This window comes from Apodemus sylvaticus, chromosome 2, assembly GCF_947179515.1.
Source record: "Apodemus sylvaticus chromosome 2, mApoSyl1.1, whole genome shotgun sequence".
NCBI lineage: Eukaryota > Metazoa > Chordata > Mammalia > Rodentia > Muridae > Apodemus > Apodemus sylvaticus.
This window is the reverse complement of record NC_067473.1, coordinates 156,227,737-156,299,825: the sequence shown is the minus strand read 5'-3', so window position 1 is coordinate 156,299,825 and position 72,089 is coordinate 156,227,737. Positions and strand designations below refer to the sequence as shown.

The window sequence follows — 72,089 nt, the reverse complement described above, 5'->3', positions numbered from 1 at the left end:
TTACCCAATATCTATCCACAAACCCAGCCCTACAAAGGATAATAGGAGGAAAACACCAATACAACGAGGGAAACTTCACCATGGAAAAAGCAAGATAGTAACCTTCTTTCATCAAACCCAAAAGATGTTAACCAATCAAATTTTAAAAATAACATAAAAAATGACAGGAAGTAATAATCACTATTCCTTAATATCTCTTAACATCAATGGACTCAATGCCCCCATAAAAAGACATAGACTAACCGACTGGATACATAAACAGGACCCTACATTTTGCTGCATACAGGAAACACACATCAGGGTCAAAGACAAACACTACCTTAGAGTAAAAGTCTGGAAGACAATTTTACAAGCAAATGGTCTCAGGAAACAAGCTGGGGTAGCCATTCTAATATCAGATAAAATTGACTTTCAACCCGAAGTCATCAAAAGAGATTCTGAGGGACACTTCTTGCTGGTCAAAGGAAAAATACAACAAGAAGAACTCTCAATCCTGAACATCTATGCTCCAAATGCAAGGGCACCCTCATTCATAAAAGAAACTTTATTAAAGCTCAAAGCACACATTACACCTAACACTATAATTGTGGGTGACTTAAACATTGCACTTTTCTCAATGGACTGATCAGGAAAACAGAAACTGAACATGAACAGGGACACAGTGAAAATAATTGAAGCTTTAGACCAATTAGATTTAACATATATATATATATATATATATATATATATATATATATAATATATAATATATAAAACATTCTATCCTAAAGCAAAAGAATATACCTTTTTCTCAGCACCTCATGGTACCTTCTCCAAAATCGACCATATAATTGGTCACAAGACAGACCTCAAAAAATATAAGAAGATCGAACTAATCACATGCCTACTATCAGATCACTATGGAGTAAAAGTGGTCTTCAATAGCAAAAAAAAAAAAAAAAAAAAAAAAAAAAAAACAACAACAACAACAGAAAACCCACATACACATGGAAACTGAACAATATTCTGCTCAATGATACCTTGGTCAAGGAAGAAATAAAGAAAGAAATTAAAGAATTTTTAGAACTTAATGTAAATGAAGACACAACATACCCAAATCGATGGGACACAATGAAAGCAGTGCTAAGAGGAAAACTCATAGCCCTGAGTGCCTCCAAAAAGAAAATGGAGATAGGATATACTAACAGTTTAATGACACACCTGAAAGCCCTGGAACAAAAAGAAGCTATTTCACCCAGGAGGAGTAGAAGGCAGAAATCATCAAACTCAGGGCCAAAATCAATCAAGTAGAAACAAAGCAAACCATACAAAGAATCAACAAGACCAGGAGCTGGTTCTTTGAGAAAATCAACAAGATAGATAAACACTTAGCCAGACTAACGAAATGGCACAGAGACAGTATCCTGATTAACAAACTTAGAAATGAAAAGAGAGATATAACAACAGATACTGAGGAAATTCAAAAAATCATTAGATCCTACTACAAAAGCCTATACTCAACACAACTGGTGAATCTGGAGGAAATGGACAGTTTCCTAGACAGATATCCGACACCAAAACTAAATCAGGATCAAATAGATCATCTAAAGAGTCCCATAACACCTGAAGAAATAAAAAGGATCATAGAAAGTCTCCCAACCAAAAAAAGCACGGGACCAGATGGCTTCAGTGCAGAATTCTATCAGACCTTCATAGAAGACCTAACACCAATACTCTTCAACTATTCCACAAAATAGAAACAGAAGGAACTCTACACAACTCGTTCTATGAAGCCACAATTACGATAATCCCAAAACCACACAAAGATCCAACAAAGAAAGAGAACTTCAGGCCAAATTCTCTTATGAATATTGATGCAAAAATACTTAATAAATTTATTGCCAACTGAATCCAAGAACACATCAAAACAATCATCCACCATGATAAAGTAGGCTTCATCCGAGGGATGCAGGGATGGTTCACTATAAGGAAATCGATCAATGCTATCAAATACATAAACAAACTCAAAGAAAAAAAAACATATGATCATCTCATTAGATGCAAAAAAAGCATTTGACAAAATCCAGCATCTTTTCATTCTAAAAGCCTTGGAAAGAACAGGAATTCAAGGCCCATACTTAAACATCATTAAAGCAATATACAGCAAGCTGGTAGCCAGCATCAAACTAAACTGAGAGAAACTTGAAGCAATCCCACTAACATCAGGGACTAGACAAGGCTGCCCTCTCTCTCTCCATATCTTTTCAATATAGTGCTTGAAGTTCTAGCTAGAGCAATTAGACAACATAAGGAGGTCAAGGGGATACAAATTGGAAAGGAAGAAGTCAAATTATCACTATTTGCAGATGACATGATATTCTACTTAAGTGACCCAAAAACCTCCACCAGAGAACACCTACAGCTGTTAAACAACTTCAGCAAAGTGGCTTGTTATAAAATCAACTCAAGCAAATCAGTTGCCTTGCTATACTCAAAGGATAAGCAGGCTGAGAAAGAAGTTTAGGGAAATGACACCCTTCACAATAGCCCCAAACAATATAAAGTATCTTGGTGTGACTCTAACCAAACAAGTGCAAGATCTATATGATAAGAACTTCAGGTCTCTGAAGAAAGAAATAGAACAACACCTCAGAAAATGGAAAAATTTGCCATGCTCGTAGATAGGCAGGATTAATATAGTTAAAATGGCCATCTTGCCAAAAGCGATCTCCAGATTCAACGAAATCCCCATCAAATTCCCAACTCAGTTCTTCACAGAGTTAGAAAAAGAAATTCTCAAATTCATCTGGAATAACAAAAAAAACAGGATAGCTAAAACTATTCTCAACAACAAAAGAAATTCTGGGGGAATCAGTATCCCTGACTTCAAGCAATACTACAGAGCAATAGTGTTAAAAACTGCTTGGTATTGGCATAGTGACAGACAAGTGGACCAATGGAATAGAATTGAAGATCCAGAAATGAATCCACACACCTATGGTCACTTGATCTTCGACAACAGAGCCAAAAACATCCAGTGGAAAAAATATAGCCTTTTCAACAAATGGTGCTGGATCAATTGGAGGTCAGCATGCAGAAGAATGGGAATTGATCCATTCTTATCTCCATGTATTAAACTTCACTCCAAGTGGATTAAGGACCTCCATGTAAAACCAGACACACTGAAAATAATAGAAAAGAAAATGGGGAAGACACTTGAGGACATGGGCACAGGGCGAAAGTTCCTGAACAGATCACCAATAGCTTATGCTCTAAGATCAAGAATTGACAAATGGGACCTCATAAAATTACAAAGTTTCTGTAAGGCAAAGGACACTGTTAAAAGGACAAAACGCCAACCATCAAATTGGGAAAGGATAGTCACCAACCCTACATCTGATAGAGGGCTAATATCAAATATATACAAAGAACTCAAGAAGTTAGACCCCAGGGAACCAAATAAGCCTATTAAAAAATAGGGTACAGATCTAAACAAAGAATTTTCACCTGAAGAAATTCGGATGGCCGAGAGGCACATTAAGAAGTGTTCAACATCATTAGTCTTTAGGAAAATGCAGATCAAAACAACCCTGAGATTTCACCTTACACCAGTCAGAAAGGCTAAGGTCAAAAAATCAGGAGACAGCAGGTATTGGCGAGGATGTGGAGAAGGAGGAACACTCCTCCACTGCTGGTGGGGCTGTAAGATGGTACAACCACTTTGGAAATCAGTCTGGAGGTTCCTCAGAAAACTGGACATGAGACTTCCCGAGGACCCTACTATACCTCTCCTGGGCATATACCCAAAGGATTCCCCAGCATGCAATAAAGACACATGCTCCATTATGTTTATAGCAGTCTTATTTATAATAGCCAGAATCTGGAAAGAACCCAGATGTCCCTCAAAGGAGGAATGGATACAGAAAATGTGGTATATTTACACAATGGAATACTAGTCAGCAATTAGAAACAATTAATTCACAAAATTTTTAGGAAAATGGTTTGATCTCGAAAATATCATCCTAAGTGAGGTAACCCAATCACAAAAGAATACACATGGAATGCAATCTCGGATAAGTGGATATTAATTAGCCCAGAAGCCCTGAATACCCAAGGCACAAATCGAATAACAAATGACTCCCATAAAGAAGTAAGGAGAGGGTCCTGATCCTGGAAAGTATTGATCTAGCATTGGAGGGGAATATAAGGACAGAGAAAAAGGAGGGAGGTAATTGGAGAATGGATGGAGAGAAGGTTTATGGTACATGGGGGAATGGGGATCCGGGAAAGGGGAAAAAATTTGGAATGAAAACAAGGAATATAGAAAATAAAAATATTAAAAATAATGAATTAATGGAAATCTTAGGCAAATATACGGAACTAGAAAATATCATACTGAGTGAGGTAACATAATGAAAAGAACACACATGCTATGCCCTTACTGATAAGTGGACATTAGCCCCGAAGCTCAGAATACCCAAGATACAATTCACAGACCAAACAAAGCTCAAGAAAAATGAACAAAGTATGGATACTTTGGTCCTTCTTAGAAGGGGGAACAAAATATCCATGGGATGAGACATGCACAGTTTGTATTCACTTATAAGTAGATATTATCCATAAAATATAGGTATCATGCTATACTTGTTAGCATCAGAAGCTGTTTTCAGTTAGTCTCAGAATCAGGTATCAATGACCCTCTTGAGTCTATTGCCATGGCAACTGTCACACATTCCCTGGGCACTACTCACCCACATGACTTGTGCATGGTAGTATGCATCATTACCTGGCATCTTATGTCACAGCACAGAGACCCCGACCCCTTGTTCTCTTTTTATTCATCCTTGCTTCTCTCCTTTTTAATAAGGAATGGGAACTGTCTTGGCCTGGTGTTCCAAACAAAAATATTTTATCGACCTAAGAAGCTAAAATGGAAGGAAGGCACAAAAAAAATTCTTGAGTCTCATTTAGAAAGGTGAATAATATAATCATAAGAGGCAGATCAACTAGGGGTATGGAAAGGTGCAGGATGTGTTAGGTAATGGGGGAGTTCATGAACAGGTATGGGGAATGACAGGAGAGAAAGTTTAATTGCCACAAAAATGAATGAAAACCTGTGACTGACATGGATGAGGTGTGTGTGTGGGGGGGGCAGGGGGAATTTCCAGGTGGAGACAGACACCTGGTATAAGAAATGTGCCCAAGAATCAATGGTAGGGAAGTTGACTGTGATTAACAATACTGAGGATATTTAGCTCAGCTTAATTGAAGAGGCTACCTTTTGTAGTCTGGCAGGAATTCCAGTGGAAGAATAGAGACATCAACCCACACACAAAACTTTCAACCCCTAATTTAGCCTTTCTACATAAAATGCAGGCATGAGGGATGAAGCAAAGACTGAGGGAATGGCCAAACATTAATCAGCACAAATTGTGATCCATCCTATGGGCAAAAGCTCATCCCTGACATTGGTTTTGTTTGTTTGTTTGTTTAATTTTTAATTTTTTTTATTTTTAGAATTAACTTTATTGGAGGTATTTCCATTGTGTGAGAATTACAGTTTTCTGAAGATAAATTCTTCAGGGCTCCATTAGCTAAAAATGACATTGATTTAAATTTCTTTTTTTTTTCTTTTTTTCTACATTCTTTGTTTACATTCCAAATAATTTCCCTTTTCCTGGTTCCCCCCTCCCCATAAGTCCCATAAACCTTCTTGATACAATTTTGTTCTTGCAGGCTAGAGTATAACAAGGCTATATCATCCTGATAGACATGACATCCTATATTGTGGGCCATCAGTGACTAAGAAAATTCTGTTTATTTGTCTCTTCCCCCTACTTCCCTCTTTCTCGCTTGCTCATTCTCTCGCTCCCTCCCTATCTCTCTCCCTCCCTCGTTCCCCCCCCTCCTCTACTGCTAACCTTTGCCTCTTCTGTGTATAGTGTTCTTCTAACAGGCAGTATGCATGTAGAAGAATGGAAATTGATCCAGTTTTATACCCTTGCATAAAGCTCAATTCTAAGTGGATCAAGGACCTCCAAATAAAAACAAATATACTGAATCTAATAGAAGAAATAAATGGGTAAGAGACTCAAACACACAGCCACAGGTAAAATTTTCCTGAACAGAACACCAATGACTCAGTCATTAAGATCAACATGACAACAGAGACCTCTTGAATCTGAAAAGCATCTTTAAGGCAAAGGACACATCAATAGGTCAAAAAGCAAACTACAGATTTGCAAAATCTTTACTAGCCCTGCATCTGATAGAGGGGTAATATACAAAATATATAAGAACTCAAGATTTTAGACTTCAGAAAACGAAATAACCCAATTAACAATGGGATGTAGAGCTGAACAGAGAAAACTGAACTGATGGAAATGGCTGAGTAATAACTAAAGAAATGTTCAACAACCTTTAGTCATCAGATAAATTCAAATCAAAACAAGACTGGGATTCTGCTTTACACCAATAAGAAATGCTAAGATAAAAAAGTCAGCTGTCAACAGATGCTAGTGAGTAATTTGAGCAGTAGGTTTGAAAACTGGTACAACCATTTTTTTTTTCAAATCAATCTGGAAGTTTCTCAGAAAAGTTGGAAAAAGTCCTATCAGAAGACCTAGGTATGTAACACCAGGGCATATACCAAAAAAAAAAAAAAATGCCAAGGACACATGCCCCTCTAGATTCCTAGAATCAGTATTTATAATAGGCAGAAGGTGGACAAAACCCAGATGTTCCTCAAAAGATGATTGGATACAGAGAAAATGGTATATTGACAGAATGAAATACAAATCGGCTATTAAAAATGAGAACATCACAAATGTTGCAGGCCAATATGTGGAGCTATAAAAATTAGTCCTGACTGAGGTAACCCATAGCTAATAGGACATACATGGTATGGACTTAATGATAAGTGGATATTAGCCAAAAAGTACAGAATACCCATGATACAAATCAAAGACCACATGAAGCTTGACATGAAGGAAGACACAAGTCTGGATGCTTCAATGCCATTTACAAGGGTGAACAAAGTAATCTCAAGAAGCAGAGGGAGGGAAGGACCTTAGTGGGATGGAAAGGAGGAAACAAAAAACAGGACAGATCAGGTATGGATTGGGAGAGGGGACAGGAGAGAATCACAGATCACCAAGAGATTAAATAGAAATATGCAGGATTGTGGGCTGGGGAATGATAGAAACCACTAGAACATACCAGACACCAGGAATTAGGGAGGCTCCCAGGACCCAATAAAGATTTCCGTAGCCAAAATGTTCAACAGCATAAGGATAGTACCTGTAGAGACTACATCCAGGAAATAGATATGGTTACCAGTTGAGGGATGGGGCTACCCAACCATCTTCAAGATTTTTACCCCAGAATTTTTCTTTTCTAAAGGAATTGCAGGAACAAAAATAGAGTAGAGAATGAGGAAAGGACAACTAGACACCACTCTACCCTGAGATCCATCCCAGCACAGACACCAAACCCAGACACTATTGCTGATGCCAAGATGTGCTTGCACACATAGCCTAGCATGGCTGTACTGTGAGGGGCTGTAACAGCAGATGCCTGAGACACAAGCAGATACTTACAGCTAACCTTTGGACTGACACCAGTCATCCCAATAGATGAGTTAAGGGAAGGACTGAAAGGGCTGCATGGAATTGCAACCATATGGGAAGAATAAAAGTATCAACTAATTGGACCCCTGAGAGCTAGCAGGGACTAACCCACCATCCAAAAGCCTATACTCGTATATTCAACAACGATATCTGTATTAATTGGATAATTTTTAGACAGATAGCAAATAGCAACGTTAAATCAGGATCAGATAGACCATCTAAATTATCTCATAACCCCTAAAGAAATAAAAACAGTCACTGAAAAACTCCCAAGCAAAACACAACCCAGGATCAGATGGTTTTAGTGCAGAAATCTATCAGACTGTCATAAAAGACCTAACACCAATACTCTTCAAAATATTCCACAAAATAAAAACAGAAGGAACACTACCCAACCCACTCTATCAAGACACAAATATGCTGATAAAAAAACCACACAAATATCCAATAAGGAAAGAAATGTTCAGATCAATTTCTCTTATGAATATTTATGTAAAAATACTCAATATAATTCTAGCCAAGTAAATCCAAGAACACATCAAAATGATTATTCATCAGAGTCAAGTAAGCTTCATGCCAGGGATGCAGGGATGGTTCTCTATATGGAAATCCATCATTGTAATCATATATATATAAACTCAAAGGATAAAACCACATGGTCATTTCATTAGATGCTAAAAAAGCATTTGACAAAATTCAGCATCCTTTCATGTTAAAAATCTTGGAAAGATCAGGAATTCAAGCCCCATACAAAGAAAGAGGAAAAGCAATATACAGCAAACCAGTACCCAACATCAAACTAAATAGAGAGAGATTTGAAGCAATTCCTCTCAAATCAGGGACTTGGCAAAGCTGCCCTCTCTCTCCATATCTATTCAATATAGTACTTGATGTTTTAGCCTCAGTAAATAGGCAACAAAAGGAGGTCACAGTGATAAAAATTGGAAAGTACATATTCACTGTATGCAGATGAAAAGATAGTATACTTAAGCAATCCCAAAATGTCCAGCAGAGAACACCATCAACTGAAAAACTACTTCAGCAAAGTGGCCAGATATTAAATTAACTGAAACAAATCAGTTCCCATCCTACACTCAAAGGATAAACAGGCTGGGGTAGAAATTAGGGAAGCAAGAGCCTTCACAATACTCACAAACAATATAAAGTATTGTGGTGTGACTCTAACCAAACAAGTGAAAAATCTCTATGGCAAGAACTTCAAGTCTGTTAATAAAGAAATCAGAGAAGATCTCAGAAGATAGAAAGATCACCCATGCCCAATGACTGGCAGGATTAATATAGTAAAAATGGCCATCTTGCCAAAAACAATCTACTTAATGCAATGCCCATGAAAATTCCAACTCAATTCTTCATAAAAATAGAAAGAACAATTCTCAAATATATCTGGAATAACAAAAAAACCAAGATAGTTAAAACTTTTGTCAACAATAAAAGAATTTCTGGTGGAGTCAGTATCCCTCACCTCAAGCAGTACCTCACAGCAATAGTGAGAGAAACTGTGTTTTCAATACAGTGACAGGCAGGTATATCAATGGAATAGAATTGAAGTTCCAAGAATAAGCACACACATTTATGGTCATGTAATCTTTGACAAAGGAGCTAAATCCATCCAGTGGAAAAAAGATAGCCTTTTCAATACCTGGTTCTGGTTCAACTGTTGATTAGCGTGCACAATACAAATTAATCCAATCTCATCTCCTTGTACAATGCTAAAGTCCAATTGGATGAAGGATCGCAACATTAAAATAGATACACTGAAACTTATAGAAAAGAAAGTGGGGAAGAGCCTTGAGGACATGGCACAGGGTAACAGCTGAACAAATAGCTTATGCTCTAAGATCAAGAATTGACAAATGGGACCTCATGAAATTACAAAGATTCTGTAAGACAAAGGACACTGTCAATAGGACAAAACAGCAACCAACAAATTGTGAAAAGATCTTTTCCAATCCTATATCCAAGAGAGGGCTAATATTCAATATATACAAAGGATTCAAGAAGGTAGATTCCAGAGACCCAAAATAACACTATTAAAAAATTGGGTACAACTCCTGGGCATATACCCAGAGGATTCCCCAGCATGTAATAAGGATACATGCTCTACTATGTTCATAGCAGCCCTATTTATAATTGCCAGAATCTGGAAAGAACCCAGGTATCCCTCAACAGAAGAGTCGATGTAAAAAATGTGGTATATATACACAATGGAGTACTTACTATTCAGCCATTAGAAACAATGAATTCATGAAATTCTTAGGCAAATGGATGGAGCTGGAGGACATCATACTAAGTGAGGTAACCCAGACTCAAAAGATGAATCATGGTATGCACTCACTAATAGGTGGATATTAACCTAGAAAACTGGAATACCAAAACCATAATCCACACATCAAATGAGGTACAAGAGGAATGGAGGAGTGGCCCCTTGTTCTGGAAAGACTCAGTGAAACAGTATAGGGCAATACCAGAACGGGGAATTGGGAAGGGGTGGGTGGGAGAACAGGTGGAGGGAAGGGTGCTTATATGGGACTTTTGGAGAGTGGGGGGAAAATAGAATATAATTGAAAAATTAAGTGGAGGTATTCCCTGAAAAAACTGCAGATTTTCCTACAACATATGCATGATAAAATTGAGGATTACATAGTGTTTTTAATAAAATTGAAGATTTATTCAGAAAAACAAAAAAATAATTGGGTATAGAAATAAACAATGAATTTTCAGCTGAGGAATATTGAATGGCTGAGAAGCACCTAAAGAAATGTTCAACATCCTTACTCATCAGGGAACTGCAAATCAAAACAATGCTGAGATTCCACCTCATACCTTTTAGAGTGGTTATGAGCAAATACTCAGAAGACTGCAGGGTCTTGCAAGGATGTGAAGAAAGAGAAACACTCCTCCACTTCTGGTGGGATTGCAAATTGGTACAACCATTCTGGAAATCAGTTTGGCAATTCCTCAAAAATTGGGAATAATGCTACCAGAGAACCCAGCAATACCACTCCTGGGCATATATCCAAAATACTCGCCAGCATGCAGTAAGGACACATGCTCCCTGGGACTAAACCACCAACCAAAGAGTATACATGGAGGGACCCGTGGTTCCAGATGCATATGCGGAAGAGTATGGCTTTGTCGGACCACAAATGGAGGAGAGACCCTTGGTACTGAGAAGGCTAGATGACAGAGTATAGGGGAGTGCCAGGACAGGGAAGCAGGTGTGGGTGGATTGGTGTTCAGGAGAGGGGGATTGGGTAGGGGATCTCTTTTAGGGGGTGAACAGTGAAGTGGCACCACATTTGAAATATAAATACAGAAATTTTCTAATAAAAAAGATATATTATAGAGCCATTGTCAAAAAAAAAAAAAAACATGAGGGAATTGGCCTAAAACTAGATGTGGAAATCAATAGAACATAATAGAAGATCCAAATATGATCAGAGAGAACTACAGCTATATAATATTTGCCAGATATATAATCAATACTTACTGGAGAAAATGCAGTTGTCCATCAACTGGTCTTAAGAAAAGTGAATATCTTGATTGGGGAATGGGCAGAGGGAAGAGGGCTTATGGGAATTATTGGGAGGGGGAACCAGGAAAGGAAAATCGTTTGGAATGTAAACAAAGAATATAGAAAATGATGAAAAAAAAAGAAAAGTGAATACCCATGTGTAAAATATTTAAGCTATATACAAAGCTTTCAATCTGTAAAATTAGTTCCAAATGGATCACAGACCTCATCTTAACACTTGAAACTTACAAAGGGCTACAGGCAAAACTAAGTAGAATTTCCAGATATAGGCTCTGTTCAAGGTTTGTGTTCACACATCTGGACCTAGGCAAACTCCTTAGAGTTGTTGTTTTCAATCATTTGTATTTAATGCTTCAAGTTTTCGGTAAGGGAAACTGAATTTTCACCACTAGATGTAAATCCCATGTATCCTTGAGGACAGACTGCTGTCTTGTGAAGCTGGGAGTTTCATCAGATAACACCTGAAACCTGTCCCAGGATTTTCCCTGTTTTGCTGTAACAGGTTACATGGTTTTCCTACTAATGTATTTAAAATGCCTTGGTTTGGTGTTTTTCTCATTGATGTACTAATTTTCATTTAATTACTTCCATGTAGGAAGTGATTGGTTATCTAAGGACAAGTTGAATTCGTATATAAAAAGAGAGATAGATGCAAGAGACAGACATACACAAATACATTTAGTTTCGTAAGACACAAGTTTATTCAGAAATAGAAATGATAATCTATGTTTTTCTAAGTTGAAAAAGAGGTAGATTGGGGGAACAGATCAAAAATGTGCAATTTAGGAAATAAAGTGCAACCTACTGCTAAGAAATAAGGGGGAACTTTTAAGGTCTGTGCAATTTTCCTTCATGAGCACTTGAAACCTGGGAGTCTTGATGGAATAAGGGGGACAGGCCTTAGGGTTATGGATTTCTTTAGGGAAGAAAGGCATGTAGAAGGCAGGCATGACCACCCTGCTTTTGCTACTTTCTGATTTTACAAGGTGCCACATTCGTAATTTTTAATTTTGATCTTTACTTATTCACTTTATATCCTGTTCATTGACCTCATCATGGTCACGTCAACCCACAATCCTTCCTCTATTCCATCTCCCCTTCTTTTTGGAAAGAGTAGGGCCTCATGGTACTTCAAGTCCCTGAGTAGCTAGGCATATCCTCTTCCACTGAGGCCAAATGAGGCAGCCCACCTAGAAGATCATATTCAGGAGACAGGCAAGAGCTTTGGGATAGGTCCCACTCCATTTGTTTGGGACCTACACAAAGCCAAATCAGCACATCTGTTAAATATGTATGGGGAAGCCTAGGACTAGACACTGTATGTTCTTTGATTGTGGTTCAGAATCTGAGAGCAACCAAAGGTCAAGGTCAGGTGATTCTGATTGTCTTCCTGTGGAGTTCCTATCCCTTTAGGTGAGTGGGCAATTTTTCATTCTATTCTTCCATGAGAGTCCCAAAGCTCCATCTATTGTTTGGTTGTGGGTGTCTGCCTCTATCTGAGTCAGGTGGTGGGCCGGTCCTCTCATAGATCACCCATGCTGGACTCCTATCTGCAAACATAAGACAGTCATTAATATTGTCATTGATTTGTTCTTGTCCATGAGATGGACATCAAGTTGTGTCAGTTAATGGTTGTCCATTCCCTCAGTTTCTACTTTATATTCAGATTTCCAGGAAATCTGGGACAGAATGAAAAGACAAAACCTAAGCATATTACAAAAAGAAGATGGAAAGATTCTGAGATAAAATTCCCAGAAAATATTTACAATAAAATCATGAAAGAAAATTCCTCAAACCTAAAGAAAGAGCTGTCTAAAAAGGTAAAAGAAGCTCACAGAACACCAAATATTTTGAGCGAGAAATTAAAATCTCTCTATCATTTAATTATCAATATAGTAAATATGCAGAACCAAAGAATATTAAAAGCTGCAAATAAAAATCGTCATGTAACATAAATATCCAACCTATTAGAATTATATGTTTCATCGTTACAGAGTCTCTAAAAGATAGAATGGCCTGCACAAATGTCATTGAGACTCTAAGAGACCACAGATGGTAGTCTAGGCTCCTATACCCCGCAAAAGTTTCAATCACCATAAATGGAGAAAAGAAAATGTTTCATGAGAAATCTAAAACTAAACATCCATCCAAAAATCCATCCAAATCCAGTATACAAGAACAAAAACTCTAATCCAAGGGCATTAAATACAGGCATGAAAATGCAGGAAATAAATAATTGCATGCTAGCAAAGCCAAAAAAAATTTAAGAAAGTGCACACACACACACACACACACACAAACACACACACACACACATATCACAAACACAAACACACCCCTATACACAAACCCACACACTCTCACCACATACATGAAAACAAGTATTAACAATCACTCACCAACTGCAGACACTATTGTGAACGCCATTAAGTTCATGCTTATGTGACAGGATCCTGATATAGCTGTTTCCTGATAGTCTCTCCCAGAGCCTGGCATGTACAGAAGTGGATACTCAGAGCCATCCATTGAACTGATCAGGGGGTCTTTAATGAAGGAGTTAGAGGAAGGACTGATGGAGCTCAAGCGGTTTGCAACTGCTTAGGACGAACAACAATAAAAACCAAGCAGACTCCCCAGACCTCTCACTATCCAGCAAAGAGTACACATGGAGGGACCCATTGTTCCAGTTGCATATGTAGCAGATGATAACATTGTCTGGCACTAATGGGAGAAAAGGCCCTTGGTCCACTGAAGGCTTGATTCCCCAGGGTAGGAGAATGAGAGGTCAGTGAGGTGGGAATGGGTAGGTAAGCACACTTATAATAGAACTATGGAGTGAGGGAATGTGATAGGAAAGATCTGGAGATGAATCTAGGAAAGGGCCTAACATTTGAAATGTAAATACATAAAATATACAATAAAAAGTACAAGTTGATATTTGACCCAATATAGAAATCAGAAAGAATGTTTATAATGTAACACTATTTGTTTTCCTTACAGAAATACTCTAAAATGATACTGATGTTAAATAATTAAGAGTCTAGTTGTTGCCTAACAAACACTGAGCCCTGTGATGCCTCCTTCAGATGACTCTTCATGACTTAATTTTGTTTCCACTGGTTAGTCTCTCTTTACCTTGAGAATTGGACAAGTCTCAGCTCAGTGAGTGAACACACCCCACAGGTGTTTTAGTGGACTTCACACTTTTTCTTAATTGTGTGTTTTCCTGCTGAGAATAAGGTATCCCAGGTGCCAAGTGAGAGATTCATGAGTCCTTGGAGACTCACAGTGACTCTGTGAAGGGGACATAATATAGGGCTAAGAAGGTATAAAGCAGATTGGACTCCAGGGAACTGAGGGAGTGTTTAGATACTGCTGGGCCTGAACCAGGACAAAACAGTACTTTATAACCTTGATCCACATGGTTCAACCAGACATCTTTTACCAGTTTGTTGATGTACACTAATGGATGATTAGTCCAAGATTCTCAACTGAACAGATATCTGGGTTTTATCAATTATTCATCAATGCTATGGAATTACTCAATGCCTTCTCTCTCCTGATTTTTGTCATTGTATTCCAGGAAGAAATTTCTTGTTTCTCCTTAAGTATACCTGCTTCTCCTGGCTACTATCAAGATGGGCATTTTGTTATTGGAGGAATCTTTTCCCTCAGAGTGACTGCTAAAGACAGTAGAATTAAATTTGGCTTTAATGATACAATGAATATACCAGAAGCTGTTATTATGTAAGTGTTTGGCTTCTCGCTTTAAAAATATATTCTTTCAAGATTTCATACATGTAAACAATATATGTTGATCTCACCCTACTCTACTGGTTCCCTTCCAATGTCTCCTGCCTTCAACTTAATTGTGGCTCTCTGTCTGTCTGTCTCTCTCAAATTTTAATGTACTGAGTTCATTTAGGCATGCCAGCACTGCATGAGTATAGGGCATTATCTAGAGTCTAGGCAAGCTACTAAAATAAACCTCCTCATGAAACTGGCTGTCCCTTCCATGGTAGCCACCGAATGCCAATAGCTACTCAGCCATGACTGTATGCCTCTCCCCTACACATGCTGAATTCTCTTAAATATGGAAGAAATTTTTAAAAGCATTTTGCTGTCAAAAATAATTTTTCTTTTTAGTTATTTAATATATTGTATTGAGAAGATTTTAGTTTTCCTGTTTAAATGTATACTTGACACTATTTTTTTCAGTTGCTATTGGTGATCAAGCACTTTGTATTTTCCTAAGGTTTATCTTATTCTTTGAAGACTGCATGAAAAACTAAGATTTAATGTTTGCTATTTCCCACATGCTTTACTCTTCCATTTTATTTCTCAGACACAAATCATACAGAATATATTGAAAAATGTATATTTGATAGTATATGGTGGAACAAAACTTTAATCCCAAAGCTTGAGAAGCAGAGGCAGGTGGATCATTGTGAGCCTGAGTTTAACCTAGATTACATAAGGAGTTTAAGTTAAATCTTGGTTGAATAAGCAAGACAATGCCTCACAAAATTCAAAAACAAAAATAATGGATTTAATAACAGGTTGTACTATGAATCTTTTTTTAGCACAATTTTCTCCATATTTTCAATATTGAATAGACTGCCTGTTACTTCGAATATCATGTCAGTTTTTCTATGAATTAGGTTGTTATGAATAAAAATGGACAATTTGAGTGGTAGAATGGGAGGAGCTACATAGAGAAAAGAGAGGGAGGTAAAGAATGTAATTGCATTTTAATTATAATATTAAATTATATAAATTGATATAAATAATTATATTATATACATTAATATAAAAACACAAAATAATTAAGAGAAAGAATTAATATAATTAATTAATTAATATAAAAAGAACACAAAAAATGTTCTTTCCAATTTTTCCTTCCAGGAATCTCACCAAAAATTATCAGCACATTTTGGCAATAGTTTTTGCTATAGAAGAAATCAATAAGAACCCAAATATTCTGTTCAATATGTCCCTGGGATTCTATCTCTTCAATGTTGACTTTTTTGAAACAAAGGCCATGGAAAGTTCTATGGCTTTGCTCTCAGGAGCAAGCCCTCCACTTCCTAACTACAGCTGCAGGCCTTGGAAGACTGATAAGTTGGTTGCAGTCATAGGAGGCATTTCAACAAGAATATCAACTCAGATCTCCCGAGTTCTAAGTCTCTACAACATACCACAGGTACACAAAGCATGCTGCTTCTTACATTAAAGATAGTAAGATAGTAATAAATGCTAATTAATCCAGTTATTGATTGTTGATAAGGTATGGGACTTCTTAATAATTCACTATTTTATTATCATTTTAACTCTGAAAAATAGTTTATTCTTAACATGAAATGATGTTTGTAAAATAATTTAATTTAAAGCCTTTAAAATTAAAAAAGTATAAGTCAAAATATTGACAACCTCTATTCTTACCACTCCAAGAAAATGCTTTTTGCTATTTACCATTTTTTAATACTGTCTTTATTTTTTTATGTAGTTTTAGAGCATCACAAAGCATGAGCTATAATAATTCTATGCACATATGTACTCAGTAACTACTATGAACATATTCATGATTCATGGCTATTATATATATGGCTGCTATGAACATAATGGAGATTGTCCTTCCTAATAGCACTATAGCTGTTTCTTCATGAATATTATATTTTCTTTTAAATATGTTATTTTGGGCATATGCTTATTATAACATTTCTAATGTATGCAATTATTTATAAGAGATGTGTTTATGACTGTACTTGTATCTCTCCCAGAGTTTTTAACCCCATTCGCCCACCTTTGGCCTCTGCGATTGTACTTCTCGATTCCTACCACCCACAATATGTGCCTCTTCATCTCCCTTCCCTCCAGCATCCAGTCTCTACAGGACTAGGCACATCCTGCCCCCCTGAGGCCAGAGTAAGCCGTTTTCTGCTACATGTTGGATGTGGGTCCTCAGACCAACCATGTGTGCTCTCGGGTTGGCAGATTAGTCTCTGGGAGGTCCCAGGGATCTGTGTTACTTTATATTGTTGCTATAGAATTGTCAGTCCCTTCAGCTCTTTTAGTTCTATCCCTATCTCCTCAATAGGGTTACCCAACCTCAGTCCAATGGGTGGCTGTAAGTATCTGAGTCTGCCTCAGTTAGCTACTGATAGAGCCTCTCAGTGGACAGCCATGCCATATTCAAATCTGCAAGTACAAAAAACATCGCTAATAGTGTTATGGTTTGGTGGCCAAACATGGGATGGATCCCAAGTTATCCAATCACTGAATGACCTTTCCTTCATTCTCTGCTGCATTTTTGTCCCTGCCTTTGTTTTAGACAAGAACAATTCTTAGTCAAAAATTTTGAGGCTTTTTCAGTGATGCCATCCATCTACTTGGGGCCCCCGTCTCTTTGGCTGATTCTAATTCAAAGTAATTCTGCATTTTTTGGCAAATATCTACTTGTCACTGAGTATATACCTTTTGAGTCTGTCCTCTTGGGTCTGGGTTACCTTAACCAGGGTGCTGTTTTCCAGTTCTATCCATCTTCTTGTAAAATTCATGATATCCTCCTTTTTAATAGTTGAGATTCAAAATGTTCTCTTTCACCTATGGCTAGCTGGCTGCCTGTGGCTACTGAAATTTATGCACAGAACCTAACAAACTTCAATATACTCACAATGTCATGATACATTTTTATCATTTCTTTTAGTAATCCCCCACATGCTTCTTAAGTATGAACTGTGGGTCTGGCAGTGCTGTATTGTAGAACAGATTCTATTCATGCTTCTTTTCTTTTATCAGGTTGACATTTTTGTTAGAGTTTTTCTGTGTAAAATAAGTACACCATCTCTAGTGTATTGTAATTAATACCAAGTATATGCAAATCATTCCAACTTTACCTGTGACAGATAATCCTTTCTTTCAATTTCTTGTCTTCTGCAGCCTAAGTGCTGTATGTCTGATCTCAACTAGTTCTCTGTGTTAAGTCCTCTGTATGTTGAGGCTTACATCTTTCTCTTTTGATTAATTTTTACAGTTTCAGAGCACATTCTTGGGTTGAAGATAATTTACAAATTTTGGTCTGTGGTGGGTTTTCTTTAAACTTATTTGTATAGTAATTTTCAGCAGCTTTAATTAGTTATCTGTTTTTACTTTCATTTTTTTCTCCATATTTTAGAATTTCTCCATCAACTGCCTGTCGGTTAAGTTCTATTTAGATTCAGAATTGATTCTTTTATTGTGTGTATCTGCTTATGTGAGCCTTGTTTATGATTTATTGTGAATATTGGTTACTCTATACAACATATGTAACTCATAACATTTTCTTCCTCTTTTTAATTACTAATACTGAGGAATCGTGGCCTCAAGGAGATTCCATAGTTGTTTGTTTTGTCTCCCTGAGTCTTCCTCTCCCCTTTTCTGTCTCCATCTCAGTCTCTGTCCCTGTCTCTCCTTTTCAGTGTGTTTTTGTATGTGTGCATTAGTGTGTGCTTGTGATTGACCATGTGTGTGTGTGTGTGTGTGTGTTTGTGTGTGCATGCTCATGTGAGTGTGCACGAGTGTATGTGTGTTTATCTGGTATGTGTGGAACATGTGATGTATGTCAGGACTGTGTAGGTAGGCATGTCAGGACACCTGACATTCTTCCTTCATCATTTTATCCACTGTTGTTTTAAATCAGAGTACTGAATCAGAAGCTTGATATTGAGATGGTTAATCAGAAAGCTCTAAGGATTAACCTGTCTCCACCCTGTTATGTTAGTATATAAGCACACACAGCCATCTCTGACTTTTTATGGGGATGTTGAAATTTCTACTGCAGGCCCTTCTGCTTGGAGAGCAAGCACTTCAAACCCAGGGAGCCACCTTTCAACATCATGAGTATATATATATATATATATATAATATCATACAATACATACAATATAATGGATTTTTCATAAGCTCTTCATGCATGTATAGCTTTATACATAGTTCTTTAGTCTCCTCAGCTCTGATTTGGCCTACTGGATTCTATAGTTATAATTTGATGTTGAGGTTAGCTCCTAGACACCAAAACAGAGAACTAAACCTTCCCTCCATAAAATAAATAACAAAATTTCCCCTTTGAACATCGATGCAAAAATACTCAAGAAAATTCTTGCCAACTGAAACCAAGAACACATAAAAATGATGATCCACCATGATCAAGTAGGCTTTATTCCAGGGATTCAGGGATGGTTCAATATACAGAAATCCATCAATGCAATCCACTACATAAAAAAAAAAAAAAAAAAACTCAAAGAAAAAATCCACAAGGTCATTTCTTTGGATGCTGAAAAAGCATTCAATAAAAATTCAGCATCCTTTCATGCTTAAAGTCTTGGAAAGAACAGGAATGCAAGGCCCATTCATAAACATAGTTAAAGCAATATACAGCAAACCTGTAGCAAGCATCAAACTAAATGGAGAGAAAGTTGAAGCAATCTCACTAAAATCAGGGACTAGATAGGGCTGCCCCCTTTCTTTTTATCTTTTCAATATTGTACTAGAGGTGCTAGCTCAGGCAATTAGACAACATAGGAGGTCAAGGGATAGAAATTGGAAAGGAAGAAGTCAAGCTATCATTATTTGTAGATGATATGATAGTCTACCTAAGTGATCAAAAAAAAAAACTCCACTAGAGAATTCCTACAGCTGATAAACAGCTTCAGCAAAGTGGCAGGTTATAAAATCAACTCAAGCAAATCAGTAGCCTCCTTATACTCAAAGGATAAGCAGACTGATAAAGAAATTAGGGAAATGGCACCCTTCACAATAGCCACAAATAGTATAAAGTACTTTGGGGTGACTCTTAACAAACATGTGAAAGATCTGTATGAGAAGAACTTCAAGACTTTGAAAAAGGAAATCGAAGAAGACCTAAAAAATGGGAAAATCTCCCATGCTCATGGATTGGCAAGATTAATATAGTTAAAATGGCCATTTTGCCAAAAGCAATATACAGATTCAATGCAATACCCTTCAAAATCCCAACTCAGTTCTTCATAGAGTTAGAAAGAGCAATTCTCAAATTCTTCTGGAATAACAAAAAACCCAGAATAGCTAAAACTATTCTCAACAACAAAAGAAATTCTGGGGGAATCATTATTCTTGACCTCATGTAATACTACAAAGCAATAGTGTCAAAAACTGCATAGTATTGGTACAGTGACAGGCTGGCAGATGAATGGAACAGAATTGAAGATCCAGAAATGAACCCACACACCTATGGCCACTTGAACCTCAACAAAGGCGCTGAAAACATCCAATGGAAAAAAGATAGCCTTTTCAACAAATGGTGCTGGTTCAACTGGAAGTCAGCATGCAGAAGAATGTGAATTGATCCATCCTTATCTCCTTGTACTAAGCTCAACTCCAAATGGATCAAGGACCTCCACATAAAGCCAGAAACTCTGAAGCTAATAGAAAAGATACTGGGGAAGACCCTTGATAACATCGGTATGGGGGGAAAGTTCCTGAACAGAACACCAATAGTGTATGCTCTAAGATTGAGAATTGACAAATGGGACCTCATAAAATTACAAAGTTTATGTAAGGCAAAGAACACCATCAAAAGGACAAATCAGCAACCAACAAATTGGGAAAAAATCTTCACCAACCCTACAGCAGATACAGGGCTAATATCCAATATATACAAAGAACTCAAGAAGTTAGACCCCAGAAAACCAAATAACCCTATAAAAATGGGGTACAGATTTAAACAAAGAATTTTCACCTGAAGAACTTCGGATGGTTGAGAAGTATCTTAAAAAATGCTCAACTTCATTAGTCATTAGGGAAATGCAAAACAAAACAACCCTGAGATTTCACCTTATACCAATCAGAATGGTTATGATTAAAAATTCAGGAGACAGCAGGTGTTGGCCAGGATGCAGAGAAAGAGAAACACTCTTCCACTGCTGGTGGTGTTGCAAATTGGTACAACCACTCTGGAAGTCAGTCTGGCCGTTCCTCAGAAAACTGGGCATGTCACTTCCAGAGTACCCTGCTATACCACTCCTAGGCAAATACCTAGAGGATTTCCCAGCATGTAATAAGGATACAGTATTACTTTTTCTTCTCCCCATCCACCCCTTTCTCCCAATTAATTAACATATATATTGAGAGTCTGTAATCAATTATCATGATGGATCCCATAAGTGAAATGTTTACTAAACATCTAAACTCAGATGCCTGGGGAGAAATCAGTTCGTAGGACGAGGTCATGAACTGTGGTTTTAGGGCATGACCTAGTCGGCATCTGATTTTAGGAGATTATATCTTAGGAAATTTGTGTGGAAAGGAGACCAAGTACCAGTCTGAGCCATAGATACCAGGATATCTCTCTACAATGATACCACTGGAGAGAGAGATAGAAGATTCAGTAAGTTTGAGTGATAGAATTGGCCAATCCTTGGAAATATATTCCCAGATTAAAGAAAGAATCCTGGAACTCATAAAAGAGCACTTATTTAGGAAAGGACTGTTTTTTTGTGTGTGTTTTTTGTTTTGTTTTGTTTTGTTTTGTATTTTTTTTTGCCATCATTAGATTAAGGCAAGTGAGTAATTTCATATAGCAGATTAGGTAATTAATGCTCTAGCCTGCTCCCTATCCCAAAGGTAATAGTCCATAGGAATGACAGTGTAGACAACTCAACTGACATTTTCTGGTAAGAAGGATAGCAACATGATTGGGTGACCAGACGTCCTTTTAGAAGAAATTTTATAACAATCACTGGGGTAGAAAGCCATCTTCCTAACCTAAGCAAGCTTATTTTAAGACAGTTGACTATGGATTAAAAGAGACAAAAGACTTAGAAACTTCAATAATGGATTTTACAATGCTCCATGGATTCCGTTTGTTTGTTTGTGTGTTTGTTTGTTTGTTTTTGTTTTTTGAAAAATTTTTTTTGGATTTGTGACATCAAGTAAACAGGCCTTTAGTGTTAATGTTTCTCCACTTCTATTATCAGGAAGATGAAAGTTTTGAACTGACAGCTTTGTAAATGGTTGTGTTTGACTGGTATTACTTGAGTGGAGATCAGGAGATGGACAATCGGTGGCCTTTTTTCATATGTTCTATAAAAGGACAAAGGAAAAAGTATATTTTGTATATGCAGTGAAGAGAAAATGGCATAGGTAACAACAAATTGTTATTACTTAGTAAAGTTATTTAACTGTTCAATTTCTCCTAGGGTGCATAAGCAGAAAAGGTAAACAAAATCATTTGAGAATATATCTAATTGTCCTGACTCATGAGGTAACTTTCCTTTTGTTCAGATCAGCTATGCTCCTTTTGATGATAGTCTTGGGACCAGAGTGCGGCTCCAGTCTCCTTACCAGTTTCCTGTTCACACTGCAGCTCTGTACCAGGGAATTATTCAACTGCTGCTATACTTCACTTGGGTCTGGGTTGCTTTGGTGGTTCCGGATGATATGAGGGGGGAACACTTCATTAAGGAAATCACAGAGGAGATGATCAACCATGGAATTTGTGTTGCATTTGCAGAAAAGGCTCCAGTATTTCCTTCTGATGGTGAAATAGGCTGGTACCAATTAATAGTAAGTCTCACATTGACACGTGTTTTTGTTGCATTTGGTGACACTCATGATTTTCTGACACTTGTGTCTCTCATCACTTATGGTGCTTTTTTTGGTAATATCTGGATCACAACTTATGATTGGTATACTACCATATTACCCTTTAAACAAAACCTAATTTATACATACTTTGGTGGAGCTTTATCATTTTCTGTTCACAAGGATGAAATTCTGGGATTCAAGGATTTTCAAAGAAGTGTTCATCCTAGAAAATACCCTCATGATATCTTTATCCAGCATGTGTGGTCAAGTTTATTTGAATGTCCACATTTCTATGAGCATGGAGTCAGGAAACTAAGTCAATGTGAGCAAAATAGCAGCCTGAGCACACGATCTCTGAATGTTTGGGATATGGATACCTCACCCTTGAGCTACAAAATCCATGCAGCTGTGCATGCCATTGCCCAGGCAATTCATGAGGAGCTGTCACTCAGTGTGAATGGAGACTCATTCGATAAAGGTGGACTCCAGACTCCTCTCCCATGGAAGGTAAAATAGCTATGTTTATGCTTTCCTCGAGTATTAGGCCCTGGCTTTTAATTTCTGCATTTTAATTCATGATCTGACATAGTTAGTGTTAGAAAAAAACATTTCTTATGCTAGCATGCTTCTTTATGCTACTATCTCCTTCTCAAAGTTTTCATGTTTATTCAGTAGCATAAGGTAGCATAAAGAATTAGTTTGACAAAACATGTCATAGGGTTTAAAATTCAGCTAACATTTCTATCAGAAAACAAAATGTGCATGCTGTTGAGAAAATGATATTCATAGTTTAAGCAAATACAAACAATATCCTTTAATACTGCTTTTAATATTCTGTGAATTAATGATAATACACAACAGAGGAGATTTGTACAAATATAATTGTGGCATATTTTAAGGATTTTAGGAACATTTGATGCCTAAAGTTTGTTTTGTTTTGATAAACAGACCCTAGAAAAAGACATAGCTTTTATGAGACTAGACAATATCATCCATGACTGTTCTCCAGCCTACAGGAGGCTGAGCCAGAAGGATCATGAGTTTGAAGCCAGTCTGGGCTGTACAGGCACCCCTTGGTGGTAAGATGAAGTCTATCTGATAGAAACTCGAATAGGCACTGCTCTTTGACTATAGCCGAATATTGAGAGAATTCTGTTCTTTGACTTGTTGCTGTTGTGGTCTATTTTACTTTGTTCTACCTTAGGTCTCTGAGCCACACAGCCTCAGATTCCTGAGAATCTAGGCTGTGTCCTTCATGGGTTGCCTCTCATGTCCTGAGCCTCAAGTTAAACCAGTTGTTGGTTGGCCATTCCCACACATTCTGAGCCACTATTGCCACAGTACATCTTCTCAGGACAGATTGTGAGTTTAAGGTTTGTTGAACGGTTTGGTGTCCCACATGCACCAGTGGAAACATTGCCTGGTTACAGAAGATGGCCAGTTCAGGTTCCATATCCTCCATTACTAAGTTCTCACTAAGGTGACCCTCATAGGTTTCAGGAAGTTCCATTTCACTAGGTTTGACATTGACTGTAAATGCCCCAGTATTTCATCTCTCTCTGTATCTCTCTGTCCATACCTTTTCCCTGTGTACCGCCCTTCCCAAATTTTTCCTTCTTGTTTCCATCTCCATATACCCTCTCATCTGCCCAACAAATCTTTTGCATTCCCAGGTATATTCATTTGACCAGTCTACCCCCATCCCCAAGAACCCACCTTGTTTCTTACCCTCTTCAAGTTAGTATTCCATTACGTAAATATACCACATTCTCTTTATCCATTCTTCCATTGAGAAACATCTACTTTGCTTCTAGTTTCCTGATATTTTAAACAAGACACTAAGAACTAATTGAGCAAGTGTCCTTGTGGCAAGATGTAGTGTCATTTTTGTATATGCTCAAGAGCAGTATGGATGGGACATGAGGTAGATAGATTCCCAATTTTCTGAGGATCCGTCAAAATTATCTCTATAGATGCTGTACAAATTTGGACTCCCTGCATCAATGTAATTGTGTTCCTCTTTCTCCATATTTTTGCCATCATGAGCTTTAATTTTTGTCATTGATTTTAGACATATTGACATGTGTACAAGAGAAGTTCAAAGTAGTTTTGATCTGCATTTACTTAATGAATAAGGATGCTTAATATTATTTTATATGTTTCTTACCCCATTGAGATTTCTCTATTGAGAATTCTCTGTTTAACTCCATACCTAATCTTAAAAATTAGGTTGGTGCTTTGTTGATGCCTTGGGTTTTCAATTCTTTATATATTTTGTGTATTATATCTCTGTCAGATTTAGAGTTGGTAAAAAAATAAAATGCTTTTCCGTTCTGTTGACTGCCATTTTGTCCTATTGATGTTGTCCTTTGCCTCTCAGAAGCTTTTTGCTGTCATGAGGTCTTATCTGTGTTTGATTTAGAAAGTTTCTCCTATGCTAGGATGTGTGTAATTAAATAATTAAGTAATTTTTCACAGCACATTCCACACTACTTTCCCTAAAGCTCTAGGTTCTCAAATGAAACACACACATAAAGCCTTTATAATTTAATATGCTTAAAACATCTCAATCTTTGGGCCACTTCCTAACTTCCATTTGGCTAATATACCTCCTTCTGATAATCCAGAGTTATTATGTTCACTACTTTTTCTTCCATCAAGGATTGGTTTCCAGCAGCTAAATGCATGTAAATTTTCTCATTTAAAGAGTTTTTTCAGGAACACAATTACCATTCATATTATAAGAATATATAAATATTTTCAATGCTAATCCTTATTTATCTTCCATAAAGTTCAGTGTTCCACCAAGTGTGTTTTAATGTTGTGATCATCATCTAGCCTTAATTTTTGAAAAGGGCTAATATGGATCTAGTACTATCCTTCAACATTTAGATAGCCAGTTAGATCAGCACCATTTTTGAATATGCTATCCTTTTTCATTTGTGTGTTTATGGATTCTTTATAAAAAATAAGGTGTCCGTTCATGTATGGATTTATGTCTGGGTTTAATATTTGATTCCATTGCTCACCATGTCTGTTTCTTAGAGACTACTTTGTGGTATTCATTACTGTAGCACTGTGGTACACTTTAAAATTAGGGATGGTGTTACTTCTAGAATTTCTTTTACCATTTATTATATTATTCTTCTGATCCATGAGCATGTGATATCTTTCCGTCTTCTGATATATTCCTCGATTTCCTTCAAAGACTTGAACTTTTTTCATACTAGTCTTTTGCTTCCTTGATTTGGCTACTCCAAAGTACTTTATATTTTGTGGTTATGGTGAAGAGTGTTGTTTCCCTGATTTTTTTCTCAGTCTGTCATTTGTATGTAGGAAGACTACTAATTATTTCTTTGAGTTACTCTTTTATCCAGGCACACTGCTGAAAGTGATCTCAGCCATACAAGTTTCCTGGTAGAATTGTGGGGGTTGCTTATGTATACTATCACATTATCTGTAATAACGATTTTTTGAAATATTTACTATTTTTTGGTCCTGAATTGTTTTTTCTTTTCTTTTCTTTTCTTTTCTTTTCTTTTCTTTTCTTTTCTTTTCTTTTCTTTTCTTTTCTTTTTTCTTTTCTTTTCCTTTCTTTTCTTTTCTTTTCTTTTCTTTTCCTTTCTTTTCTTTTCTTTCTTTCTCTCTCTCCCTCTTTCTTTCTATCTTTAATTCTTTCTTTCTTTCATTCTTTCTTTTTATATTCTTTGTTTACTTTCCAAATGATTCTCCCTTTTCTTGTTTCCCCCTCCCTCTAAGTTTCAAAGCCATCTTCTCTCTACCAGTTGAACAATCAATTCCCTTTCCCTTCTCTGTCTTGGCAATCCTCTACAATGCTGCAGCAAGTCTTTCTAGGAACAGGCCATCTTCTTCCTTCTTCTTGGGAATGTTTTGATATGCGAGTTGTGTATTGGGTGTTCAGAGCTTCTGGACTAATATCCACTTATCAGTGATTGCATTCCATGTGTGTTCTTTTGTGAATGAGTTACTTCACTTAGTATGGTATTTTCCAGTTCAACCATTTGCCTAAGAATTTCATGAATTCATTGTTTTTGATTGCCGAGTAGTATTCCCTTGTATAAATATACCATATTTTCTGTATCCATTGCTCCATTGAGGTACATCTGGGTTCTTTGCTGCTTCTGGCTATTATAAATAAGGCTGCTATGAACATATTGGAGCATGTGTCCTTATTGCACGCTGGGGAATCGTATGAGTGTATGACTAGGAGTGGTATTGTAGGGTCCTCAGGAATTGTCATGCCCAGTTTTCTGAGGAGCCGCCAGACTGATTTCGAGAATGGTTGTACCATCTTGCAATCCCACCAGTAGTGGATGAGTGTTCCTCTTTCTCCACATCCTCTCTAGCACCTGTTTCTCCTGAGTTTTTTGATCTTAGCCCTTCTGACAGGTATGACATGAAATCTCAGGGTTGTTTTGATTTGCATTTTCCTGATGATTAAGGATATTGAACATTTCTTTAGGTGCTTAGCCACTCGATATTTCTTTGGTGAAAATTCTTTGTTTAGCTCTGTACCCCATTTTTAAAGGGGGATATTTGGCTCTCTAGAGTCTACCTTCTTCAGTTCTTTGTATATCTTGGATATCAGCCCTCTGTCAGATGTAGTGTTGGTAAAGATCTTATGCAAATTTGTTTTTGCTGTTTTATCCTTCTGACAGTATCCTTTGCCTTACAGAAACTGTGTAGTTTTATGAAGTCCCATTTGTCAATTCATGATCTTAGGGCACAAGCTATTGGTGTTCTGTTGAGGAAATTTTCCCCTGTGACCATGTCCTCAAGGGTCTTCCACAGTTTCTTTTCTATTAGTTTCAGTGTGTCTGGCTTTATGTGTAGGTCCTTGATCGACTTGGAGTTGAGCTTAGTACAAGGAGATAAGGATGGATCAATTCGCATTCTTTGGCATGCCTACCTCCAATTGAAACAGCCAATTGTAAAAAGGCTATCTTTTTTCCACTGGACATTTTCAGCTCCTTTGTTGAAGATCAAGTGACCATAGGTGTGTGGGTTCATTTCTGGCTCTCCAATCCTATTCAATTGAGACAGGTGCCTTTCATTGTACCAATACCATGCAGTTTTTTAACACTACTGTTCTGTAGTATTGTTTGAAGTCCAGGATACTGATTCCCCCCAGAAGTTCTTTTACTGTTGAGAATAGTTTTAGTCATCCTCGGTTTTTATTATTCCAGATGAGTTTGAGAATTACTCTTTCTAACTCTATGAAGAACTGAGTTAGGATTTTGATGGGGATTGCATTGAGTCTGTATTTTGCTTTTGGCAAGATGGCCATTTTAACTATATTAATCCTGCCAATCCATGACCATGGGAGATTTTTTCCATTTTCTGAGGTCTTCTTTAATTTCCTTCTTCAGAGACAGGAAGTTCTTGTCATACAGATCTCTCACTTGTTTGGTTAGACTCACACTTTAAATAGTTTGTGGCTAATGTGAAGGGTATCATTTCGAGTTTTTATGTTCTTGTTTGCATCCTTTGATCTCCTTAGGCTAATTTACTGTGTAAGGTCCAATTTATTAATAACATCTCTTAGCTCCAGTATTTATTGAGCTTTTGTCTCACTGACTCATGCATTAATGATAGTGGTATATTAGTCTCCCACTATCAATATGTGAGATCAATGTGTGATTTGAGATTTTTTATTATTTTAATTTTAATTTTCTATATTCTCTGTTTACTTTCCAAATGATTTTCCCTTTTCCATTTTCCCCAACCCCATAAGTTCCTTAAGCCCTATTCCCTCTGCCCATTCTCCTATAAACCCCCTCCTACTTCTCTGTACTGGTACTCACCTACAATGCTGGAATGAGCATTTTCAGGATCTAAGACATCTCCTTCCTTTTTCTTGGGAGTCATTTGATGTGTGAATTGTGTCTTGGGTATTCTGAGTTTCTGAACTAATATCCACTTATCAGTGACTGTGTTCTATGTGTGTTCTTTTGTGGTTGGCTTACCTCACTTAGGATGATATTTTCCAGATCCAACCATTTGCCTAAGAATTTCATGAATTCATTGTGATTTGAGATTTCCTGGTGTTTTTTTTTTTTTTTTTTTTAACAGACTTGGGTTTAGATGTTTGTGGTATAGTTGTTGAGAATTGGGATGTCATATTGGTGGATTTGTCATTTCATGTGTATGAATGTTCTTTCCCATCACTTTTGAGTAATTTTCATTTGAAGTCTATTTTGTCAGGTGTTAGAATATCTATTCTACCTTGACTTTTAGGTCTATTTGCTTAGAAACCTTTTCCCCAACCCTTTACTCACAGGTAACAACTATCTTGATTTTGAGATGTGTTTCATATGTGCTTTGAAAGATTGGATCTTGTTTTCAGATCCATTCTGCTAGCGTGTGTCTTTCTATTGAGGAATTGAGTCCGTTGATATTGAGAAATATCAATGAAGCTTTTTGTTTTTATCTGGCCAGAAGTGGTGGAATGTGTGAGTATGAGTGTATGTGTGTTTGCTTTTCTGCATTCTTCCCTCTTTTGGTTTTTCTGCTGTGAGGTTATGTATTTCTTATGTTTTCATTGGTGTATTTTACATCCTAGGGTTGGAGTTTTCATTTTAGCACAATCTGTAGAAATCAATTTGTGGACAGATATTGTTTAAATTTGTAATTATCACAGAATATCTTGTTTTCTCCATCAATGGTGATTGAAAGTTTTGCTGTGGTATCTTAGAGACTACTATGTAATTGTCTAGACCTTTCTGGCCTTTAGTGTCTCCACTGAGATATTTGTGTAATTTGAATACGTCTACCTGTATATGTTACTCGGCCTTTTCTCCTTGAAGCATTTATTTTTCTTTCTATGTTCTATAGGTTCAGTGTTCTGATTGTTGTATAGCAAAGTGAGTTTATTTTCTGATCCAATCTATTTTGTGTTCTAAATACATCTTGTACCTTTATAGGCATTTTTAAAGGAATTAGGTAATTTTTCCTTTTTAGAGTGTGTTAAATATGGTCCTTTGAACTAGGATATTCTCCTTGTTCTATACCCATTATATTGATTTGTATTTCTTTTATATTTGTTCTTTCTCAGTGCCCCATATTTCCTGCATGTTTTGTGTCAGGGACACTGACTCTCCCTGTGGATTTCATGTCAACTAGCACACAGTCAAGTCGGGACAGATTTTTATTTGTCTGGTTGAGTGTAGTGTTTTATGCTAATTTGTTTCTGTTTTAAATTCATGAATTTAGTGAACTCACCTTAAATTCACTATTAATCTTTTTAATAATGTGTATCATGTCAGAATTTTCTTTTTCTTTTTTTTAAATTGGATATATTTATTTACATTTCAAGTGATTTTCCCTTTCCTGGATCCACCTTCCACAAAAGACCAATAGGCCCTCTTCCTTCCCCCTGTTCCTCAATCCACCCCTTCCCTGTCCTGATATTCCCCTATACTACTGCACTGAGCCTTTCCAGGACAGGGGGCCAGTCCTTTCTTTTTCTTGCTCATCGTTTGATATGTGAATTGTGTCTTGGGTACTCCAAGCTTCTAGGTTAATATCTGTTTATCAGTGAGAGCATACCATGAGTGTTCTTTTAAGACTGGGTTACCTCACTTAGGATGATGTTCTCCAGTTCCATCCATTTGTCTAAGAATTTCATGAATTCATTGTTTCTAATGGCTGAATAGTACTCCATTGTGTGTGTGTGTGTGTGTGTGTGTATACATATACATATACATATATATATATATATATACACACACACACATTTTCTGTATTTATTCCTCTGTTGAGGGACATCTTGGTTCTTTCCAGCTTCTGGCTATTATAAATAAGACTGCTATGAACATAGTGGAGCATGTATTCTTATTATATGCTGAGGAATCCTCTGGGTATAAACCCAGAAGTGGTATACCATGGTCCTTCTGAAGTATCATTCCCAGTTTTCTGAGGAGCCGCCAGACTGATTTCCACTGTGGTAGTACCAGCTTGCAACACCACTAGCAGTGGAGGAGTGTCTCTCTTTCTCCACATCCTCACGAGCAACTGTTTTCTCCTGAGTTTTTGATCTTAGTCATTCTAACTGGTGTGAGGTGAAATCTCAGGTTTGTTTTGATTTGCTTCTGCCAGAGTGAAACGTGCCAAAAAGACAGAGAAGCAGAATAGACAACAGGGAGAATTTTTTCACATTAATTCTAGCCTCACTGCTGTGTCCTGCAGCAAAGGTTTGTGGTGTCTTTAGCAGTTGGATCTTACCATCTGGTTCTTATATGAAACCAAAGGAAATGATCATAACCTGCATTGCCTTGGTGTCTTTTGGGTGCTTCTTAACTGCCACAAGGATATTTTATATATAATAAACTATAATACCTCTCTAAGTTCTTTTTAAATTGCCCTTTTCTTTGTAACTAGTTTAAGTTGTAGCTATATATGACTTTTTCATAATCTTCAAGTTTTGTTAACTTACCCTACACTATTCGCTCTGACTCCCATCCACCGTTGCAACACTCCATCACATGTTCCTATACATTTCTGTACCACAGATGTTCTTCTTTTGCTTCATTCCTTATTTACAAATTTCATATTTTAAAATCTGAAAATGGTCTTTTATTTGAACTTTCTTGAGTTATGTAGAGCGGTGAAAAAAATGTGGTTTTTCTGAAAACCCTTATGCAAAAGTTTAAAGCACCTCATTTAAACTGTTTTTATTTTTCATAGTTTTTCATGTCTGAATAGTGGTGATAGAGCTGGTGAAAAGCATATAACAATGGTAATGTGTTCGTATAACCCTATATATACTAGCGTTATGATAAATGTGTGATAAATGAAACAAAACCCAAAGCAACTGGAACATACAGTGAGTAAAAGAGAGGGCAGTTATAGTACCCAGGTTTATTTGCAACCTAGTGAGTTATACTGGAATTTCTGACAGTTATTTTCTCTTTTAGCTCCATCCATTTTTACAAAAAGGCCAACTTTGGAGAAGCATCAATGAGGAGGACAATGTGAACCAGGAAGTTTCAGCAACCAAGCTTGACATCTTTAATTACCAGTCTCTGCAGAGTGGTACAAAAGCTCAAGTGAAAGTTGGCGAGTTTGTGTTTGAATCTCACAGTGTTCAGCATTTTTACATAAATGAGAAACTTATAAATTTTGATGTACAGGTGAGTATCTTTAAAGCCAGCACTTGTGGGAAAAACAAAAAAGAGTGGAGTGTGCAGTAGATGGTCGTAGCAGGTCGTTCATAGGAGAGCTCTGCCATTCAGATCCTGAGTGGATAGGAAAACCAGCAGGACCAAACACACTGAAGGCCCCCAGGACAGGAGCTGCAGGGCTAGTGCGCATGGCTTTTCACACTGCTCTGAGTACCTGTTATGGGTGAAGCTGCTTAGCTGTGAGGGGGCTAGGCAGACTGAGAGGAGGCTGGCTTTGATCCTTTCCCATGGCAGCTGGGAATGCTGAGGCTTGCTCTGTGCTTTTACAAGGCAGGTTTAATAAAAGAGAAAGTTCATAGTTTTTTGTTTTATTATTAAAAAATAAAAAAAGGAGAAAAGAAGAAAGAGAAGATAGAGAGATGATTGATCTCCATGACCATATGAAAGAGAAAATAAGAGTGAAAGAGACGAGAGAGAGACAGAGAGACAGAGACAAAGACAGAGTTAGAAGGGAGCACTATAAAAGACAACTAGGAGAGGCAGGAAGTATGCACTTATAATAAGCTGAGTTAACCTGGAATTTGCTAGGTAACCGAGGGGCAGGGAAAGCCTGGCTGTAGCCAGGTAACTGCAGAGGTGGAGTCCAGCACACGGGAATGGGGCACACCACATGTGATGGATGGCCACAGGATTATGGAGTTGAGTCCCCAGAGTGGCCTTGCTGAACCAAGCCACACACACCACGGTCCCACAAGCACTATGTACAGTGCTCATTGTGGAATTCCTCAGAGAACAGGGTTAAGGGAATGTTGAGTGCCATCAGTCTGAGAGTTCCCTTATTTTGTCCTTTCTAATGCTGAATACCAGAACTTTCTGCCCAAGAAGCACTGTAAGAATTACTGATTCATTTTGGATTAATTCTTCTGATGGTTTCATTCTTGTAATGATCAGATACATCCATGGCTTACCTAGAAAATAAAAAGAAAAAAGAAAAAAGAAACATCTTGGACAGCTATTTGGATGGATCATAGTGGTCAAGACTTTAGTGGAAGTAACTGCCTTCACTAAACAAATAAAATAAACACATATGGATGAAAGAAGTCTCCCCAAATAAGGATTTACAAATGTAACTTTGATTTTTATGAAGTTAATTATCATCTCTGAGGCTTACTGCTATCCTAATCCTACTTCAGGATGCTTCTAGACTCCTATAGTCTATTCTAGTTCTAGAATATTTACAGCTTTTGAGACTTAATGCTGAAGAAGCTCCTCATCTCTACCTCTTTCTGAGTTCTGGCTGGCTGGTTCAATTCAGGTATTCTGGCTCAATGTCTTCTTCAAGCTGATTGTTTCAAGCTGACTTCTCTCAGTTTCTGATTGAATTTGCTTTGCTTTGCTTCATACTAAGTTTGTCAATATATTCTAATCTTTTGGCTCCTTCTCAAGTTCTCCTGGATCTCTCATTATCTGTGTCTAGCTTGTACTCTCTACAACCCCTCTCTGTACAACTGTGCAGGTAAAACTCATTGACCCCCAACCCTCATGCACTATTCCTTTATGTTTCTAACAGAAGTCATCTAGGAAATGCTATGACAAGTGAGTAAAATTTCTGGAGATAGTCCACATTTTTGAGGAGTTGTAATGGACTCACTCTGAGAGGCAAAGACCCCAGAGACTTTGACTGAGATATTGCTCCTCTTTCCACTCTGTATTGTGTAACTTAAATTACTATGTATTTATTCATTCTGTTGGGTACATTTACTTCAGAATCAATATGAAGATATACTTTCATGTAATAAGGCTGTTTTGATGAATTGATGATTTTCCAATTGCTGATCATGATTTTAAATAGCTCCTATATTGATACAAGTATTGTCAAGGGCCCTATAAAATAAAAGTTGCAAATAGAGCTCTTTATAACTTCATGTTTCTTGGATTAATTGTGCTAGGGAAAAAACAGATTGGAAAATGTAATGAGCAATGAGAAAACATTTATTCAATGATAAGTCTAAGAAGAACCCTACAAGTGTTTACTGTGGAAAAGCAAGGCCATATGAAACTGTTGCTTTAAACTTATAATGAACTGATACAATCAAACACTGCTTTGAATTTATAATATCCTTTTTGCTTTAATTCTCCCTTTTTAATATTGTGTGTATGAAGTAATATTTTTTACATAGGTTTTTGTATCAAAAAAGCTATAAAAAACTGGAAGCAATAATAAAGACTTTGAGCAGCCTCTTTCTGCTTTGTCCACTGTTTGTTTCTGTGCCCCTTACTTTGACTTTCTTAATCTCTTTTCTTTTCTTCCATTCCTTCTTTCTTTTCTTTTCTTCCTACCTTTCTTAATTCCTTCCTTCATCCCTTTTCATTTTCCTTTTCCCTCCCTACTTCCTTCCTTGCTTCTTTCTTTCCTTCCTTCCTTCCTTCTTTTTCCTTTCTTCCTTACCTCACCCCTCTTCCCCTCTCCCTGTTCTTTCTTTTTTCTTTCTTTCTTTCTTTCTTTCTTTCTTTCTTTCTTTCTTTCTTTCTTTCTTTCTTTCTTTCTTTCTTTCTTTCTTTCTTTCTTCCTTTCTTTCTTTCCTTCCTTTTGGCTATGGAAGAGTTATACAAATTTGAGCCTCTTGCTTGCTTAACAAGAGGTCCCTGAGTCAATGTCTAATGACTCCAAATAACTAAGTTTCTTTTCATAATCAAATCGTGCTGCAGCAGGAGTCAATTGCAAGAAGACATCAGCTTTTGTACCAGGATAAGCAATATCAAGTTAATTGTCCAAAGCCATCAGCTTCTACCACTAGAATAGAGAGAATTAAATATCCAGAAGCCATCCGTTTCTGGGCCCCAGAACAGTAAGAGAGTGTTAATGGTCAAAGGTCTCCATCCTTTGTCCTTCATCTGTCACTGTGTCCTACCTCAGTACCTGATTGTAGAAGCTAGCACCCTAGTCAATTGCTATTCTTTCCTGTCTATACTAAAGAGAGTTTGGTGTTTCCTATCTCTGACTCATTCTGTCAAATCTTTCTCTGATTTGTCACTGTACCTGTCCATCAATTGGAAGATAATTTTAATCATGGGTGCTTTATTCTACAAACTAACTCTCCCTTCTTTGTTGGGATTAAGGATATATTCTGGGATTGAGCCATGCCACAACTAGAAATAGATTTTTCAGTAAATATCATGATCTTAGGTTTCACAGTGTGAATCAATATCCTGTGACAGATATTTCTGTACTTCAATGTAAAATTATAGGCACACTCATAGCCTTATTGCTGTAACTGTTCACAATGATCATCTCTGTGATGTGATAAAAATAGGTGATATGTAGTAATGTGGAACATTATGATCATCAAGAGACCTGATAAGTTTTATCTAATGCAAAACACTGGGTACATCAACCACGCCAAGGCAGGTCTCATATCCAGGAGTAGTTCGTCAGCACAAGAAGGGAATCCACAATACATGCATACTTTTATTTGGTTACAGGTTTGTTTTTATTTCTTTTGCTTTATGTGATGTTGTATTTTATTTTCAAGATTTTGATGCTTAGTTGAGTTTTGGGGACTTCAGTCTGTTCTTTTGAGAAAGAACTCAAATTTGGGCAGGTTTAGAGAGGGAGAAAACCTGGACAGAAATGGGGAAAGGATCAAAATATATCAATTAAATAAATGAAATAAATGAAAGCAAGAAAATCAATCAAACAATGAAATAAAATAAAGCAACAGTTCAAAAAGAGAATTAGAGAAATGGAGAAACAAGCAATTTGGCTTCACATTCTCTAAAATTGTGGTAGTTCTTCTTTATTACAGTACACAGATGTCCTGCTGAAATTTACCATCTCGAAGCTAATATTGAATGTCATGAGCTGATAGCCTGATCTCCTCTCATGTCTCCTATTCAGACTCCTTTTGGTCATTGCAACCGAAGTTGTCTACTTGGATTTAGGAAAATACAAAGCGATTGGAATAAATTCTGTTGTTATGATTGTGTCCCATGTCCAGCTGGAGAGATTACAAATGAAACAGGTATTTATAAAATGGTTCTGAATGTGGAAATGATGCACCACAAGATAGGGATGATAACACAACACCTGAAGACACAGTTATATTTATGTTGCTGACTCTCAGTACTTTAAAACAAGTTAATTCTGGGTGGTGGTTGTGAATTTCTTAATGCCAACTCTCAGTATGTGGATCTCTGAGTTCAAGCAATCCTGATTCACACACTGAGTTCCAGGACAGCCAGGGATAAACAGAGAAACCCTGTCTAGAAACAAACCAAAAACAAATAAAAACTTTGATCTCAACCCAGTCATTTTTGTTACTGATGTTTATCTGTTAGTTTTATTTGCTATGCTGTGTGTATTGATCTCAAACTCCTTGGATCCAGCAATTCTCCAGGCTGAGCCTTCTGGGTGACTATGACCACAGGAGTGTTCTCCTGTATCTGGTCTAGCTTTGTCTTCTGGACTTCTGCTTTGTGTTTAAGTTTCTTTTCTTTTTATCCCTGCTTTTCACTACTGATTGTATAATAGCTAGAGCAGTATTAATGAGTAAGGTTAGTGCTCTCTGTATACTGTATACATTTATTGTTCTCTGTATACCCTAAACTTTGAGATGCATTATAGAGCATAACCTTATGTCATGATTACAATAAATATTAATATTAGCAATGGTTTTTACACAGAAATTTGACTTCCAACAGACCATATAATTTGATCAGGTCATAAAACCTAGAGGCAGCTGAGACAAAATACAGACTTGTCAAGTGAGAGCAACTGCCAAAAATATTGTATCAGAGTGACATTGATGGCAGATACAGCAGTCCTTTTCTGGAACCCTGGGACACTGGGATACTGGGACCCAGGGACCACTTCCTATGGTAAATTGTAGAAACTCCATAAATATTTGTTGATGATTAAATAAGTATTTCCTGTATGAATTAAAAGTTTCCTTTTGAAATAATATGATTTTTCTGGGAGCTCTCATTATGCATTCCCTGGTGTGGTAAGGCAATATCAGGTCACTGTATAACCGAGTACTCAGAGAGCCCAGAAGATGAATTATGATGATACCAAATCCACACAAAGATCCAACAAAGAAAGAGAACTTCAGTCAAATTTCCCTTATGAATATCAATGCAAAAATACACAATAAAATTCTTGCCAATGGATTCCAAGAACACATCACAATCACCTTGATCAAGTAGGCTTTATACCAGGGATGCAGGGATGTTTCAATTTAAGGAAATCCATCAATGTAATCCACTACATAAGCAAATTCAGTGAAAAAAACCAAGGTCATTTAATTAGATGCTGAAAAATCATTTGACAAAATTCAGCATCCTTTCATGCTAAGAGTTTTGAAAAGATCCAGATTCCAAAGCCTATATCTACACAGAGTAAAAACAAAATTCAGCTAACCAATAGCCAACTTAAATGGAGAGAAATTTGAAGCAATCCCACTAAAATCAGGGAATAGACAAGGCAGCCCTCTCTTTCCGTATCTATTCAATATAGTACTTGAAGGTCTAGCTAGAGCAATTAGACAACAAAGGGAGGTCAAAGGGTTACAAGTAGGAAAGGAGAAAAGCAAGTTTTCACTATTTGAAGCTGATATAGTATACTTAAGTGACCCAGAAAACTCCATCAGAGAAATCCTACAGCTGATAACAATTTCAGCAAAGTGGCTGGATATAAAATCAACTCAAGCAAATTAGTAGCCTTCCTATACTTAAAGGATAAATGGGGTGAGAAAGAAATTGGGGAAATGACTCCCTTCAAAATAGTCACAAACAATATAAAATATCTAGGGGTGACTCTAACCAAACAAGTGAAAGATCTATATGACAAGAACTTCAATCTCTAAAGAAAGAAATCAAAGAAGACCTTAGAAAATGCAAAGGTCCCCCATGATTGTGAACTGGGAGAATTAATAAGTAAAAATGGCCATCTTGCCAAAAGCAATATACAGATTCAATGCAATCCCCATCAAAATCCCAACTCAATTCTTCACAGAGTTAGAAAGAGCAATTCTCAAATACATCTTGAATAAGAAAAAACCAGGAGAGCAAAAACCATTCTCAACAGTAAAAGAACTTCTGGGGGAATCAGTATCCCAGAGCTCAAGCAGTACTACAGAAAAATAGTATTCAAGCATATAAAAACTGCATGGTATTGGTACAGTGACAGGCAAGTAGATCAATGGAATAGAATTGAAGACCCAGAAATTAACCTACCACATGCACATGTTTTCTTGATCTTTGAAAAATGAGCTAAAACCATCGAATTGAAAAATATTGCTTTTTCAACAAATGGTGCTAGCTCAACTGGAGGCTAGCATGCAAAAGAATGCAAATCGATCCATTCTAATCACCTTGTACAATGTTCAAGCCCAAGTGGATCAAGGACCTCCACATAAAACCAGACACACTGAAACTAACAGAAAAGAAACTGCAGCCGAACCTTGAACACATGGGCACAGGGGAAATTTTCCTTAACAGAACAGCAATAGTTTAGGCTCTAAGATAAAGAATTGATAAATGGGGCCTCATAAAATTACAAAGTTTCTGTAAGACAGAGGATACTGCCAATGAGACAAAATAGCAACCAACAAATTGATAAAAGCTCTTTACCAACCTTACATCTGACAGAGGGCTAATATCTAATATATACAAAGAACTCAAGAAGTTAGACTACAGAGAACCAAATAACCCTCTTAAAAATGGGGGGGGGGCAGAGCTAAACAAAGAATTTTCAACTGAGGAGTATAGAATGGCTGAGAACCACCAAAAAAAATGTTCTACATCCTCAGTCATCAGGGAAATGCAAGTCAAAACAACCCTGAGATTTCACCTCACACAAGTCAGAATGGCTAAGATCAAAAACTCAGGAGACAGCAGTTTCTGGACAGAATGTGGAGAAACAGTAACTCTCCTCCACTGCTGAATAGTACTCCATTATGCATATATACTACATTTTCTATATCCATTTCTCTGTTGAGGGACATCTGGTTCTTTCCAGATTCTGGCTATTATAAATAGCACTGCTATGAACATAGTGGAGCATGTATCCTTATTCCATTGGAGAATCCTCTGGGTATATGCCCAGTTGTGGCATTGCAGGGTCCTCCTGGACTATTATGCCCAGTTTTCTGAGGAACCGTTAAACTGATTTCCAGAGTGAGTATACCACCTTGAAATCCCACCAGCAGTGGAGGAGTGTTTCTTTTTCTCCACAACCTTCCAGCACCTGCTGTCTCCTGAGCTTTTTTTCTTAGCCATTCTGACCAGTGTGAGGTGAAATCTCAGGTTTGTTTTGATTTGCCTTTCCAGGATGACTCAGGATGTTGAACATCTCTTTAGGTGCTTCTCAGCCATTTGATATTCTTCATGTGAAATATTTGCTTAGTTCTGCACCCCATTTTAAATAGGGTTATTTGGTTCTCTGGAGACAAACTTCTTGAGTTCTTTGTATATATTAGATATTAGCCCTCTATTGGATGTAGTGTTGGTAAAGATCTTTCCCCAATTTGTTGCTTGCAATTCTGTCCTATTGATAATTTCCTTTGCCTTACAGAAACTTAGTAATTTTATTGAGGTCCCATCTGTCAATTCTTTATCTAAGGGCATAGGGTATTGGTGTTCTGTTTAGGAAAATTTCCCCTGTGACTATATGTTCAAGGCTCTTCCCAAGTTTCTTTTTTATTAGTTTTAACTTATCTGGTTTTACATGGAGTAACCCTTGATCCAGTTGGACTTCACCTTAGTACAAGGAGATAAGAATGTATTGATTTGAATTCTTCTGCATGTTAATCACGAGTTGAATCAGCACCATTTGTTCATAAAGATTTTTTCCACTGCATGGATTTAGCTCCTTTGTCAAAAATCAAGTGACCATAGGTGTGTGGGTTCATTTCTGGGTCTTCAATTGTATTCTATTAATTTACATACTTGTCACTGTACCAATACCATGCAGTTTTTAACAGTATTGCTCTGTATTATGGTTTGAGGTTTGGGATACTAATTTCCTCGGAAGTTTCTTTACTATTGAGAGTAGTTTTCAGTATCCTCGATTTTTTGTTATTCCAGATGACTTCATGAAATGCTCTTTCTAACTCTATGAAGAATTGAGTTGAGATTTTGATGAGGATTGCATTGAATTTGTAGATTGCTTTTGGCAAGATGGCCATTTTTACTATATTAATCCTGCCAATCCACGAGCATGTGAGATCTTTCCTTCTTCTGAGGTCTTTGATTTGTTTCTTAAGAGACATGAAGTTCTTGTCATATAGATCTTCACTTATTTTGTTATAGTCAGACAAAGGTATTTTATATTGTTTGTGACTATTTTGAAGAGTGTTCTTTACCTAATTTCTTTCTCAGCCTGTTTATCCTTTGAGTATTGGAAGACTAGTGACTTATTTGAGTTAATTTTATGTACGGCCACTTTGCTGAAATTGTTTATCAGCTATAGGACTTCTCTGGTGGAGTTTTTTGGTGGAGTCTGGTGGAGTCACTTAATAATACACTATCATATCTACAAATAATGATAATTTGACTTCTTCCTTTCTAATTTGTATCCTTTTGACCCCCTTCTGTTGTCTAATTTCTCTAATTAGAACAGTACTATATTGAATAGATATGGAGAAAGAGGGCAGCGTTGTCTATTCCCTCATTTTAGTGGGATAGCTTCAAGTATCTCTCCATTTAAGTTGATGTTGGCTAATGGTTTGCTATATACAGTTTTTACTATGTTTAGATATGGGCCTTGGATTCCAGATCTTTCCAAGACTTTTAGCATGAAAGGATGCTGAATTTTGTCAAATACTTTTCCAGCATTTAATGAAATGACCATGTGGTTTTCTTCTTTGAATTTGTTATGTAGTGAATTACATTGATGGATTTCTGTTTATTGAACAATTCCCTGGGCTGAACACTATTTGATCGTGGTGAATGATCGTTTTGATGTGTTCTTGGATTCTGTTGGCAAGAATTTTTATTGAGTATTTTGGCATTGATATTCATAAGGAAAATTGGTCTGAAGTTCTCTTTATTTTTTGGATCTTTGTGTGGTTTTGGTATCAGCGTAATTGTAAATTCATAGAATGTGTTGGTTAGTGTTCCTTCTGTTTCTATTTTGTGGAATAATTTGAGGACAATTGGTGTTAGGTCTTCTTTCAAGGTCTGAAATAATTCTGCTCTAAAACCATCAGGGTGTGTGCTTTTTTTTTTTTTGGTTGGAAAATATTCAACGACTACTTCTATTTCTTTAGGGGTTATTGTACTGTTTAGATGATCTATTTCATCCTCATTTAATTTTGGTATTTGGTATTTGTATGGGAAATTGTCCATTTCCTCCAGATTCGCCACTTGTGTTTAATATAGGCTTTTGTAGTAGGATCTGGTGGTTTTTTGAGTTTCCCCAGTTTCTGTTGTTATATCTCCCTTTTCATTTCTGATTTTGTTAATTTGCATACTGTCTCTGTGCCCTCTGGTTAGTATGGCTAAGGGTTTATTTATCTTGTTGATTTTATCAAAGAACAAATTCCTCATTGTGTTGTTTCTTTGTATGCTTCTTTTTGTTTCTACTTGGTTGATTTCAGCCATGAGATTGATGATATTCTGCCTTCTACTCCCCTTGGGTGTATTAGCTTCTTTCTGTTCCAGAGCTTTCAGATGTGCCATTAAGCTGTTAGTATATGCTCTCTCCATTTTCATTTTGGAGGCACTTAAGGCTATGAGTTTTCCTCTTAGAACTGCTTTCATTGTGTGTCATAAGTTTGGGTATGTCGTGCCTTCATTTTCATTAAATTCTAAAAAGTCTTTGATTTCTGTCCTTATGTCTTCTTTGGCCAAGGTATCATTGAGTAGAGCATTGTTCAGCTTCCATATGTATGTGGGTTTTCTGTTTTGTTGCTCTTGAAAACTACCCTTACTCCATAGTGATCTGATAAAAGGCATGGGATTATTTCACTCTTATATATATTTGGGTCTTTTTGTGACCAATTATATAGTCGATATTGGAGAAGGTACCATGAGGTGCTGAGAACAACGTATATTCTTTTGATTTAGGATGAAATGTTCTATATCTGTCTCTTAAATCCATTTTGTCAAAAACTTCAATTAGTTTCACTGTGTCTGTTTCCATGATCAGTCCATTGAGGAGGGTGGAGTGTTGAAATTACATACAATTATTGTGTGAAGTGCAATGTGTTCTTTGAGCTTCAGTAAAGTTTCTTTTATGAATGAGGTTGGCCCTGCATTTGGAGCATAGATGTTCCAAATTGAGAGTTCTGCTTGGTAGATTTCTTTCTTTGTTGAGTAGGAAATGTCCTTCCGTGTCATTTTTGATAACCTTAGGTTGAAAGTTGATTTTATCTGATATTAGGATGGCTACTGCACCTTGTTTCTTGGGACCATTTTCTTGGAAAATTGTTTTTCAGCCTTCAACCCTTAGGTAGTGTTTGTCTTTGTCACTGAGGTGCTTTTCCTTTATACAGCAAAATGGGGGATCTTATTTACATATCCATTCTGTTAGTCTATTTCTTTAATTGGTGAATTGAGCCCATTGGTGTTAAGAGATATTAAGGAATAGTGATTGTTGCTTCCTGTTGTTTTTTATGTTATTTTTATGTTTGAGTGGTTATCTTCCTTTGAGTGTGTTAAAAGCAGATTACTATCTTGCCTTTTGTAGGGTGTAGTTGCCCTCCTTATATTGGAATTTTTCATATATTATCTTTTTTCAGGTGTGTAGTGTTCCCTGAATTTCTATTTTGTTGAGTATTTTGAAAAGTATTGGTATCAGCTCTTCTTTGTAGATCTGATAGAATTCCCTACTAAACTTACCTTGTCCTGGGTTCTTTTTTGATGGGAGACTCTTAACAGCTGCTTCTACTTCCTTGGGACTTAGGGGACTTTTTAGATTGATTATCTGGTTATATATATGTAGCAAGTTGTCCATTTCATCCAGATTTTCAAACTCTGTTGAATATAAGTTCATGTATTAGGATCTGATAATTTTTTGAATTTCCAAAGTTTCTGTTGTTATCTCTCCCTTTTGATTAATGACTTTATTAATATGCATAATGCCTCTCTGCCCCTGGTTAGTATAGCTAACAGTTTATCTATCTTGTTGATTTTCTCAAAGAACCAGCTCTTGGTTTTGTTGATTCTTTATATAGTTCTTTTTGTTTCTGTTTGTTTGATTTCAGCCCTGGGTTTATTTCCTGCAGTCTACTCCTTGTGAGTGTATTTGCTTCTTTGTGTTCTAGAGCTCAAGTGGTCTGTCAAGCTGTTAGTGTTTCTCCATTCTCTTTTTGGAAGCACTCAGATTTATGAGCTTTCCTCTTAGCACTACTTTCAGTGTGTCCCTTACGTTTCGGTATGATATGTCTTCATTTTCATTAAATTTTAAAAAGTCTTTAATTTCTTTCTTTATTTCATTCTTGATCAAGTTATCACTGAGGAAAGCATTGTTCACAGTCCACATGTATATGTGTTTTCCATTGTTTTTGTTTGATCTTAAGACTAGCCTTAGACCATGGTTATCTGATAAGATGCGTGGAATAATTTCAAAAATTCTGTATCTGTGGAGGCTTGTTTTGTAACCAATTATATGGTCAATTTTGGAGAAGGTATCATGAGGTGCTGAGAAGAAGTTATATTATTTTCTTTTAGGGTGAAATATTCTATAAATGTCTGTTAGATCTGCCATGGATAGTCCCAGCTAGGAAGATTCAGATTGGAGAGGGAACTTTGGATTTCAGGAGAGGAACAGGTTCAGTGGTGAAAAACAGAAACAACCACACACAGAGGCAGTTTGGATCTGAATGTATTTAGGAGCTCTAAAGTAAGGATTTTTATACATGAAGAGTTGGCATTACCTTTTCAAAGATGTAGTCAGTGAGGCAGGCACAATTATCATAACAATTTGGCACAAGGAAATGAAAAAATCAATCAGGTACAATGTTTCTCATGTAATAGATTCAGAGTATCAACTTAGAGATGTCATCAATCTTCCTGATTAGAATACAGAGTCACTTATAGTTGACAGCAAACCTTCAAAGAGTTTGAAGTTTCTTATACCCCCTGGGTTTTAATACGTTTTCGTGAGAAATTTTTTTGTTTCGTTTTGTTTGGTTTTTGTTTGTTTTTTTTATTCGATGTATTCTTTATTTACATTTTAAATTATTTCCCCTTTTCTGAGTCCCCACTCCCTGCAAGTCCCATAAGCCCTCTTCCCTCCCCCTGTTCCTCCATCTGCTCCTTCCCACTTCCCTGTTCTGGTATTCTCCTCTACTGTTGCACTGAGTCTTTCCTGAACCAGGGGCCACTCCTCTGTTCTTATTGGACATCGTTTAATATGTGGATTATTTCTTGGGCATTCCAAGTTTCTAGGTTAATATCCAATTATCAGTGAGTGCATACCATGATTGATCTTTTGAGAGTGGGTTACCGCACTTAATATGATGTTCTCCAGCTCTATCCATTTGCCTAGGAATTTCATGAATTCATTGTTTCTAATGGCAGAATAGTACTCCATTGCGTAAATATACCACTTTTTTTGTATCCATTCCTCTGCTGAGGGATACCTGGGTTCTTTCCAGCTTCTGGCTACTACAAATAGGGCTGCTATGAACATAGTGGAGCATGTGTCCTTATTACATGCTGGGTAATCCTCCAGGAATATGACCAGGAGTGGTATAGCAGGGTCCTCCAGAAGTGCCATGCCCAGTTTTCTGAGAAATCTCCAGATTGATTTCCAAAGTGGTTGCACCATCTTACAATCCCACCAGCAGTGGATGAGTGTTCCTATTTCTCCACATCCTTGCCAGCACCTGCTGTCTCCTGAGTTTTTGACCTTAGCCATTCTGACTGGTGTGAGGTGAAATCTCAGGGTTCTTTTGATTTGCATTTCCCTAATGATTAATGATGTTGAACATTTCTTAAGTTGTTTCTCAGCCCTTCGAAGTTCTACATGTGAAAATACTTTGTTTAGCTAGTACCCCACTTTTTAATGGGGTTTTCTCGGTTCTACCTTCTTGAGTTCTTTGTATATATTAGATATTAGTCCTCTTTCAGATTTAGGGTTGGTGAAGATCCTTTCCCAATCTTTTGGTTGACATTTTGTCCTTTTGACAATGTCCTTTGCCTTACAGAAACTTTGTAGTTTTATGAGGTCCCATTTGTCAATTCTTGATCTTAGAGCATAAGCTATTGGTATTCTATTCAGGAACTTTTCCCCTGTGCCCATGTCCTCAAGGGTCTTCCCCAGTTTCTTTTTTTTTTTTTTTGGTCATTTTAATATTTTTATTTTCTATATTGTTTGTTTACATTCCAAATGATTTCCCCTTTCCCAGATTCCCTCCCCATATGTCCCATAAACCTTCTTCTCTCCACCCATTCTCCAATCACCTCCATCCTTTTCCTCTGTCCTTATATTCCCTTCCAATGCTGGATCAATCCTTTCCAGGATCAGCACCCTCTCCTTACTTCTTAATGGGAGTCATTTGTTATGCGATTTGTGCCTTCAGTATTCAGAGCTTCTGGGGTAATGAATATCCACTTATCAGAGATTGCATTCCATGTGTATTCTTTTGTGATTGGGTTACCTCTCTTAGGATGATATTTTCCAGATCAAAACATTTGCCTAACAATTTTGTGAATTAATTGTTTCTAATTGCTGAGTAGTATTCCATTGTGTAAATATACCACATTTTTTGTATCCATTCCTCCTTTGAGGCACATCTGGTTTCTTTCCAGCTTCGGGCTATTATAAATAAGGCTGCTATGAACATAATGTAGCATGTGTCCTTATTGTATGCCGGGGAGTCATTTGGGTATATGCCCAAGAGAGGTATAGCAGGGTCCTCCAGAAGTGTCATGTCCAGTTTTCTAAGGAACTGCCAGACTGATAACCAAGGTGGTTGTACCATCTTACAGTCCTACCAGCAGTGTAAGAGTGTTCCTCTTTCTCCACATCCTCACCAACACCTGCTCTCTCCAAAGTTTTTGACCTTAGCCATTCTGACTGGTGTAAGGTGAAATCTCAGGGTTGTTTTGATTTGCATTTCCCGAATGATTAATGATGTTTGGCACTTCTTAAGGTGCCTCTTGGACATCCGAATTTCTTCAGCTGAAAATTCTTTGTTTAGATCTGTACCCCATTTTTAATAGGGTTATTTGGTTCCCTGGGGTCTAACTTCTTGAGTTCCTTGTATATATTGGATATTAACCCTCTTTCATATATAGGGTTCGTGAATATCCTTTACCAATTTGTTGGTTGCCTTTTTGTCCTTTAAACAGTGTCCTTTGCCTCTCAGAAACTTTGTAATTTTATGAGGTGCCATTTCTCAATTCTTGATCTTAGAGCATGAGCTATTGGTTTTCTATTCAGGAACTTTTCCCCTTTGCCCATGTCCTCAAGGGTTTTCCCCAGTTTCTTTTCTATTAGTTTCAGTGTGTCTGGTTTTACATGGAGGTCCTTGATCCACTTGCAGTGGAGTTTAGTACATGGAGATAAGAATGGATCAATATGCATTCTTCTGCATGCTGACCTCCAATTGAATCAGCACCATTTTTTGAAAAGACTATCTTTTTTTCCACTGGATGCTTTCAACTCCTTTGTCAAAACTCAAGTGACAACAGGTGAGGGTCCATTTCTGGGTCTTCAATCCTATTCCATTGATCTGCTTGCCTGACATGTACCAATACCATGCAGTTTTTTATTACTATTGCTCTGTAGTAAATTTTGAGGTCTGGGATAGTGATTCCCCCAGAAGTTCTTTTACTGTTGAGAATAGTTTTAGCTATCCAGGGTTTTTTGTCATTTCAGATGAATTTGAGCTCTTTCTAGCTCTATGAAGGACTGGGTTGGGATTTTGATGTGGATTGCATTGAATCTGCACATTGCCTTTGGCAAGATGGCCATTTTAACTATATCAATGCTGCCAATCCATGAACACTGAAGATTTTTCCTTTTTTCTGAGATCTTCTTCGATTTCCTTCTTCAGAGATCTGAAGTTCTTGTCTAATAGGTCTTTCACTTGTTTGGTTAGAGTCACACCAAGATACTTTATGCTGTTTGTGGCTATTGTGAAAGGTGTCATTTCCCTAATTTCTTTCTCAGTCTGCTTATCCTTTGAGTATATAAAGGTTACTGATATGCTTGAGTTGATTTTGTAGCCAGCCACTTTGCTGAAGCACTTAATCAGCTGTAGGAGTTAGCTTCTTTTTGTTCCAGGACTTCCAGTTGTTCCATTAATCTTCTAGTGTATGCTCTCTCGAATTTCTTTTTGGAGGCACTCAAAGCTATGAATTTTCCTTTTAGCACTGCTTTCATTGTGTTCCATAGATTTATATATGTTGTGCCTTCATTTTTTTTAAAATTCTAAAAAAAATCTTTGATTTCTTTCTTTATTTATTCCTTGAACAAGGTATCATTGAGTAGAGTATTGCTCAGTTTCCATGTGTATGTGGGTTTTCTGATGTTTTTATTGTTATTAAATACCACTTTTACTCAATAGTGATCTGATAGGAGGCATGGGATTATTTCAATCTGCTTACATTTGTTGAGGTCTGTCTTGTGACCCACTATATGATCGATTTTTGAGAAGGTACCATGATGTGCTGAGAAAAAGGTATATTCTTTTACTTTGGGATGAAAAGTTCTATATATATCTGTTAAAACCAATTGGTCCAAAGCATCAATTAGTTTCACTGTCTCCCTGCTTAGTTTCTGTTTTCCTGATGGTCCATTGATGAGAGTGGGGTGTAGAAGTTACCCACAATTATTGTGTTAGGTGCAATGTGTGCTTCAAGCTTTAGTAAAGTTTCTTTTATGAATGAGGGTGCCCTTGTAGTTGGAGCATAGATGTTCAGAATTCAGAGTTCTTCCTGTTGGATTTTTGTTGGAGGCTGAACAATACTCTACTCAATGACACCTTGGCCAAAGAATAAATAAATAAAGAAATCAGAGACTTTTTAGAATTTAATGAAAATGAAGGCACAACATACCCAAATCTTTGGAACACAATGAAAGCAGTGCTAAGAGGAAAACTCATAGCCCTGAGTGTCTTCAAAAAGAAAATGGAGAGAGCATACACTAGCAGCTTAACAACACACCTGAAAGCCCTGGAAGAAAAAGAAGCCACTTCCCCCAGGAGGAGTAGAAGACAGGAAATCATCAAACTCAGGACTGAAATCAATCAAGTGGAAACAAAGAGAACCATACAAAGAATCAACGAATCAAGGAACTGGTTCTTTGAGAAAATCAACAAGCTAGATAAACCCTTAGCCAGACTGACCAAAGGGCACAGAGAAAGTATCCGAATTAACACAATTGGAAATGAAAAGGGGGTTACAACAACAGAAACTGAGGAAATCCAAAAAATCATTACATTCTATTACAAAATCCTATATTCAACACAACTGGAGAATCTGTAGGAAATGGACAATTTCCTTGATGGATACCAAATACCAAAATTAAATCAGGAACAAATAGATCATCTAAACAGTCCTATAACCCCTAAAGAAATAGAAGGGGTCATAGAAAGTCTTCCAACAAAAAAACCCACAGGACCAGATGGTTTCAGTGCAGAATTCTATCAAACCTTCAAAGAAGACCTAACACCAATACTCTTCAAACTATTCCACAAAATAGAAACAGAAGAAACACTACCCAATTCCTTCTACGAAGCCACAATTATGCTGATACCAAAACCACACAAAGATCCAACAAGGAAAGAGAACTTCAGACCAGTTTCCCTTATGTACATCAGTGTAAAAATACTCAATAAAATTCTTGCAAACGAAATCCAAGAACACATCAAAACGATCATCCACCATGATCAAGTAGGCTTTATCCCAGGGATGCAGGGTTGGTTCAGTATATGGAAATCCATCAATGCAATCCACTACATAAGCAAACTCAAAGAAAAAAAAAACACATGGTCATTTCATTGGATGCAGAAAAAGCATATGAAAAAATTCAGCATCCTTTCATGCTTAAAGTCTTGGGAAGAACAGGAATTCAAGGCCCATACCTAAATATAGTAAAAGCAATATACAGCAAGCCGGTAACCATCATCGAACTAAATGGAGAGAAACTTGAAGCAATCCCAATAAAATCAGGGACCTGACAGGACTGCCCCCTTTATCCTTATCTTTTCAATATTGTACTTGAGGTACTAGCTCGGGCAATTAGACAACATAAGGAGGTCAAAGGGATACAAATTGGAAAGGAAGAAATCAAACTATCATTGTTTGCAGATGATATAAAAAAAAACTCCACTAGAGAACTCCTACAGCTGATAAACAACTTCAGCAAAGTGGCAGGTTGTAAAATCAACTCAAGCAAACCAGGAGCCTTCCTATACTCAAAGAATAAGCAGGCTGAGAAAGAAATTAGGGAAAGGACCCCCTTCACAATAGTCACAAACAGTATAAAGTACCTTGGGGTGACTCTTACCATACATGTGAAAGATATCTATGACAAGAACTTCAAGACTCTGAAGAAAGAAATGGAAGAAGACCTCAAAAAATGGAAAAACATCCCATGCTCATGGATTGCAGGATTAATAGCGTTAAAATGGCCATTTTGCCAAAAGCAATATATAGATTCAACGCAGTACCCATCAAAATCCCAACTCAATTCTTCACAGAGTTAGAAAGAGCAATCCTCTAATTCATCTGGAATAACAAAAAAAACCCAGGATAGCTAAAACTATTTTCAACAATAAAAAAATTCTGAGGGCATCAGTATCCCTGACCTCAAGCAATACTACAGAGCAATAGTGTTAAAAAACTGCCTGGTATTTGTACAGTGACAGGCAGACGGATCAATGGAACAGGATTGAAGATCCAGAAATGAACCCGCACACCTATGGCCTCTTGATCCTCAACAAAGAGGCTGAAAACATCCAGCGGAAGAAAGATAGCCTTTTCAAAAAATGGTGCTGGTTCAACTGGAGGTCAGCATGCAGAAGAATGGGAAATGATCCATCCTTGTCTCCTTGTACTAAGCTCAACTCCAAATGGATCAAGGACTTCCACATAAAGCCAGACACTCTGAAGCTAATAGCAAAGAAACTGGGGAAGACCCTTGAGGACATCAGTACAGGGGGAAAGTTCCTGAACAGAACACCAATAGCTTATGCTCTATGATCAAGAATTGACAAATGGGACTTCATAAAATTACAAAGTTTCTGTTAGGCAAAGAACACCACCAAAAGGGCAAATCGGCAACCAACAAATTGGGAAAAGATCTTCACCAACCCTACATCAGATAGAGGGTTAATATCCGATATACATATAAAGAACTCAAGAAGTTAGACTCCAGAAAACCAAATAACCCTATTAAAAAATGGAGTACAGAGTTAAACAAAGAATTTTCACCTGAAAACTCCAGTTGAAAAAGCACCATTTGTTGAAAAGGCTATCTTTTTACCATTGGAGGTTTTCAGCACCTTTGTTGAGGATCAAGTGACCATAGGTGTGTGCCTTCGACCTCAAAAAATGGAAAAACCTCCCATGCTCATGGATCGGCAGGATTAATATAGTTAAAATGGCCATTTTGCCAAAAGCAATATACAGATTCATCGCAATACCAATCAAAATCCCAACTCAATTCTTCACAGAGTTAGAAAGAACAATCCTCAAATTCATCTGGAATAACAAAAAACCCAATAGCTAAAACTATTCTCAACAATAAAAGAAATTCTGGGGGTATCAGTATCCCTGACCTCAAGCAATACTACAGAGCAATAGTGTTAAGAACTGCATGGTATTGGTACAGTGACAGGCAGTCGGACTAATGGAACAGGATTGAAGATCCAGAAATGAACCCACATACCTGTGGCCACTTGAGTCAATGTTTTCTATGTGATCTTCAGCATCTGAGATTCTTTCTTCTATCTCTTGTATTCTGTTGTTGACGTTTGCATCTATGACACCTGATTTCTTTCCAAAGTTTTGTACCTCCAAAATTGTCTCCTTTTCTCATTTCTTAGTTAGTTCTACTTCCCATTTTTGATCCTGGATGGTTTTGCTCAGTTTATTCACTTGTTGGTTTGTGTTTTCCTGTAATTCTTTAAGGGTTTTTTCTGTTTTCTCTTTCAGGACTTCTTCCTGTTTACCCTTGTTCTCCTGTATTATTTAAGTGATTTTTTGTGCTTCCTCTTTATAGACTTCTATCTGTTGGCCCATGTTTTCCTGTATTTATTTAAGTGATTTTTGTGTTTTTTTAAAGGCTTCTATCTGTTGACTCAATTTCTCCTGTACTTCTTTAAGGGAGTTCTTTATGTCCTTCTTAAAATACACTATCAGCATCATGAGATGTGATTTTAAATCCAGGTCTTGCTTTTCTGGTGTATTGGGGTATTCAGGACTTTCTGTTGTTGTAGAACTTGGTTTAGATGATGCCATGTTGCCTTGGTTTCTGTTGGTGATGTTCTTGCATTTGTGTTTTGTCATCTATTTATCTCTTGTGGTAGCTGGGCTTGCTATCTCTGAATGTGGCTTATCTGTGCTCCTGGGTGAACCATTCTCCCTGTGTACATCAGTATGTAAGTATTCCTGTGAGACCCACTCTATTGTGGTTGTATTTAGGTATAGAGCTCTGTGGCCCCGATCAACTCTGGGTGTAGGTGGTACTCAGAAGACTCCTGTCCTAGGCTGTCCCTAGGCTCTTGTGTCCTCAGGGCTTCAGGCTGTTTCCTCTAAGATGCATGGGTGATCCTACCTGTGCTGCTTGGTCTCTCTGCACTCTTGAGTGGTTAGCTACCTCCATGTGTCACTTGGATAGGGTACATGGTGACAGAGGGTGGTCCCAAGTCATAGAAGGTAACCAGAGAGTTTTGGGTGTGATCCTCTAGTGAGGGTGGTTCTTCTTGTGCAAGAAGACCCTTCTGCACTACTGGGTGGATAGCTAGATTCCTGTGCTACTTGGTGATGGTGAGCTTTGGCAGAGGATGGTCCCAAGCAAGAAACAGAAACTTGAAGGCTTCTGTCAGAGGATCCTGGATGGGATACTCTAAGCTGCAAAGCAGGTCTCACCTGTGTTGACTGTCTGCTCTGCACCACTGTGTGGGTAGCTACCTTCTTGTGCCACTTGGAGATGGTGCACTGTGGCAGAGGATGATCTCAAGCCAGAGACAGTACTGGAAGGCTCTGCCGGAGTGTTCAGGACAGTATCCTCTGAGCTTCAGGGCAGGTCTCACCTGTGCTGACTGTCTGTTCTGCCTAAAATCCATAATTTTTGACTGTTTTTATTTAAGTTTTGGATAGATAAACCCAGTCAATATCTTTTCCTGTCCTTGCACCTACATTATATTATTAGTTCCCTTTTCATGACTTTGTTTAATTGTTTTACAACTTCATAAAATGTGTTCTAAGTTGTAGATGTCTGCTTTCTAACTCAGAATCAATCTATTGGTGACAGTTGAAGACTGGCAGAATTCTCATTGTAGTTTTAATATCAGAGAGGACTTAATAGTAGTCCTATATTATGGAGCATAATAATTAGTAAAATTTTAGGGATTCTTACCAGATCATCATTATACATTAAGAAATCATCTATTTCTCTATGTAGAATCACTGCAAGATAGTAAATCTGCATTAGTCTGTGTAACTCTCCAACAAAGGGCTAATTTATGGTGAAGTGTGTGTGTGTGTGTGTGTGTGTGTGTGTGTGTGTATGTGTTTTTCTGTTTATATCTCTGTGTCTCTGTGATTTTGTGTGTATGTATGAATATATGTCTATGAGTCTTTGTGATTGTGTGTATGCATAATAACAGGAAGAACATATTTATAGCAGAGACTTTTCCTCTTATGTAATTCCTTCAGCCTTGCCTAGAAGGGCAAATCCATGTTGACTTTACAGTACACAGTGAAAACATCTCTGAAGGTTCCTACTAGTTCATAGCTTCTCCTAGATGTTTCTGGCACCTTCCATAATAAGAACCAATAGGTCTTAGGGATTAGAGTGCCATGATAGAGAAGGTAGAGTGGTCATAAGAGCCACAGAGAAGAGATCTGTAGGGAAGCATTATTTGTCAAAAATGACAAGGTCCTAGAGCACATAAACTCAAGATCATGTACCAGATCAAGTCAGATGAAGCTACCATGGCAGGGGGACAGGATCATAAACTCTCACTTCTAGCTAGAAGCTATTGCTAGTGGATGGCTGCTGGAGTGAAAGAGTGAGGTCTGTCTGTCTGCTTGTTTGTTTGTTTGTTTGTTTGTTTGTTTGTTTGCTTCAGATATATAGTTCTACCCATGTTATGGTAGATTGCCTTATATTGATATGCATACAGGTAGCATGAAGTGAACTCAATGGGAAAAACACAACAAAATAAATAAAGTTGAGAGAAAAATTGTTGGAGGGACAGAGAAAAGGAGTTACAGGGTTAAGAAATTGGTGATATACTTTATCAAAATACATGATATTCACATATGATGTTCTCATATAACAATATTTAATAAACAAATGGAACAAAATGATAAAGAGTAAAAATTTCAAAATGAACTTTCTCTTTCTTTCATAAGTAGTCTTGTTTAATTTTCATATTGTCTTATTTGCCCTCACCATCATTTCCACATTTCTCATTCTCTCATATTGTTCAAGTCTACTCAATTTCTAAATATATATGAATACAGTGTATCCATATTTTTCTCCCAGAAAAAATAACGTATTCATTTATTGTTTTTCAGTATCATGGTTCAGTGAATATGTCCACTGACATTTACTTGAGAATTAAATAGTTTCTCTGTGCAAGATGTAGGTCTCATAGGTATATCTGGAGATTTATGGGTTGAATGTAATAAAAAAATCTGCCTCATTTCAGGTATGGATCAATGTTTCAAGTGTCCTGAAGATCAGTATCCAAATGAGCAGAGGAATCGGTGTCTCCCTAAAATTATGGCATTTTTGTCCCATGAAGATACTCTGGGAGCTGCTTTGATATCCGTGGCCATTAGTTTATCTGCACTGTCAGCTATGATTTTAGGGTTATTTATCCACTATCGGGACACACCCATTGTCAGAGCAAATAACAGAAATCTCAGTTTTGTCCTCCTTGTTTCTTTAATGCTCTGTTTCTTTTGCTCATTGATATTCATTGGCCAACCTAGAACAATCACTTGTGTCTTGAGACAAATGATATTTGGGGTTGTATTTTCTGTTGCTGTTTCTGCTATCTTGGCAAAGACCTTCATTGTGGTTGTGGCCTTCAAAGCCATCAAACCAGGAAGCACCTTGCACATGTGGATGGTGACCCGACTCTCAAATGCTATAGTCTGCTGTGGTTCCATCATTCAAGTGTGCATCTGTGCAATCTGGCTGGGAACATATCCTCCCTTCCCTGACATTGACATGCAGTCTGAGTATGGGCAAATCATCCTCTTGTGTAATGAGGGGTCCACCCTCGCTTTCTATTGTGTTCTGGGTTACTTGGGCTTTCTGGCCAGTCTCAGCTTGATTATTGCTTTTCTGGCTAGAAGGCTACCTGACACCTTCAATGAGGCTAAAACAATCACATTCAGCATGATGGTCTTCTGTAGTGTGTGGATTTCTTTTATACCCACTTACCTGAGCTCCACAGGCAAAACCATGGTGGCTGTGGAAATCTTTTCAATTCTGGCCTCCAGTGCTGGTTTACTGGGATGTATGTTTCTTCCCAAATGCTATGTGATCCTACTGAGGTCTGGCGGCCATTCCAGAAAGAAGTTACTTAAATTACTTCTTTAAGAGAATGTATTTTTTGTGATTTGTGTAAAATGAATCATGTCAGAATATTCAAAATGGTGGTGTGAAGCCAAGGCATTTCAACAAAGAATGGCATCTGCAGTTTAATCACCTGTCCCTGCGATTCTTGGAGCCAACTAGACACAATGAACCCAGCCATCAAATGTTAAATAGTTGCCTACTAGAAGTGACTTTAGGTGTATCTACTAGATGTTTCTTTAAATCACTGTTTTTTTGTTTTTGTTTTTTGTTTTTTTTTTGTTGTTGTTGTTTTGTTTTTGTTTTTTGTTTTTTTTTTTTTCATTTTTTGAACAATTACCAGGACAGGTAAAGATTAGGTTTAAAATTGACAGCATATCATTTGTGTGGAAACAAATGTAACAGATGTTTTAAAATGTGTTTCTTCTCTGTTAGTCAGATGCAGGGACTTTACATAAAATACAAAGTAATTTCAATGTAATCATGAGTTCTGTAACAGTCCTTTCTAGGTTGTTGTTTCTCACTTCTGAAGGGCCTGAAAAACAGAAGATTTATTGTGTAAGTTTCACAGTCTTGGGAAGCTTTTGTGCTTGTCTCTATGCTAATGTGACAGAACATGGATGCAAGATTAAAAGAGACACAGGGGAAACAAAGATAGGTTTACCCTGAGGATATTCAAAAGATCAGTGGATAGAGTCTCCTGAGAGAGCAAACAGCCTCCATGGGAAGAGCCTTTCAGTACTAGAGTTAGGAGTTTCACATTGTCTTCACAAAGTGAAAGCTGATATCATTTACAACCATTGGAATGTACTCTCAAGGAAAGACTGTATCTGATAGTAGATGTGGGCATGGTGAAGAGGTATAAGGCCAGGGATTCAACAGGACATGAGAAATCATAGAATTTTATATCTTAGACTTTGAAGTTTTCAGGTATTTTCTTTTATCTAGATAAGGACTTGTTTTAAACATGATTGACAGATCGGGCCCAAGTCGAAATAAAGTTGGATCTTGCAACATTGGGAGGAATTATTGCTCAACCATTGACAAAAACCTGCACAGAAATGGCTACTTGACCAAAGTAGTATTCATTATGTTTTAGAACAAGACTTATTTATGTCTTCCTTAGTTTTTAAATCAAGAGTGTGATTGCGCACTGTAATGTTGGATATGATACCATCTTAAGATCAATAAACATTTAGCATATTTCAAATCTGCCTTGTCTCTCAGTTATTGAATATCTTTCACTCCTATAATTTTTTGTCATATTTGACTGAGTTGCTTTTATTTGGCCATAATAGCAGCACAGAAGATCCCATTGGAATCTCCTTTGATATAGATATTGTAAAATTTGTTCCAAAGATAGTACTGGATGGACATAGAAATACTTGTGTTCAATGTGTCTGAAACTGTGCACTCATGCACTTTTACTCCATTAAAAAGGAAGACTTCCCACTCTGAAAATCTGCCAGGCAGATGGACTCCATGAGTATAAAGAAATTCGTATTTTCTAGAGCCAGTTTCTCTCTTGAAGCCATGTACCATAGTGTTGCAAGCCAAGCACAGCACCGGGGCAGTTCCAAGTAGATGGCAGGAAGCTCACGTCCTGGTTGGAGTTATTTAAAAAGATATGTAACTATTCATCAAAAATATATGTCTAACTAAACCTTTAGACATTCAAGTGTTTTGTAAGTGGTTACATTGTGTCGATCACTGTATGGTTAATGGAGACTACTCATTATCTAGTAATTTCTTAAAATCTATACAAATTTACTAATTGATTTTGACTTATAAGTACATGGAAGAATAATGTCTTAAAACATCATAGATTCTTAGAGAATTTTCATTATATAAACAATGATTATGCACCACTTTCCTTAGGAATTATTATAATGGTTTAAGTCAACTTTTCCCTTCTTCAAGCATCTTCGCTTTGTTGCAGTTCTCCAGAGGGAAGCCTCAGTGTAAGGTTTGTATTTCTTTGCTGTGCTTTAAGTAGTTACGTACATGCCTAAGTCATACTTTGTACGATTCTCAGTTTTCATATTATTTTAATGTGGCGTACTTTATGTATTCTCCTATTTATAGCTTTTTTAAACAACTTTAGAAGATTACACATGTAATGGTCTATAATGTTGTTATGTTCAGTCTTTTTCACTGATGAGTATTAAATCTCTGTAGATAAAATTATTTCAATAAGCTCCAGATTCTCTTCTTCATAGAAATTGGAACTTTAATTATTTTCCTATCACAAGTAAAGTTTCTTCTATTTCATGATTAGTCTACTGGTATATACCCATACAGATTATCTAGAATTTTACTTTGTAATTATTGTTGTAGTGAGAAATTTTAATTGTCATCAACTAACAAATTATTTTCTAAATTGTATTTGAATAATTTGATAATCCACAATAAAGTCGTTAAAAGATGCAATCTGTACATACTCATTGTTACAGTTAACTTCCTTCACATTGTGCTTATTAAATGATGTTAAATTTTGTTTTAATTTACACTGATACAGTTAATAATCAGATTGCAATTTATACCTTATTGGGAAATTCTACATGGGTACAATGATATAAAAATAGTTTGCTTTATTCATCACATCTAGGATTTTCTGGGCTTCTTCATCTCAAATAGTGTTCTTGTTCATGACTGTTCTCTAGCTTTATTCTTCAACATTTTCTTTTTCTTTCACTCTATCTGCTACTTCACAGGATGGAACAATAAATAGTATTTTTCAATCGTTAATGTCTCTTAAATTATACTTTATATTTTATTTGAGGGCAAGAGCATATGATTATCTCTATGAATAAAGTTATCCTTCTAGTTTCTTAACACAGTTGTATATTGAGTCCTAATAAAAGTGTTTGCAAAATATGACTTGGTGTTTTTAAACATCATATTCTATTTTAGTGGGAAGCCTTATGACTTTCAGATGAATAACAAGTACTGGGCACAGTTGTTCTGTATTTCCACTGCATACCTTGTGATATTACAACATGTTCATATAAGTACCTACTCCATGTTAAATACATCTTACCTTCCCCTCCCATCAATACTTTAGTTTTTCTGGCTAGATCTGACTCTACTTTCACCATTTAGGTCTTAAAATTACCAAACTATTAATTTATATCCAATATTAATTCCTATCTTTAAATATTAATTTTATTTTATTGCTGCTTGTTCTAATGGTGTGAAGGATGTCACTGAAATTTGTATTGGATTATACTGAATGTGTATATTTCTTTTGCTAAAATAATTTTAATAATAGTATTTCCTCCACTACATGAGTATAGGAGGTCTTTCCATATTCTTGTGCCTTCTTTAGTTTTACTTTTTTTCAATGCTTTAAAGTATTTATTATTGAAGTGCTTCACTTTCTTTATTAGGTTCAGTCCAAGATATGTATTGTTAGGAATTTATTTTTTAGGAATGTTTTCATAATTTTTTCAATATAGTCATTATTAGGTATAGGGAATATCAATTTTTAATATCATATTTGTATCTTGATACTTTACTAGACTTTTTGGAAAATCAAATGAGGTGGATTTTTAAGACCTGGCATTCAGAGAAGCACAACAGGTGCAAGGAAGGACATGCTGGCCTAGAACTTACTTGTCTCTATTCTTTTTGTTGCTTTCTCTTGTCTTATTAATAAATCTCTATATTCATTAGGTTTAAAGAAGAAAGAAACCCTTTTTTATTCCTTATTTTATGAGAAATATTTGAAGTTCCTCTCATTCAGTATGATGGATAGATTATTGGCATTGTGTTTCATTATTATTCTTAGTCTTTACTTTGTTGAGAATTTTCCCTCTCTTTTGAATATTTTCAGAGGTTTTACCTTGAAGGAGTGTTGGATTTTATCAGTATCCTTTTTTGATCTATTTATTTGTTTATGGGATTTCTGTACTAAAGTTTATTTACTCACGTTCCTGAGGATCTGACTCCCTCTTCTCTCCTCTGTGGGAACTGGACAAGGGATAGGCAAAACACACACACACACACACACACACACACAGAGAGAGAGAGAGAGAGACAGAGAGAGAGAGAAAGAGAGAGAGAGACAGACAGACAGACAGACAGACAGAGAGGCAGACAGACTCTAAAAATGAATTAATATAGGCAAGAAAAAATATCAAGGTATGGTGGTGCATATCTTTTGCCCCAGTACTTGGAAAGAAGATATACATAAATATCTATGAATTTGAGTCCAGCGTTGTTTAAATAGTGAATTTTAAGACAGCCAAATCTGCACATGAGACAGTGTGTGATATTTGGGCATCACCTACATTTTTTTCAAAGCTTTTTCTCAGTTTATTCCCTGCTACATAACAAACAATGCCAGTATGGAGACTGTTTGCTTGAAAGCTCATCAGTGTAGTTTTTAAAAGGAGGAAAAAACATTTTTCAGACAATATATTGCCATAGTGAGTATCTTTGGTTAGCCTGGAACTAACTATGTAGACCAAGCTGGCCTTAAACTCACAGACACCTTCCTTCTTATGCCTGCCAGGTACTGGGATTGAAGGCATTTATTATGAAGAAAGAAGAGACCTAGAAGCTTTAAAAATGGTTTAAATATCTAATAAAAAGAATGAAATGAAAATATCATAAAATCCCTAAAAACCTCGTAATTGCAAAAGGAGATACAGAAATATGTCTGTTGCTAAATTATATAAAATTTCATCTGGAACATTTCAGCACAAACTGTGATAAGACAATCAAAAATGGAATACAGATTTTAAAAAAAAAAGTCATATATCTCTTTTTTCTCTTGATAGGATAGATTCAGCTTCATCACCCTTCACAAAACTCAAGTCCAAGTGAATGAAGGATCTCCAAATAAAACTAGATACACCAAATCCTATAGAAGAAGTGACGTACCTTTAAAGCCTTGGTACAGCAGACAATTTTCTGAGTAGAACACTAATGGCTGTAGCTCTAAGGTCATCAATTGACTATTATAAAGAAGGTTGCTATGAATATAATGAAAGATGTGTTCTAACTATGTGTTGGAACATCTTCTGGGTATATGCACTGGAGTGGTATAGCTGGTTCTTCTGGTAGTACTATGTCCAATTTTCTGGGAACAGCAAAACTGACTTCCAGAGCACTTTTTCCAGCTTCCAATCCCACCAGCAGTGGAGGAGTGCTCCACTTTCTCCACATCCTCACCAGCATTGCTTTCACCTGAGTTTTTATCTTAGTCATTTGGACTGGTTTGACGTAGAATCTCAGGGTGGTTTTGATTTTCATTTCCCAGATGATTAATGATGTTAAACTTTTCATTAGGTGCTTCCTTGCCATTATTTGTAACAAATAGTCTCTTTATTAACTCTTTGTTAACGTCCTTACCACATTTTAAATAAAGTTATTTGGTTCTCTAGAGTCTAACTTCTTGTATTCTATTTATATATAGTGAATATTAGCCCTCCATTGGAGGGAGTGTTGGTAACATCTTTTCCCAATTTTTTGGTTGCTGTTTTGTCCTATTGACAGTGTCATTTGCCTTAAACAAGCTTTGGATTTTTTTTTGAGGTCCCATCTTGATTATAGAATATAAGCTATTGGTGTTATGTTCAGGAAAATTTCCCCCGTGGCCATGTGCATGAAGCTCTTTGACACTTTCTATGTTCATAGCAGCCTTATTTGTAATAACCAGAAGCTGTCAAGAATACAGATGTCCTTCAAAAGAGAAACAGATCCAGAAAACATGGTACATTTATACAATTGAATGCTATTCCTATATTAAAACATTGAATTCACAATGGAATACTACTCAGCTATTAAAACCAATGAATTCATGACATTCTCAGGCAAATAGATGACAAATGAACTAGAAAATATCATTCTGAGTGAAGTAACCCAATCACAAGGGAAGACACATGGTATGTACTCCCTGACAAGTGGACATTACCCCAGAAGCTAGGAAATGTCAAGATACAATTCAGAGACCAAAGGAAGCTCAAGAAGTTGGAAGGCTAAAGTATGGACACTTTGATCCACCTTAGAAGGGGGAACAAATTACCCATGGGAGTAGATTAGAGACAAAGTCTGGAAGCAGAGACTGAAGGATAGACCATCAAGAGACTGTCTCTCCTGGGGATCCATCCCACATACAGTCCCAAACCCAGACTCTATGTTGGATGCAAACTAGTCTTGGTGACAAGAGCCTGATATAGGTGTCTCCTGAGAGGCTTTGCCAATACCTGATAAATACATAGGTGGGTTCTCTCAGCCAACCATTGGACTGAGCACAATGTCCCCAATGGAGGAACTAGAGAAAGGACACAGGAGCATAGGAGTAACAGCCATATGAACCAACCAGTTTCCACTCAGCTCCCAGGGGACTATAACCCCAATCAAGAAATACACATGGAACGACCCATAGCTGTAGCTGCATATGTAATAGAGGACTGACTCCTTGTTGGTCATCCGTGGGAAGAGAGGCCCTTGGTCCTATAAAGGCTCAATGCTCTAGTGTAAGGGGATTCCAGGACAGGGTAGTAAGAGTGGGTGAATTGGTGAGCAGGGGAAGGGGGGATGAGATAAAGTGTTTTCAGAGGAGGAAACAGGAAATGGGATAACATTTGCAATGTAAATCATGACAATATCTAATAAAAATCACCAATTGATAAATGGGTTCTCTTGAAACTGCAAATCTTCTGTAAGGCAAAAGACACTGTTAATAGAATAAAAGAGCAGACTACAGACTGGGAAAGAGTCTTCACCAAACCAGTACCTGACAGAGAGCTAATGTCCAAAATTTACAAAGAACTCAAGAAGATAGATAGCAATAACCCAAATAAACAAATATAAAAAAATGGGGCCAAAAGCCAAACAGAGACCTCTCCAAAGAGGAATCCTAAATGGTCTAGAGGCACTTAAAGCAATGTTGAATTCCTTAATTATCCTGGAAATGTAAATTAAAATCAACTTTATTATTTAAAATTATACCCATCAGCATGGCTAAGTTCAAAAACTCTGGATATACCACATGATTGTGAGGATTTGGAGCAAGGGAAAAATTTCTTCATTGCTGGGGGAAGTACAAAGTTGTAAACCACTTCACAAATTATTTCGTGGTTTCTCAGAAAACTGAGAGAAGGTCTACCTCATGAGCCAACTATACCATTCCTGACCATATAGGCAAAAGATATTCCATCAACATACAAAGATAATGGCTTAACTATGTTTGTAGCAGCTTTGTATGTAATAGTCGGAAAGTGGAATTAATTTAGATGTCCATCAACTGAAGCATGAATAAAGAAAATTTGGTACATATACACAGTGGAATACTAATCAGCTATTATACCAAGCCATCATGAATGTTGCAAGGAAATGGATGAAACTTGAAGATATCAATGTAATAAGGTAACCCAGTCCAAAAATGACATGCACAGTGTATTCACTTATAAGTAGATATTAGCCATAAAATACAGTTACCATGCTATAATTATTGGAATCAGAAGCTGTTTACAGTTAGCCTCAGAATCAGGTGACAATGACCCTCCTGTGTCTGTTGCCATGGAAACTGCCACACTTTCCCTGGACACTACTCACCCACATCATGTGTACATGATAGTGTACATCATTAACTGGCATCTATGTCACAGCTCAGGTAAAACACAGAGACACCGACCCCTTGCTCTCTTTTTACTTGCCCTTGCTTATACCCATTTTAATAAAGAATGGGAAATGTGCTGGCCTGGTGTTCCAACTAAAAATATTTCATAGACATGAAGAAGCTAAAATGGAAGGAAGACAGAAGGGAAGATGCTTGAGTCTCATTTAGAAAGTTGAATAATATAGTCATAAGAGGCAGATCATTAAGGGGTATGTATGGAAAGGGGCAGAATGTGGTAGATAATGTGGGAGTTTAGGAACAGCTATGGGAAATAGCAGGATAGAAAGAAAATGGCCACAAAAATGAAAATCTGTGACTGACATGGATGAGGTGGTGGGTGAAATTTCCAGGTGGAGTCAGAAACCTAGTATAAGAAAGGTGCCCAAGAATCAGTGGTAGAGAAGTTAAATGTGATTAACAACACTGAGGATATGGAAACTGAAGAGGCCTCCTGTTGTAGCCAGGGAGGAATTCCACTGGAACAATAGAGACACCATCACACTCACAAAACGTTCAACCCCTAATTTAGCCTGTCTGCATTAAATGCAGGCATGGCGGATGAAGCAAAGACTGAGGGAATGGTCAAACATTAATCAGTCCAACTTGAGATCCATCCTATGGGGAAAAATTAGTCCCTCACATTATTAATGATACTCTTTTGAGCTTTCAGGCAAGATTCTAGAAGGCTATCCTCTGAGAGACATGACTTCCTATATTGTGGGTCATCAGTGTCTAAGAGAATTCTGTCTGATTCTCTCTCTTCCTCCTCCTTCCCTCCATCTCTGCTTTGCTCCCTTCCGCTATTACTCTCTGACACCTTACTTCCCTGATTTCTTCCCTCCCTTCTCTAATGCTCACCTTACCCTCTTCTGTGTATAGTTCTGGTCTAACTGGAAGTATGCATGTAGAAGGATGGAAATTATCCATTTTTTGCCATTGTAGAAAGCTCAACACCAAGTGGATCAAGGACCTCCACATAAAAACAAATATACAGAATTGAAAAGAAGAAAAAAAATGGGTAAGAGCCTCAAACACACAGCCACAGGTGATATTTCCTGAACAGAAGACCAATGGCTCAGGATTTAAGATCAACATATGACAAAAGGGACCTCTTGTATCTGAAAAGCATCTTTAAGGCAAAGGGCACTGTCAATAGGACAAAAAGGCAAACTACAGATTGGGCAAAGATCTTTACTAATCTACATTTGATAGAGGGGTAATATCCAAAATATACAAGAATTCAAGACATTAGACCTCAGAAAACAAAATAACCGAATTAACAATGGGGTGTAAAGCTAAACAGAGAAATCTCAACTTTTGAACTGTTAATGGCTGAGTAGCACCTAAAGCAGTGTTCAACATCCTTTAGTCATCAGGGAAATTCAAATCAAAACAAGACTGAGATTCCACTTTACACCAATCAGAATTGCTAAGATCAAAAACTCAGTTGTCAACAGATGCTAGAGAGTATGAGGAGCAAGAGGAACACATCTCCTTTGATGTGGTTTTGAAAACTAGTAGAACCATTTTGTGAATCAATCTGGCAGTTTCTCAGAAAGTTAGAAATAATTTTATCTGAAGATTTAGGTGTGTAACATCTGGGCATATACCCAAAATGTGATACAACATGACAAGGACATATAAGGACATATATTATTAGCAGCAATATTTATAATAGGCAGAAGCTGTACAGAAATCAGATGTTTCTCCAAAGAAAATTGCATGCAGAAAATGTGATACATTGACACAATGAAATACCACCCAGCTATTCAAAATGAGGGTGTAACAAAGGTTGCAGGCCAATAGGTGGAACTATAAAAATAGTCCTGAGTGAGGTAACCCATAACTAATAGGACATATGTGGTATGTACTTACTGATAAGAGGGTATTAGTCAAAAAGAACAGAATAACTATGATACAAATCAAAGACCACACGAAGCTTAACAGGAAGGAAGCCCCAAGTCTGGATGATTTATTGTCATTTATATGGGGAAACAAAATAATCATAAGAGGCCATGGAAGAGAAGGATCTTAGTGGGAGGGAGAGGAAGAAGTAAAAGAACAGGACAGGTCAGATATGGAGTGGGGATTGGGGAAGACAGGAGAGAGTCACAGACTTCTAAGAGAATGAAAAGAAATAGGTAGGACTGTGGGCTGGGAAATGAGAGAAAGCACTAAACATACCAGACGCTAGGAATGAGGGAGACTACCAGGACCCAAAAGAGATTTCCTTAGCTAAAATGCCCAACAGTAGGAAGATAGTACCTGTAGAGACCACTTCCAGTAAAGAGACATGGCTACCAGTTGAGGGAGGGGGCTGCCCACCCATTTTCAAGATTTTTAGCCCAGAATTGTTCTTTTCTAAAGGAAATGCAAGGACAAAAATGGAGGAGAGTCTGAAGGAAAGGCTAACCAGACACTACTCTACCCTACGATCCATCCCAGCACAGACACCAAGCCCAGACAGTATTGCTGATACCAAGATGTGCTTGCAGGCTGAGACTGGCATGGCTGTCCTGTGAGGGGGTCTAACAGACGCTGCCTGAGACATAAGCAGAAACATACAGCTAACCATTGGACATACCCCAGTCATCCCAATAGATGAGTTAGGGGAAGGACTGAAAGGGCTGCATGGGATTGCAACAATATAGGAAGAACAAAACTATCAACTCATTGGGCCCCGGAGAGCTACAGAGACTAAGCCACCATCGAAGGGACATACCCGGTCAGGTTTGTGGTCCCCATTATATATGTAACAGAGGACTAACTTATCAGGTCTTAGAGAGAGGAGATACACTTAGTCCTGTGGAGGCTTGATGCCCCAGAGATGTTGAATGCTAGCGGGATGAGATAGGATTGGGTAGGTGGGGGAAAAGGCTCTTAGCAACAAAATGGAAGAGGAAGTAGGTGGGAAGGCTCATGAATAGGGGAAACTGTAAGTGGGACAACATTTGCAATGTAAACAAATAAAATAAATAATATAAAAAGAATCTTTATTTGCATACACATGAGAGCTGTATTTCCCAAAGAATAATTAATTCATGAGACAAACCTTGAGCCATTTTCTATTCCATTTTTATTGGGCAAAACCACAATGTCCTTTCATATAAGTCTGCTTACAGAAGCAAGACCAGGCAGTTAGGATTTTATAAAGCAGTTAAGGGATATTTCTGGAGTGTTTGTTACAGAACTTTCCATATTTACAGTGTTGGTTGCAGCTCAAATTCCCAAACAACCTTGGTTATTGCCCAGGCAGTAGGTAGCTCTCCAAAATCTTTGACAGCAAGGACACAGCGCCGAAGACCATACTCGCACAACTCATTAAACATGGAGCAGATAATCATGTGCCTTCATGAAGTAGTAACCTATTTGGCACATTCTCAAAAGGGAAACCAAACTCGCAACAAACCCATATGAGCTACAGTGGTCTTACATGTAAGATATGTTGGGGCAATACTAGCACAAAACTTCTTGGAGTAACTAACTAATAAAGATTTGATTTAAGGTCTACTCCTAAAGATGGAACCCATATGTTATACTGCTTGCCTGAACAAGATCCTGAGACGAGATAGTCCAGGGGAATCAGGAAAATCAAAACCAAACAACAGTGCTCTAAAGGAAAAGGAGGCAAAAATCACTATTCCTTAATATCTCTTAACATCAATGGACTAAATTTCCAAATATAAAGACAGAGACTAACAGTCTGGATGTATAAATAGGATCCACCATTTTACTGCTTACAGGAGAATCACCTCAGTGTCAAAGATAAACCCTACCTCGGAGTAAAATGCTGGGAAACAATTTTCCATGCAAATGGACACCGGAAACAAGGTAGAGTAGCCATTCTAATATCAGATAAAATCAACTTTCAACCAAAAGTCATCAAAATGACATGGGAGGACATTTCATATTCATCAAAGGAAAAATCTACCAAGAATAACTCTCAATTCTAAACTTTTATGCTTCAAATGCAAGGACAACATCATTCACTAAAGAAACTTTACTAAAGCTGAAAGCACATTGCCCTTTACACAGGGGGGACTTCAATACTCCACTTTCACCAATTGTCAGATCAGGGAAACACAAATGAAACAGAGACACAGTGAAACTAAAAGAAGTTATAGACCAAATCGACTTAATATATATCTATAGAATATTTGAACCTAATCACAAAATTATACCTTCTTCTCAGCCTCTCATGGTATCTTCTCCAAAACTGACCATATTGTTGGTCACAAAACAGACCTCAATAGATATGAGAAGATTGAAGTAATCCCATGCCTCCTATCAGAAAACTACAGATTAAGGCTGGACTTCAATAGCAACAAAAATAACAGATAGACCATATACACATGGCAGATGAACAATGTTCTACTCAATGATAACTTGGTCAAGGAAGAAATAAGGAGAGAAATCAAAGACTTTTTAGAATTTAATGAAAATTAAGACACAACATACCCAAACTTATGGCACAAAATGAAATCAGTGATAAGAGGAAAACTCATTGCCTGAGTACCTCCAAAAAAGAACTCAACAGTATATTTACTAACAGCTTAACAGCACATCTGTAAGCTCTAGAACAGAAAGAAGCTAATACAACCAAGAGGAGTAGACTTTAGGAAATCAAACTCAGGGCCGAAATCAACCAAACTAAAATAACTGTACTCCAAATAAAACTGGATACATCAAATTCCAGAAAAGAAAGTGTGACATACTCTTAAAACACTGGTACAGGAGACATTTTTCTGAGGAGAACACTAACCTCTGCCTCTAAGATCACCAATTGACTATTACAAGGCTGCTACGAACATAGTGGAGCATGTGTCCTTATTACATGTTGGAGAATCTTCTGGGTATATGTCTAGGAGTGTTATAGCTGGATCCTCTGATAGTACTATGTCCAATATTATGAGGAACTGCCAAACTGATTTCTAGAGTGGTTTTACCATCTTGTACTCCCACCTGCAATTGAAGAGTGTCCTTCTTTCTCCAATCCTCACCAGCACTTGCTGTCACCTGAATTTTTGATTTTAGCCATTCTGACTGGTGTTAGGTAGAATCTTAGGGTTCTTTTGATTTGCATTTTCCAGATGACTTAGAATGTTGAACATTTCTTTAGGTGATTCTCAGCCATTTGGTATTCCTCAGTTGAGAATTCTTTGTTCATCTCTGCTCCCATTTTGTAATAGGGGTATTTGGTTCTCTGGAGACTAACTTCTTGAGTTTTTTGTATATATTAGGTAGGAGCCTTCTATAGGATGTAGGGTTGATAAAGATTTTTTCCTAATTGGTTTTTTGCTGTTTTGTCCTATCAACAGTGCCCTTTGCCTTACAGAAGCTTTTGAATTTTATGGGGTCCCATTTGTCAATACTTGGTCTTAGAGCATAAGCTATTGTTGTTCTGTTCAGGTAATTTTCCCCTGTGCCAATGTGTTTGAGGCTCTTCACCATTTTCTATATTCATAGCCACCATATTTATTATAGTTAGAAGCTGTCAAGCACCCAGATGTTCCTCAACAGAGAAATGGATGCAGAAATTGTGGTACATTTACACGATGGAATTCTACTCAGCTATTAAAAACAATGAATTCATGAAATTCTAAGTCAAATAGATGGAGCTAGAAAATATCATCTTGAGTGAAGTAACCCATCACATTAGAACACACATGGTATGCCATCACTCTTATGTGGACATTAGCCCAGATGCTCAGAATACCCATGATACAATTCACAGACCAAACAAAGCTCAAGAAGAAGGAAGACCAAAGAATAGCTACTTTGGTTCTTCTTAGAAGATGGAACAAAGTACCAATGGGAGGAGATACAGAGACAAAATGTGGAGCAGAGACTGAAGGAAAGACCATGCAGAGATTGCCCCACCTGGGGATCCATCACATATACTGCCCCCAAACCCAGACACTATTGTGGATGCCAACAAGCACGTGCTGACAAGAGCTTGATAAAGCTGTTTCCTGAGAGGCTTGACCAGTGCCTGAAAATACACTGGTGGGTACTCTCAACCAAACATTGGACTGAGCACAAGGTCCCCAATGATAGAGCTAGAGACAGGACCCAAAGAGCTGAAGGACCTTACAACCCAATAGGAAGAACAACAATATGACACAACAAGCATACCCTGAACTCCCAGGGAACTAAACCACCAACAAAAGTGTATTCATGGCTAAAGCTGCATATATAGCAGATGATGGCCTTGTTCTTCATCAGTGGCAGGAGAGGCCCTTGGTCCTATAAATGCTTGATGTGATTTATACAGCCATATTTATTATAGTTAGAAGCTGTCAAGAGAAATGGATGCAGAAATTGTGGTAAGCTAGTGTAAGCTAATACCAGGTAATGGAAACAAGAGTGGGCGGCTTGATGATCAGGGGGAGGAAGAATGGGATAGGGTGTATTCAGAGGGGAATGAGGAAAGGGAATAGTATTTGAAATATAAATAAAGAAAATATCTAATAAAAATCACCAGTTGATAAACGGAATCTCTTGAAACTACAAAGCTTCTGTTAGGCACAGGGCACTGTTAATAGAACATACAGCAGTCTACAGACTTTGAAAGGGTCTTCACCAAATGGTAGTAAAGTTGGCTGTGACTAACAACACTAGGGATATGGAAACTTAAGAGGCCACCTCTTGTAGTCAGGCAGGAACTCTAGAGGAGGAATAGAGAAACCAACCTACCCACAAAACATTAAACCCCTAATTTAACCTGTCTATGTGGAATGCAGGCATGGGGTATGAAGCAGAGACTGAGGGAATGGCCAAACATTAACCAGCCCAACTTGACACCATCACATGGGCAAAAACTAGTCCATGATATTGTTAATGATCCACTTTCATGCTTGCAGGCAAGAGTCTAGCAAGGCAATCCTCTGAGAGACATGACTTCCTATACTGTAGGTCATCAGTGTTTAAAAAATTTATGTTTTTCTCTCCCTCCCTCCCTCTCTATATCCCCCCCTTTATCCCACCCTTCATCACTTCCTCCCACCCACCCTCCAACCCTTATTCCCTGCTATCCTACTACTCTTCTTTGTATAGGGCTGGTATAACTGGCATTATGCATGTAGAAGAATGGAAATTGATCCAGGTTTTACCTCTTGTACAAATCTCAAGTCTAAGTGGATAAAGGACCTCTATGTAAAACCAGATATACTGAATCTAATAGAAGAGAAAATGGAAAAGAGCCTCAAATACACCACCACAGGGGAATTTTTCCTGAACAGAACACCAATGGCTCAGACTCTAAGATCAACAATTGACAAAGGGGACCTCATGGATCTGAAAAGCATCTGTAAGGGAAAGAACACTGTCCATAGGACAAAAAAAGGCCAGCTACAGAGAGGGCAAAAATCTTTATTAACCGTACATCTTAAAGAGGGGGAATATCCAAAATATTCAAAGAACTCAAATGTTACACTTCAGAAAACCAAGTAAACCAATTAAGAATAGTGTACAGAGCTAAACAGAGAATTCTTATCTGATGAATCACTAATGGCTGAATAGCACTTAAAGAAATGTTTAACATCCTTTAGTCATCAGAGAAATTCAAATCAAAATAACTCTGAGATTCTACTTTACACCAGTCAGAATTCCTAAGATGAAAAACTCAGCTGACAACAGATGCTAGTGAATATGTGGGGCAAGAGGAACACTCCTTCTTTGCTGGTTGGTTTGAAAATTTGTCTAACCATTTTGTAAATCAATCTGGCAGTTCCTCAGAAAGTTGGAAATAGTTCTACCAGAAGACCCAGGTATATAACACCTGGCATATACACAAAAGATGCTTCAACATATAACAAGGACACATGCTCCAATGTGTTCATAGCAGCCATATTTATAAAAACCAGAAGCTGGAACTAAAATGTTCCTCAAAAGAAGATTGGATACAGAGAATGTGGTACACTGACACAATGATATACAATGTGGCTATTAAAAACAAGGACATCACAAATGTTGCCAGGCAATAGATGGAACTAAAAGAAAAAAACAGTCCTGAGTGAGGTAACCCATAGCTAAATGGACATACATGGTATGTTCTCACTGATGTGTGTGTATTAGCCAAAAAGTAGAGAATACCCATGATACAACTCAAAGACCATATGAAGCTTAACAGAAAGGAAGGTCCAAGTATGAATGCTTCAGTGTCATTTACAAGGGGGAACAAAATAATAACAGGCGGCAGATGGAGGAAAGGACCTGAGTGGAAGAGGGAGGAGAAAGCAAAAGTACTGGGCAGTTCATGTATGGGAGTAGACAGGAGATAAGCCCTGAGGACAAAGACATTGAACACAAATATGCAGCACTGTGAGCTGGGGAATGAGAGAAACCACTAGAATGTTCCAGACACAAGGAATGACAGAGACTCCCAGGACACAATAGAGATTCGTTAGCTAAAATGCCCTATAGCAGGGAGATAGACCCTGTAGAGACAGCATCCAGTAGGTAGAAATGGCTACTAGTTGAGGGAGTGGACTACCCACTCATCTCCAAGATTTTTAACCCAGAATTGTTCTTTTCTATAGGGAATTCAGGGATGAAAATTGACGGAAAGACTGAAGGAAAGGCCAACCAGACACCATTGTACCCTGCGGTCCATCCCAGACATAGACACCAAACCCAGACACTATTGTTCCTGACAAGATCTGCTTGCACACTGAGGCTGACATGGCTGTCATTTGAGGGGCTCTAACAGCAACTGCCTGAGATACAAGTAGATACTTACAGCCAAACATTGGACTGAGCCTGGGCACCCCAATGGAAAAGCTAGTACAAGTACTGAAGAGGTTGAATGGGATTGCAACTGTGTAGGAAGAACAACAGTATTAATTAATTGGACCCCTGAGAGCTGGCAGGGACTAATCCAGCCACCAAGGATTATTCCTGGTCAAGTCTGTGGTCCCAGCTGCATATGTAACAGAGGAGTGACTTCTCTGGCCTCAGTGGGAGGGAATGCTCTAAGTCCTGTGGAGGTTTGATACCCCTGAAAGGTTGAATGCTAGAGGGATGATGTGGGAGTGGGTGAGTGGAGGAGCATCCTCTTAGAGGCAAAAGTGACCAGAGAAATGATGGGGTCTTATGAAGGGGTGAAATTGGAAGGAGAACATTTGCAATGTAAATAAATACAATAAATAATAAAAAATAATCTTTATTTGTGTACACATCAGAGCTGTCTCCCCAAAGGAATGATTCATGAGACCAAACTTGAGCCATTTTCTATTCCCTTTTTATAGCGGAAAACCCCTGGTTATAGAAGCAAGACCAGGCAGTTAGGATTTTACAGAGCAGTTTAGGAATTTCTGGAGTGTTTGTTACACAAAGTTTCATGTTTGCAGTGTAGGGTACAGCTCAAATTCCCAAACAACCTTAGTTATTGCCCAGACAGTAAGTTGCTCTCCACCAATTTTGATAAAAAAGCTCCAATGCTGAGGACCACACTCACACAACGCATTGAAAATGGAGAAGATAAGCAGGTGCCTACATGTAACAAGACCTTATCTGGCACATTGTCAGAAGGGAAACAAAGTTGTCCACAAATCTATTTCCTCTAAAGTGGTATCTTACTGATAAATAGGTTAGGGCAATAGGCACAAAACTTATTTGAGTAACTAACTAATAATGATTTGATTTCAGGTCTACTCCCCAGGATGGAACCCACCCACACCTAACACTGCTTGCATGACCAAGATCCTGAGGCCCAAGGGCCTAAAGAAAAAAAAAAACACCAGATAATAGTGCTCTAAACAAACCAATCTTACTACTGAATGACTCCTAACAATATTGTTATACACATATGTCAATGCCTTGTTCAGCCTTCATC

General features: G+C 37.4%; 1 protein-coding gene across 1 annotated transcript; it reads left to right on the top strand.

The window, feature by feature from the left end:
* Positions 1-14,692: 14,692 nt before the first annotated feature.
* On the top strand, positions 14,693-54,648 carry LOC127678092 (vomeronasal type-2 receptor 26-like). Its single transcript, XM_052172898.1, has 6 exons — positions 14,693-14,910; positions 16,069-16,366; positions 22,462-23,271; positions 31,701-31,916; positions 35,806-35,929; positions 53,747-54,648. The coding sequence occupies exons 1-6, from the start codon at positions 14,696-14,698 to the stop codon at positions 54,646-54,648; spliced, it is 2,565 nt and encodes an 854-aa protein (XP_052028858.1). The 5' UTR covers positions 14,693-14,695.
* The last annotated feature ends 17,441 nt before the right edge of the window (positions 54,649-72,089 follow it).

What these genes read in the sequence shown, in the direction of transcription:
- LOC127678092 (XM_052172898.1), top strand. Translation starts at nt 14,696, where the DNA reads ATGGAATTACTCAATGCCTTCTCTCTCCTGATTTTTGTCATTGTATTC. An exon ending in GTCTCTACAACATACCACAG is followed by an intron (nt 16,367 to 22,461) that starts GTACACAAAGCA and finishes CCTTTTGTTCAG; the next exon opens with ATCAGCTATGCTCCTTTTGA. An exon ending in TTATAAATTTTGATGTACAG is followed by an intron (nt 31,917 to 35,805) that starts GTGAGTATCTTT and finishes TCTCCTATTCAG; the next exon opens with ACTCCTTTTGGTCATTGCAA.